The sequence below is a fragment of the Gopherus evgoodei genome, chromosome 1 (assembly GCF_007399415.2).
Source record: "Gopherus evgoodei ecotype Sinaloan lineage chromosome 1, rGopEvg1_v1.p, whole genome shotgun sequence".
NCBI lineage: Eukaryota > Metazoa > Chordata > Testudines > Testudinidae > Gopherus > Gopherus evgoodei.
In genome coordinates this window covers 29210509-29282597 of record NC_044322.1, presented here as the reverse complement: position 1 = coordinate 29282597, position 72089 = coordinate 29210509, and the positions used below count along the sequence as shown (strand labels likewise).

At 42.9% G+C, this 72089-nt stretch overlaps 2 protein-coding genes and 2 pseudogenes across 2 annotated transcripts; all 4 read left to right on the top strand.

The window, feature by feature from the left end:
* The window catches only part of LOC115650304, a 7330-nt pseudogene extending 5612 nt beyond the window's left edge, over positions 1–1718 (top strand).
* Positions 1719–18468: 16750 nt separating this feature from the next.
* On the top strand, positions 18469–27602 carry LOC115650459 (stromelysin-1-like). Its single transcript, XM_030560482.1, has 10 exons — positions 18469–18612; positions 18773–19017; positions 19333–19481; positions 19576–19701; positions 21948–22109; positions 22957–23101; positions 24198–24331; positions 24924–25083; positions 26976–27079; positions 27271–27602. The coding sequence occupies exons 1-10, from the start codon at positions 18496–18498 to the stop codon at positions 27372–27374; spliced, it is 1446 nt and encodes a 481-aa protein (XP_030416342.1). The 5' UTR covers positions 18469–18495; the 3' UTR covers positions 27375–27602.
* A 14221-nt stretch (positions 27603–41823) lies between these two features.
* On the top strand, positions 41824–48713 carry LOC115650238 (annotated as a pseudogene).
* Positions 48714–59649: 10936 nt separating this feature from the next.
* On the top strand, positions 59650–69167 carry LOC115650451 (interstitial collagenase-like). Its single transcript, XM_030560454.1, has 10 exons — positions 59650–59846; positions 60849–61093; positions 61434–61582; positions 61673–61798; positions 63137–63298; positions 63746–63863; positions 64648–64781; positions 66159–66318; positions 68508–68611; positions 68849–69167. The coding sequence occupies exons 1-10, from the start codon at positions 59745–59747 to the stop codon at positions 68947–68949; spliced, it is 1401 nt and encodes a 466-aa protein (XP_030416314.1). The 5' UTR covers positions 59650–59744; the 3' UTR covers positions 68950–69167.
* Positions 69168–72089: the final 2922 nt, after the last annotated feature.

Sequence of the window (72089 nt, the reverse complement as noted above, 5' to 3'; positions counted from 1 at the left end):
ATAGGGATTAAACCAATTGGATTCCACAAAATTGAATAGGGTTCTATGGAAGTTAGTTTTAAAATCCAGGGAGTCTGATAGAAAATGCTAACCTTTCTATAGGTTTTTTCCAACCATCCTGTAGAAATCTGTGGCAGCGATTAATTACATTCTAGAGGATGAGACAAAGAACCTGTAGAAACACTATTATCTCGTAAATTCTTTAAGAATTACCCAAAGAATGCAATGTTCTGAAATTGTCCTCCTGTGTCTCTCAAACTTCAAGCTAAAAGAACTATTAATATACTGGATTTTTGTTCTTTCAGTGTGAACAGTCAAGTGGGTTTATGCTGTATGATTATGCAGTAGTTTGTGGTTACGGTTTGTTTATATTTCATAATAGCTCAGTAATCTTTTGCAATAAATTACTCCATTGAACTAATATCTGCATCACATTGCAATGGCTCTTCGGTTTCTCATCTGAAAACAGTTTAGAATTCATTTGAATAGACTCTTGGAATCACAATATCAGGGGCATGGGGGAGCCACTTCAAAATTTGCCTTTGCCCTCCGGCAGCCACCCCGTAGCTGCTGCTTTCCAGCCATCCAGCTCTGAAGGCACAGTGGAAAGAGTGGCAGTTGCTGACTGGGTGCCCAGCTCCAGCAGCAGTGGCAAAGTAAGCCCTGGAGGGGTACTGGGAGCAGTCCCCAGCCTGTGTCCCTGCCTGCTGGGGCACGCTGCACAGGGCAGGTGCAGGATCCAGGGCTACTCACAGAAGCCTGGACTGAACTGCTCTGGTGTAGGCTTCTGTTCCTGGCCCCCCACATCTGCTCATCCCCGAGGACTCTGCTGACCCCTGAGCTGGGTCCCCCTGCCTGGGCAGCTTTTATCAGCTGCAAGCAGCCAGCACCCTGTACTGCCTAGCTCTGGCTTCCAGCCTCTGACCTGGCCCCGGGGAAGTGCCACGGGGCGGGCAGGGCCAAAACTCCTATAATACACACACATGCACTCCTGAGGTGAAAGCTCAATGGAAGTTTTGTACACAAACCTGAAAACAGAATAGCAAGGATTTTAAGGGTTCAGTTAGTTTAGCTCATTCTCGGTGGATTTTCTACCACGAATACTCTCATTTATGTGTCAGGGTTTGTTTCCAACTATTAAAATGTCATTTATTTACCATACATTGTAAATATATTTCTTTTATGCAGATACGATGAAAACAGGCAGTCCATGGATTAGGGTTATCCAAAGAAGATAATCAATGAGTTCCGAGGAATTAGCAAAAATATTGATGCTGCTTTCCAGTATGGTAGTAAGTAAAACAAATCTTTAAAAACAGTTTACTATGCTAGAATACTTGTGCTTCTCTAGGTTGAAGAAATCTTTTAAAAGAGAATCATTATTAATATTTTCACTACTGTACTAAGATCAGAAATTAACACAAATGAATATGTAGGTACTGCCAATGTTATATTTTGCTTTATAGAAATATTTGTGGAAAACATTTCACCTATGAAATATAACCATCCAATTTATTTTTATTTCTAGGATACATCTATTTCTTCATAGGAACAAGACAGTTCCAGTTTGATCCTAACGTCAAGAGAGTTGTCAGTGTCATGAAAAGCAATAGCTGGTTTAATTGCTGATTAATTCCATTGATTTCCTTCTTGCGTGTTACAGTTGTTTTATATGTAGTATTATTAATCTATTAATAAATCTTAAAAAATAAAAAAAATTGTACAGTTCTCTGGCCTGAGCCTCTGGGAGTTCTGTCATTATATAATTTATTGTATTATTATGGGCTGGACTTCCGATTACCCATAAAGTATTTTATATTTGTCCTACCACTTCCTGTGTCTTGTCATCATTGCCACTGCTCAAGAGCTACACTCTGCTCCCAAGCACAGGCTGAGTAAATGGGCTGTGCCCAAGGAAATTACATGGAGTCTTAGGGAATAAAAATCTTCCCTCAACTCAAAAGCAGAGAATGGAGCAGCCACACCGCTCTAGGCTGCATTACCATCCATGGCCACTGGAAAATTTCTGTAGCGTCAATAGATCCCCTGTCTCATCAATCCATCAGTCATAGTCGAACCTCTCCCCTTCCCAGCCCCAAATTTCTTTCTACGGCCAGCTGCTGAGCAGTGCTTCTCTGATGCTTCATGTCATCCTTTTTGTCACACAGTGGAGCTGCATTACTCCTTCTACATTTAGGAACATTGACGGCCAGGGCCTGCTCTACAGTTTTCACCGTCCCAAGCAGCACACTGAATTGCCGCAGCGGGTGGCGGGGGCAGTCCGTGTGCCCTTAGGATGCAAGGTGCATTTCCGTGGTGTCGGCAATTTGGCGGCAGCTTCTTATGTTTAGCTGAAGCCGCCGCGGACAGCTAAACATAGAAGCTGCTGCCGAAATGCCGCCGACACAGAAACGAGCATGCTGCCGTAAAGGCACATGGACTGCCCCCGCCGCCCGCAGCGGCAATTCGGTGTGCTGCTTGGGGGCAAAACAACAGGGACTGCCGCCCCTTGCAGATTGCCGCCCCAAGCACCAGCTTGGAATGCTGCTAACAGGGAGTTTTGCAAGGGAGTTCTCCAGGTGAAGGAGGAGCACATACAGCATCTGTGGGGTAAGTGACTGTCTGCAGTGTTTGGGTTTGTGTGTGTGTTTGGAGGTTACTTGCTGTGTGCTGAGCTTGTGATTGTCAGTCTGTTTGGTTTGTTTGTTTGAAGGACCGTGTGCTGTAGCTGGCAGTTGGAGGTGGAGCTACTAGGAAGGTTTGAAAGCTAGAAGCCTCTGGTAATTGGCTGAACCTTAACCAGTGGACGGAGCATTCACTCAGGCCAGGGCTTTATAAAGGTGCGAACAAGCGACCAGGGAGCGTAGCGACCAGGAGCTGCTAACAGGGAGTTTTGCAAGGGAGTTTGGAAGGGGAGTAGGAAGGGAGTGGGGGGTTCCTTGTCGGTCTCATCTGTGACCCATTGGTCCCCTGAACCCATAACCTGAGCCACATCGAAAACCTTTCTGTTTACAGCAGAGAGGAGCGGATAGGGAGCTATAGACAGGAATTTGAGAGAGTTTGACAGAGGGAGGCTTACAATGGTGAGGAGGACCCGCAACACCTGTGCCAGCACTGCTTCTGTCTCCTCCACCTGCGCCTGTAGCCAGACAGAGCACCAAAGCATGGATGCTTTTACCCAGATTCTGGTGTGGGCTTGCAAAGACTGTAATTTGCAATTTCCACTTACTGATATCCAGGCTGGGGGTGGCATCCAATGTGAAAGGTGCCTGCTGGTGGAATCTCTTAGGCAGCAGGTGGGAGAGCTACAGGAGGAGGTGGCCAGGCTGAGGAACATCCATGTCCATGAGCAATTCCTGGACAGTATCCATGTGGAGACAGCTGATGGTGCTGTCCCAGTTGACAGGACTACTGACACTCCAGTGGAGGAGAAGATGCCTCACACTCCAGTGGAGGAGGAGGCTCAGGGTGGACACAGCCAGCTAGTTACTTCTAGCAGCAGGCAGTGCTCCACCCCTGCTGCGAACCCTCCTGTTGTGGTAAAAGATAACCATTATGCTCTTCTTGATACAGGAGAGAAGAAATCACCCCCAGCAGTTAAGGGGGTGAAGCCTCGTACCCCTAAGGCTGGGAGGTCTGCTGCCACCACTGATAAGAAACGTAGGGTAGTGGTGGTTGGAGACTCTCTGCTGAGGGGGACGGAGACACCCATCTGTCGCCCTGACCGTTCATCCCGGGAGGTATGCTGCCTGCCAGGGGCCCGTATCCGAGATGTTACAGAGGCTTTGTCGAGGATTATCCGGCCTTCTGACTACTATCCCATGCTACTCATCCATGTGGGCACAAATGATACTGCGAGGTGTGACGCTGAGCAGATCAAGAGTGACTACAGGGCTCTGGGAGTACGGGTTAAGGAGTTTGGAGAGCAGGTGGTATTCTCTTCGATTCTTCCTGTTGAAGGTAGGGGTCCGGGCAGAAACAGATGCATCGTGGAGGTGAATGCCTGGCTGCAAAGATGGTGTCGCCAGAAGGGCTTTGGCTTCCTCGACCACGGGATGCTATTTGAGGAAGGACTGCTAGGAACAGATGGCGTTCACCTTTCTAAGCGGGGAAAGGCCTTATTTGCGCACAGACTGGCTAACCTAGTAAGGAGGGCTTTAAACTAGGTTCGACGGGGACAGGTGAGCAAAGCCCACAGGTAAGTGGGGAACAAGACCTGGGAGATGGGTTGGAAACAGGAGGGAGCACGGGCTATAATGGCAGAGAGGAAGGAGGGTCAGGGCAAAGCTGGGAGGCAAGATCAAACCAGTATCTTAGATGCCTTTATACAAATGCAAGAAGTATGGGTAATAAGCAGGAAGAACTGGAAGTGCTAATAAATAAATACAACTATGACATTATTGGCATTACTGAAACTTGGTGGGATAATACACATGACTGGAATGTTGGTGTGGATGGGTATAGTTTGCTCAGGCAGGATAGACAGGGGAAAAAGGGAGGAGGTGTTGCCTTATATATTAAAAATGTACACACTTGGACTGAGGTGGAGATGGACATAGGAGACGGAAGGGTGGAGAGTCTCTGGGTTAGGCTAAAAGGGGTAAAAAACACAGGTGATGTCGTGCTGGGAGTCTACTACAGGCCACCTAATCAGGCGGAAGAGGTGGATGAGGCTTTTTTCAAACAACTAACAAAATCATCCAAAGCCCAAGATTTGGTGGTGATGGGGGACTTCAACTACCCAGATATATGTTGGGAAAATAACACCGCGGGGCACAGACTATCCAATAAGTTCCTGGACTGCATTGCAGACAACTTTTTATTTCAGAAAGTTGAAAAAGCTACTAGGGGGGAAGCTGTTCTAGACTTGATTTTAACGAATAGGGAGGAACTTGTTGAGAATTTGAAAGTAGAAGGAAGCTTGGGTGAAAGTGATCATGAAATCATAGAATTTGCAATTCTAAGGAAAGGTAGAAGGGAGTACAGCAGAATAGAGACAATGGATTGAGGAAGGCGGATTTTGGTAAGCTCAGAGAGCTGATAGGCAAGGTCCCATGGGAATTAAGACTGAGGGGAAAAACAGCTGAGGAAAGTTGGCAGTTTTTCAAAGGGACGCTATTAAGGGCCCAAAAGCAAGTTATTCCGATGGTTAGGAAAGATAGAAAATGTGGCAAAAGACCACCTTGGCTTAGCCACGAGATCTTGCGTGACCTACAAACTAAAAAGGCGTCATATAAAAAATGGAAACTAGGTCAGATCACGAAGGATGAATATAGGCAAATAACACAGGAATGCAGAGGCAAGATTAGACAAGCAAAGGCACAAAATGAACTCAAACTAGCTATGGGAATAAAGGGAAACAAGAAGACTTTTTATCAATACATTAGAAGCAAGAGGAAGACTAAGGACAGGGTAGGCCCACTGCTCAATGAGGAGGGGGTAACAGTAACGGGAGACTTGGAAATGGCAGAGATGCTTAATGACTTCTTTGTTTCGGTCTTCACTGAGAAGTCTGAAGGAATGTCTAGTATAGTGAATGCTTACGGGAAGAGGGTAGGTTTAGAAGAGAAAATAAGGAAAGAGCAAGTAAAAAATCACTTAGAAAAGTTAGATGCCTGCAAGTCACCATGGCCTGATGAAATGCATCCTAGAATACTCAAGGAGTTAATGGAAGAGGTATCTGAGCCTCTAGCTATTATCTTTGGGAAATCATGGGAGACGGGGGAGATTCCAGAAGACTGGAAGGGGGCAAATATAGTGCCCATCTATAAAAAGGGAAATAAAAACAATCCAGGAAACTACAGACCAGTTAGTTTAACTTCTGTGCCAGGGAAGATAATGGAGCAGGTAATCAAAGAAATCATCTGCAAACACTTGGAAGGTGGTAAGGTGATAGGGAATAGCCAGCATGGATTTGTAAAGAACAAATCGTGTCAAACTAATCTGATAGCGTTCTTTGATAGGATAACGAGCCTTGTGGATAAGGGAGAAGCGGTGGATGTGATATACCTAGACTTTAGTAAGGCATTTGATATGGTCTCGCATGATATTCTTATAGATAAGCTAGGAAAGTACAATTTAGATGGGGCTACTATAAGGTGGGTGCGTAACTGGCTGGATAACCGTACTCAGAGAGTAGTTGTTAATGGCTCCCAATCCTGCTGGAAAGGTATAACAAGTAGGGTTCCGCAGGGGTCTGTTTTGGGACCGGTTCTGTTCAATATCTTCATCAACGATTTAGATGTTGGCATAGAAAGTACGCTTATTAAGTTTGCGGACGATACCAAACTGGGAGGGATTGCAACTGCTTTGGAGGACAGGGTCAAAATTCAAAATGATCTGGACAGGTTGGAGAAATGGTCTGAGGTAAACAGGATGAAGTTCAATAAAGATAAATGCAAAGTGCTCCACTTAGAAAGGAACAATCAGTTTCACACATACAGAATGGGAAGAGACTGTCTAGGAAGGAGTATGGCAGAAAGAGATCTGGGGGTCATAGTGGACCACAAGCTTAATATGAGTCAACAGTGTGATACTGTTGCAAAAAAAGCAAACATGATTCTGGGATGCATTAACAGGTGTGTTGTAAACAAGACACGAGAAGTCATTCTTCCGCTTTACTCTGCGCTGGTTAGGCCTCACCTGGAGTATTGTGTCCAGTTCTGGGCACCGCATTTCAAGAAAGATGTGGAGAAATTGGAGAGGGTCCAGAGAAGAGCAACAAGAATGATGAAAGGTCTTGAGAACATGACCTATGAAGGAAGGCTGAAGGAATTGGGTTTGTTTAGTTTGGAAAAGAGAAGACTGAGAGGGGACCTGATAGCAGTTTTCAGGTATCTAAAAGGGTGTCATCAGGAGGAGGGAGAAAACTTGTTCACCTTAGCCTCCAATGATAGAACAAGAAGCAATGGGCTTAAACTGCAGCAAGGGAGATTTAGGTTGGACATTAGGAAAAAGTTTCTAACTGTCAGGGTAGTTAAATACTGGAATAGATTGCCTAGGGAAGTTGTGGAATCTCCATCTCTGGAGCTATTTAAGAGTAGGTTAGATAAATGTCTTTTAGGGATGGTCTAGACAGTATTTGTTCCTGCCATGAGGGCAGGGGACTGGACTCGATGACCTCTCGAGGTCCCTTCCAGTCCTAGAGTCTATGAGTCTATGAGTCTATCAGTGACAGGCAGCATCTCAGTTAATGCACTTTCAATTTTGGAGCCAAAGAATATGTCATTTTTCCATTGCTGAAGTTTAATTCTCAGAGTATTCATACACTTCACATGCTGTCATACTCTTATTTTCTAAACAGAGCACAGTATCATTGAAGATTTTCAGGACATTCTGGAGGAAAAACAAATGAACCTCAACTTTGCTAGGCCTCTTACCTTGTGCACCATTTTCCCTGTCTGAGAACAGCATCCATAGAAATTTTGGGCACTTCTCACTGCCCAGAGAAACAAAGTAGCACTTAACTGCCTGCCACATATTTACAAGCCTGTTTAAGCTGGGAAAATACTCAACCAGCGCGTCGGAACATGGTACAGTAAAGTGGCATACTCCATATCCACAAAGTCAAACATATCCTTCAATGCTGTTACTCTCTTAGCAGAACTGCTGAAATGATTGAACATCTTAATCACCAGAGTCTCAATGTCAACTTGTAAGGTATTGCTAGCATGTTTCAAGGCATTGTGCACAACATGGGCAGGGCAGTTTGCTGGCAAGATATTTTCATTTTGTTTTTTTAAATTCTGGCACATTGATTGTCGCTTTCCATAATTCATGTTTGCATTATCAGCACAGTAGGAAGACACTTCGTTTAGGTCTAGTTTATGTGTCGCAAGTTTTTCAAGTAACGTGTTGCTTATTGCCTCTGCAGTCTCTTCGCTTTGCTCATAGAAGTCTAACAGTTTATCTTGGTCCCCATATTCAGGTGTCCAGTATCAGTGATAAGGGGAAAGTTTTCACATTGCCCTTGTTAGATGCATCTGTAGCAACTGAAAAATAGGGACCATCTGGAGTGCTGAGATCTTTTAAAAATTCTGTTGAGAGCGGTGACAGCACATTTTTGATCAATGCCTCTGCTTTAGTCTGGCCACAGCTGAGGTGCTTCACAATCGTTGAATCTGGGTACAAGGTAGGCGTCAGTTTAAGTTCACAGTCACATGAGCACTAGGAGTGTTGATGGACTACTGTGTGGTAAACTTGAGTTAGCTCAATAGTGATAACCTTGTTATTGAAGGATTCATTTGGCTTGCTGAAAAAATGTGAGACCAGGGTATTGCTTTTGTGTGTCTGGGTGTTTTGTTCATGATTTTTTGATTCAGCATGATGCTTAATATCAGACTCACTGCCATGGCAAGTGCTAAATTCCTCCTCCATGCTTTACAAAAGGCTTTTGAATCACACTCATAGGATTTCCGAATCAAGGTGTAAGTAGTTTCCTATTCTGTCCTATATCTGCACTGTCTTTTTTGGTTTTTGGTAGTTGGCTCCTCCCTTGCCGTTATCATTTCAGGTGGGGTTTTCGGCTGAAGACTGTTAGGTAGATAGCTAGCCACTGAAAGTCTCTGTGCTTCTTACGTGTTATTACGTGCCCACTGTAGTTTGTCTTAAGTTATGTACTGTGGATCAGAACTGTAAACTACATATTCCTACTGTAAATTTGCATTACACCAGAAAACAGCCTGAAAACCCAAAATTGCCAGTAGATAACCAATCACAATCGGGTTTAATGGGAAATTCCCAATCACCTAATTTTCTATTTCACTACCAAATGTAAAATTTTGCCTGAATATTGGGACAAATGGTGTCTTCATTGTACATCAAGCAGATGTATGCTGCCAGGTGCAATCCCTGCTTGCTAATGTGGGTAAGTGAACTCGGCAGCAGCTTAGCAATGCTCAGCCCCAGCCTGCTCTGCGTAGAATCAGCATGTGCAGAGGCAAGTGCCTTCTTTTCTTGACTCTGCCATGAGCAAGGTGGACCGGTCTGCACAAACTCTTCTGGGGAGGAGGATGCAGTCTCTGACACTTACCTCAGGGACCTGCCAGCTGCTTCCTGGGAGCCACCTCAAGTAAACACTGCCGGGACCCACCCCTGCATTTCCTACCCCCGCCTTCAGTTGAGGAGGTGAGCAGCAGGAAGGGCAGGGCCAGCCAGGGGAAATGGGGCGTGCATGGCATGGCCAGAGGCACACTTTCCAGCTGTCCTTGTGCTACCAGCATGCTCCTTCCTGTTGGGGGTGGGCCCATCCTGCGCCACACAGCTCCCCTGCCCAGTGCCCCCTGGATCCATTATGCCTTACACCCCCTGAACCCACTATGAGCAGAGCTCCCCCACAACAAATGCACAGTGTTGTGCACACCTCCACCCCTACCCAGAGCTCCCCCACCCACAGCCCCACCACAGTTGCCCAGCACCCCACCCAGAACACGCCCACTCGCTACTTTTCCAATACACACAGATTTCCCCTCCTTCCCTGTGTCTTTCCCCCAGCCCCACCACAACTACACAATGCCCCACACAGACCCCCCCTGCCCAGTGCCCTGACGCACACAGATCTCCTCCACTTCCCAGCACGCCTCCCAACAGGTCCCCACTGCCTAGCACTCAAAAATACACAAACCTCCCCCACTGCCCAGCACCCACCACACCCTTACAGCCCAGCACCCCCACACACACCTCCCAGACACTCACCATCACACCCTGCCTCCTTTCCTGGCCGCACTCACCAGCCCTGCTGGAAGGTCTCTGGCTCCTAGGGTGAGAGCGGCAAGGGGAGTCTCCAGACTCTGCACATGCTGCGCCCCCCACAAGCACGAGCTCCGTGGCTGGTGGTTCCCATTGGCCAGGAAAGGCACCAATGGGAGCTGCCAGAGCTGCGGAGTGGAATTTGCAGGCACGGGCAGCATGCAGAGCCCCCCTGCTCCCCTAGCCATCGGGACCTGCCAGGAGGCGAGATGAGTCCCAGTGGTGCTTACATGGAGCAGATCCCAGGAAGCATCCGGCAGGTAGGTCCCTCTGGCTCCCAGGGTGGCGAGTCGGGTAGGGGGGGAGGGCAGGGGGCTCGCTACCCGCTGCACACTGCTGGCACCTGCAAGCCTCGCCCCTGCAGCATGTGGCAGAGACCTCCTTGACATCTCTGTGCCTCGGGCTGCATTGCGAGCGGGCACCGGGAGCTGCTCCAAGAAGAAGAGGTGAGTGGCACTGGCGGCAGCTTGCAGTCCTTCTCCACCAGACGGTCCCGATATCAGGACAAAGTGCTTCCCGACCCATGTAAGATCAGTATGCAGGACAAGTCCCCTAAAATTGGGACTGTCCTGATAATATCGGGCCATCTGGACACCATACCTCTTTGTTTTCTCTTATAAATAAACCTTTAGATATTAGCTACAAAAGGATTGGCAACAGCCTGATTATTGGGTAATATCTGAGTTATATATTGACCTGGATTTGTGGTTGGTCCTTTGGGATCATCAGACCCTTTGTTTTATTAAATTGGTTTTAAATAACCACTCATCATTTAATCTAGTGTTGAATCCAGGACTGGAATACCTAAGAAGGTTGCATTTCTGCCTTCTTGTTAGCCAGTGTGGTGAGTTAGCCAGTTTTCTTTCGTTAGCCAGTTTACAGTTTACAGTTAGCCAGTTTACTTTTGTCGCTGGTTTGGTATATTTTATTGAAGACTAACCATTAGTTTTGGAGTGTGTCTGCCCTATTTCTCAGCAGTTTGTCCTGAATTTGGTATTCTCAGTTGTGACCCACTGAAGACCAGTGACACAAAGTCCTTGGTAAGTTTACCTGAATATCCAAAATAATAAATATCCTGTATAAGACCAATGGGACAGACAATTTTCTATTGTCCAAATTGCAGAACCTCCCACTTTCTTTCCCCATGCTCAGTGTTAACTAGGGCTGTGGAGCAGACTCATAAGCTCTCTCTAAGTGGTCTTGGTGGGACTAGATGGGACAGAACACCTCACCCAGGAGGTGTGTGGATTATATCAACACAAATCACTACAGGATAGATTGTGACTCAGATTAACCACCTACATAAGGGAGTGAGGGGAAGTAAGAACTCACCTTACCCATCTATACAGGCTACCCAGATTCATGTATATAAGATTAAATAGGTGCTGCATGTTTACTATCTTCCCGCTTCTGCTGGAAAAGGTGGGTAAAGACTTGGTCACACCCCACACTTGGTGGCCCAAAAAGTTGAACTGGTTTGATGAGAGGGTGTCACAAATTGAAACTGGAAGAGGCCAGCAGAGCAAGAAGGAAGCAGCAAATGAATTGTGTCTCAGAGGCGACTCCTGTTGCTTTTCTGCACTACCCATTGCTCCAGGTTGTGCCTCAAGTCAATACCTAGCTCCAATAAACTGGTCTTCTGAAATGAATGACAGGATCTTTTCACAGAAAAGCTTGATTGAGAGGGCTCAAGTTTCAAAATTTGGATCTAGATTTCCCTCCCTCATTCCTCAAAGTTGTGGGGTGTTTGGCTTAGGCCTATCTCTGCTTTTAAGAGTCATGACATAATCATAACAAATTGTAACACTACTTAAGATCACATATTTGGGGAAAAAAACCTCCTGATTAAACATTCCTGCTGGGAAATGAAATGTGGTTCAAGTAATTTGTTTATACACATCCACTAAATACAAATATGGAACTGCTTTAATCATTGTTACTGTTAATGTCTCTTGAGGAGAGGAAACTGACTTTACAAGACAGTGGCGAGAATTCATCCCTAATAATTGAGATCAGCCACTGATAGTCACGTAGATCATTTTTCCATGTATCATTACAATGGAACCTGGCCTGTATGCCCACTGGAATTTGAATAAATACAAGACATTAATATCACTATTTTCTATTAGAATAGTATTGAGAGGCTCCAGCTAACATTTAAACAGAACAAATCCATAGTAAAAGACAGTTCCTGTGTGCAAACACTTGCAAGAGAAAAGAAGTATTATTAACCCCCTTTTATATATGGGAATCAAGGCATGAGTGAGTGGCCCATGGTGATGCAGGAAGTTCATGGCAGTTGGCAGAAATGGAACCCAGATCTTGACTTCCACACCTTTGATCTTATCATAGGCCATCTTTCCATTTCAAATAGTCTCTTTCCCCCTCCACACAGCTTCCTTTCAGTCTGCCTGGCTCACAAGTAGGGAGAAATCTGACATTGGGGAAAGGAGTGGTACAGCAATAACCTTGAGAAGGAAAGAAGAAGTGCCTGAATGGGACAGGGGAACAGCACAATAGGGGAGCTGTCATTAATAAACCATAAGGAGATGAGGAGAAGAAATAGTTGGTGATGTGAGAGGAGACCAAAAGGGATCAGAGCCTCCTTTCCTCACCCAAACCAGGCTGACTTGCCATCAGGAAAAGACCTATGGTGCAGTTATCACAGGGACTAAGCTGTGCTGCCTCCTTACTGTTCACTTTCAAACAGGTACTGAAAAATATATTTACCTAATGCTCGGTGTCAGAATTTTGACTGGAATTCAGAACAATAATAATTTGAAGCTGAATTTTGGGATAGTCACAGTACCACCAAAAATACAGACAGAAAGTGAGTCAGCTTTCTTCAGCCACAAAAAACACCCTAACAAATATTCTTTGGCTACTTTAAAGTGTGTGCAATAATTGAAGCTAAAAGTCATGGATTTGTTTTTCATCCTGTCTCTGTGTGGTTAGAGAAACAAAATCCTCACTCATTCTTCAACTTTTTTTAATGATGATTATTGAAGAAATTAGAGAGACAAGGTGGGTAACTTAGTACCTTTTATTGAAACAATTTCTGTTGGTGACAGAGGGACCTTGGTCAGTGCAGACACAGTGTTCAGCGGAGCATCTGCAGAGTTTACCTCCCACCCTGGGTGGAGGTAAGGAGACACCTTACTTCCTATGCCTCTCCACCAACTGTCCTGCTGGCCTCTCGCTGTGCCTCTCCAGCCACTCATTCACCAGCTGACTGTCAGTCACCTTCTGCTACCACCTGCCTTTCTGCTGTGACCACTGTACATCAGTCTCTTAACGATTTTCAGTTCTTTGCAGAATGGGCAGAAATGCTGCCCCATCTCAAGTGATTTCAGCTCTGATTGAGCATTTAAAATAACCAAAAGAAGCTCCTAATGAAGCCTCGGTAGCTCTTTCTTTGATCAGTGGGGAGAAACAGATGAAACCAGACCAGAGTGTTGGCGTTAGTCCTGCTTTGAGCAGGAGATTGGACTAAATGACCTCCCGAGGTCTCTAGTTCCCCCTCTAATATTCTATGGGGAACCCCCCACCCCTCTTATTTTTACAGGGCTCTGGCATTCAAGGCCCTGGCTAAACAAGGTCCTTTCAGCTACGGCTAGCGCCCCTCATTTTGGACAGGTTAAGAACAGTCCTGCTTGCTAGTAGTCCTATAATAATTACAACATTGGTAACTGCATTTCACTTCCCCTGTATTCAGTACTAAAGTGATTTGTAACTCAACACCAGCAAAAGTTGATTACTTTGAGCAAAACACTGCTCTATCTGCTGGATATCTCAGTAGAGCGGGAGCAAACTGTATTTACATAAACACACCCAAAGTCTCTCCCCCTCCCAGCTAGCTGTCAGGGAAGCATTCATTCAGTAAATGTTATTCAGGAACATTCACATGAGCAGCTTTTGTTCATATGAATGTCTGTTCTTCATACAAATGCCCACATTCACATGTGTGTCCAAGATGGTCCTCTTTTCATTATTCACTACTCGTTATTCACAATTTGTTACTTATTATTCCTCTTTTAAAGTCTTGGTCAACCAATTAGGAAGCCAAAATGATGCCATGTGACAGTGGACTAGTATCATGTGACAAGGAATGGATAGTTATAATGAAGGATTTGCAAGCAAGTCCTAGCCTGGCACATGTTAATTCCACTTATTTGGGTCGTATTTGTGAATAGCTAAGATATTTGCAGAAATCAGAATTTGTTCACACAAAATTCTCAAACACACACACAAAAAGGGTTAAATTCATCAGGTAATTTACTTAAAGTGGATTTGTCCAGCTGTAGTCTCTTTGATATCAGACTGTTTTATTAAGATGTATCTGGGTTTAAATCTTATGGAACCCTTATCAAACAAGAAGCCATTTTTCAGAAACTTGAAAATTTCTGTGCACTAGAAACAAAATTTCAGACTTCTTTTTCAAATTTTGCACTGGTTATCTGGTCTTCATTGTTGCTGCATGACATTGGCCCTGTTTTCCTAACAGAATGAGTCTACGCTAGGCAGTCAGCAGGACAAATAGTTAAAGCCATTTTAATTCATTTGGTTAGATGGAGTGGCTGCATTTAGTGTGTTCTCTCTCAGATGGTCAGCAACAATGGTTGTTGGTTGTGATGGGGTGATCCATGTTCCACTTGGCTGCAGTATGGTGGAGAGAGCAGATTATCTCCATCCCTTATGATTATAGGTGGGCAGTGGTCCTGCTTAGCATTCCTCAAAGACTCTGGAGGGAATCACAGCCCTTGCTCCAAAGAAGATACAGAAGAAAGCAAAAAAGGGTAGAGGGAGACTGTATGTAGAGAGAGCTGTGAGACCTGGTGGGGTCCCCTAGAGGTTCCAATAAACATTAAGATTGTCCCTGTCCTTATGTACCAGAGGGGTAGCCATGTGAGTCCGGATCTGTAAAAGCAGCAGAGTCCTGTGGCATCTTATAGACTAACAGATATATTGAAGCATGAGCTTTCGTGGGTGAATACCCACTTCGTCGGATGCATGTGTCCTTATGGATACCTCAGTCATCTGCAGGGTCTTTGGAATCTGGCTGCATAATGAAAGGATGGGTCTGTCTTGCCAGGTGGGCAGCCAGAGTTTCTGGTCATTCAAAGTCTGTATGATTTCACCTCCTACCCAGTAAGTAATAACAGCACTAAAGCAATAGGAACCTGTTCTCATATAAGGCACCACCTGCTCTGATAGAGGGAAAAGACCTAGCTACTTCTGCCATCCCTAGACCTGACATTTTGAGATCTCAGACAACCATGTGAGCTGGACTGGAGAAATATGTTGCACTAGTGGTGATCCATAATACTGGATGGATGGTCCAGCAGTTAGGACATTAGCCTGAAGACTCAGGAGACCTGGGTTTAATTCCTGCTACAGACCTTGGGCAAGTCACTTAGCCTCTCTGTGCTTCAGTTCCCTGCCTATAAAATTAGGATAATAGCTCTTCTCTACCTCGGAGGGGTGCTGTGAGGATGAATATATTAAGGATTGTGGGGTGCTCAGTCACTCTAGCGATGGATATAAGTAACTAAGCTAGATCACTGAAAGTCCCTTTTGTAGAAGTGAGGCACTGTTTTCTGAGAGTCTGTCACTGTTGTTGTAGGGATTTCTGCTTTTTCACTTCTGTATTGCACAATATATGTTTTAAACTCTGCACATCCCCCATCCGGAGCAGGAGGGTGGCTCCTGGTCTCCTCCCCCACCCCCACCCCCACATACACAGGGCAGTGCAGTCAATTGTAATGGTGTTACTGGTATAGGCCTGTAGCAGATTACTTATCTCTCCCTGTCTACCCCCAGAGCAAGGGGCAAGCAAAAAAGGAACTGTGCTTCAGTAGGGCGATTTGAGTCACAATGCCTCCGGGATACCCCTGCCATGGTTCCTGTACCATTACTTAGAAATGTGGGAACTGCTCTCTGACAACCTACAGAACTCACTTATTCATTAGCCTACCTCACCCTTCTGAGAGCCCTGGGCAAGAGCTAGGCACAATCTGGTCTGTAATTTTTTAGTTACTAACATGCTCAGTTACCAATCCTAAGGACTGAAGTTTACACATAAGAACATTATGGTCCCATCTGTCAAATGCCATTGAATGAGATACAGCATTTCAAGCATTGTGCAAAGGCAGGAAGAAAATGAGGTCAAAGTCCTACTCTCCCACATAAAATCCTATGGTACAGCCCATGGATTAGCAATCAAACTGGGATGACCTTATGATATGGATACTCGTACCTTCCCCAGGATGTATTCTGGCAACACCCATTATTAGATATACTTGGTTCTTCTAGAGGGGATATAATTATTTATAGTGGGGTGCTAATCATGTTGCTCCAGAATTAAGGTTGCACAACTATTTCTATTTTAGTCCTATCGTTAGTTGCTTGCATCTTTCTGAAACATTCACTTTTGGAAGCTGACATTTCCCGTAGTTGGCTTGTCCACAAATATGGTTTGGGAAGGAGATGGTGGGAGTGGAAATTTGATCTGAAATACAATTTAGCTATTTTTGAATGTGAGGGGGGAAAAAAGAAAAGAAAGGAGAGAGAAATAAAGAAAACACTTTTTCAGCAACAGCAAATTTCTTACAGCCTTTTAAAAACAATCCTAGTACCACAATGGCTGAGATCTGCAACTTGACATCTGGCTTGAGGAACAGTGCAAGGCCTTGTTCCAAAGGAAACTGGTCTTCATTTGACCTAGTTAGGCACATTTGATACCCACACACTGAGCACACATAGATTTCTTCACTCAGTTCATCAAAGGGCAAATCCTGTCCCTTCCTTCATAGACATGGAGACTCCCTGGGCAGAGGGCCAGTGTGGTTCTGGGGTGCTCTACTGAGGCCTGTACATGTCATTGTATGGGGTTTGTGTGTGGGGGGGAATATGGGTGGGCCAGAAGACAGGGCCAAAAATTCACTATTGCCACAAAAGGGGGCAGCAGCGTCTACTCCAGCCTTTTGGTTAGATGAATCCCCCGTAGGGTATGTTTACATAGCATTATGGAGCAAACTGCCCAACCTGCTCAAGAGTCTTGGGCTCGTAGGGCTCACTGTACAAACAGTGCTTTGAAGTGGCAGCTTGGACTGGAACTCAGGATCTGCAGGCTTTGGATCCCTAAGCTGCAATTTCAAAATGCTGTTTTTGGAGTGTTAGTGCAAGGTCTGAGAGCTCCTGTCACTTGATGCAGGCAGGGAGGTTCACTCCAAAATGCTGTGTAAACATACTCCAAGAGAGGATTCCTCTCCCTCAAACTCCAGGCACATCTGCCCCAGACTGTATGCTAAGGACCATGTATGCACACACAGCTTAACTGGCATGGCAGCGTATATTGCTGAAATCAATAGCAACGACTGAGGGAAGGTATCCTACTGACTTTTCAAGATGCACAGAGGCCCTGTCCTCAGGCCTGGGTCAATCTTGTAGGGCATAAAGAGGCCAAGGAATAACTTCTGCAGATATTGTACTGTGTGCAGGAGAAAATCCTGCTCTGATGCACCTTAGCGGGAACTGCTGTTATGCTTATAAAACCTCACAGAATCTTTTTCAGGGGACAAGGCAATACGACGTATTTATTTAAAATGCTAAACAAACATCAAAGTCAGTATAGGTATCTACATAAACACACACACACCAAAAAGTTTCTGCAGCTGGTGTTATAGTTCCCAGTCCTTATCGTTGCTCGAGTCAGCCTAGTGGCCAGCTAGACTGAACACAAGGAGGGAGCCGGGCCTCAAGTTGGACATGTCTGATACTCCGTTGTTATTGCAGAACAAACCTAAAGCTCTGTTGTTCTCGTGCATCTTTGATAGCAGTTAGTTCTCATGCAAGTCTATGGGTCTTGCTGTGTCATGCTTGCATTGTTTATCACAGAACTGGTTGTATACATACCCATTTTTCATCTTCTTCTCTGGAATTTTGTTCGTGTTTTTGGGTGGATACCTTTGTACTTTAGGGTTGTTAATCTGCACTCTTTGGCATCAGGACGAGATAATACTGGCATCTTTGTTTCTTTACTCCCTCTTTGGTGGTTATCCCATCTGCTGCTGGCATCTCTTCTTATTTACTCACACATTTGCATCCGCACTCACACAAAGAATGGCTAAAAAATGTTCTAACGAGCAATTAAAGGGAACAGCAAAGGGAACAGTTAACCAATATTTTAACAAGCAGACTAGACTTGTAACAAAACAAAATTATTTTAAAGCAAAACAATTTCATATTACAATTTTAGCCTATAAAACAAGACAACTACTGATAACAAATTGGAATAACTTAATAGATTAAGAAAACTCTAACATTTGCTAACATAATATTTTTTCTCACACTGCAGCCCTTTAGCACTTCTGAAAAATCAGACTACATTTATGCAGATGTCTAGATATGACTTTTGGTGCTGAACTCATGTTTGAAAATTTTTGCCTAATTTACAAAGGAAAGGGGGAAAAATGGGAAGGAGAGAAACAGGAAAGTATCCTGAACATCCTCTGACAACATTGCAAAATCAAGGGATTTCAGACGAGGCCACCTGTAGTGAGTCATACTGCTAAAAGTAGCATTGTGCATGTTTTGTGGAAAATCAGAGAATGATATAAACTGTGAGTCATGTCACTGTTGACTTTACAGAGCACCCAAGTGATATATATACTGGGACACTGAAGAGACATGCACAGAAAAGATAGAGACTAAGAGATTTTGTTAAACTAGCGGTAGGATAAAGAAGTGATGTTGAAAATGAAGAGTCTTTCATTCCAGATCTTACTTTGTGTAGCATTTTCTTTTGCTTTTCCAGTAGTTCCAGAAACAAAGAAGAAAAATGAAGAAGACATGCAATTTGCTGAGGTAATGATTGTAGACAATATATATGAATAAAGCTGATAGGAAGAACTAGTCTTTTATCATAATAAGATCGCAGGACTAACTATATAACTATTAAGATTATGCTATACATTCTAAAAGAAACATGAATGTCATAAAATGTGGGCGTTTTTTTTCTGATCAGAAATATCTGGAAAAGTACTATAAACTTAAAACAGAGGCAGAACCTATCTTTAAAATGAAGAACAGCAAACCCATAACTGACAAAATCCGAGAAATGCAGGAATTCTTTGGGCTGAAAGTGACTGGGGAACTGGATTCCAATACTTTGGACGTGATGAAGCAGCCCAGGTGTGGAATTCCTGATATCGGTCAATTCAGAATCTTTCCAAGGTCTCCTAGATGGACAAAAACAGATCTGAAATATAGGTAATATTTCAATGTGTTTCCTGGATTGCCATTGAGAATTACAGAAAGAATTAGTTTTATATGTTTACTATTTATTCTTATTGTTATGGTAGCACCTAGGAGCCTGAATGAGGATCAAAGCCCTATTGTTGTCGGCACTAAACAAACACAGAGGTAGACATAAATTGTGTATCAAGGAGCATATTGTCTAAAAAGACAAGACATACAAATAGTAACATACAGACAACAAGGAAGCAAAATGTTTAACATTAAGTACATGTCCTGTTCGTTGCATTTTTAGTTGCCTAAATTTATTTCCTTATTATGCATTTAAAGGATTTTGAACTACACACCAGATATGGAACCAGCTGATGTAGATGAAGCGATTGAGAAGGCTTGGAACATCTGGAGCAGCGTGACCCCACTGAAATTCACCAGAGTTTATGAAGGCGACGCAGATATAATGATCTCCTTTGCAGCTGGATGTAAGAGAATCCCCATGTCTCAATGATAAGTATTGACTCCTTTACTTACAGTCCTGATTGAGAAGAATCATGCTTTTTATGTATCCTTTTCTAGTTCATGGTGACTTCTTTTCCTTTGATGGAGTGGGTGGAACTCTCGCTCATGCCTATGCACCGGGCGAAGGTATTGGTGGAGATGCCCACTTTGATGAGGATGAATACTGGTCAAAAGATTTGAAAGGTAGGTGTTCCTTACCATTGTATTAGCATTCTCTGCTGTGCAGTATTTGATTGTAAGAGCTATTAGCTCATTTTTACACTGGAAAGAGATGGGGGCACAAAAGCAATGCAGCTTAGTAATAACTACATATAAAGGGTCTGAACCTGGTGTACTTCTCAGAGGAATTCTTCTTGAAATCAATGGTTCAGGTTCTGACAATCCATAGTAATTCCACTGAAGTCAATGCAATGACTACAACTGTGGCTCCCGTGGAGTGACTGGAATTACCATGGACATGGACTATTTGACTGAGTTAGACAATAGGCATTACTAATGTTTGGCATGGAATTGTGCCCTTAGGGTGAGGCTTTTAAAACAAAATATATTAATAAAGTGATGATAACTTTTAACAGCCTTGTGCAGGGAAAACAATGTGTGTTCAGTGGATGAGTGTATTTGTGGTACATGTTGGGTGCTTCTCTCTAGTGTGCTTTATCGTGGGTTAGATTATGGGATCACAAGCTATGGGGCTCAATGCAGGAATTATGGAGTGAAATTCCATGGCCTGTGTTATTCAGAAAGTCATTTAAGAAAAACATAATAGCTTCTTCTGGCCTCTGAATTCATCAAAATGAATAAAACCTTGGTTATACATAAGGAAGGATATTTCTGCAGAAGCTTTCATGTTGGCTGGCTTCATATTTGTTTCTTCAAAGGAAAAAATGTGTAATACCCTCTACAGAATCAAAAACTAATTCTTGTCACAGTTTTTTCTGAAGACTAAACATGCCCACCTTTTTTAACCCTTCCTCATAGGTCATGTTTTGTAAACCTGTTATCATTGTGGTTTCTCTGTTCTGGATGCGTTCTGATTTGTCCACATCTTCTTAAAGTGTGGCACCCAAAACTGGACACAGTAGTCCAGCTGATGCCTCACAAGAAGCACAATTCTCTCTTGTGTCTTACATCTGACACTCCTGTTAATATATCCCAGAAACATGTTCATCTTTTTTATCGTTGCATCACATTTGTGGCTGAGGTTCCATTTGTGATCCACTATAACCCTAGAACTTTATCTGCAGTACTACTGCCTGACCAGTTATTCCCCATTTTGCAGTTGTTCGTTTGATTTTTCAAGTAGTTTGTACTTGTCTTTATTGAATTTCATCTTGATGATTTTAAACCAGTCCTTCAATTAATCAAGGTAATTTTGAATTCTAATCTTTCCTCCAGAAATGTTAAAAGCACACTCTCCACTCCATTATCCAAATCATTAATGAAAATATTTAATTGTACCAGACTCAAGACAAACCCCACTAGCTGCATCCTCCCAATTTGACAGTGAACAGTTAGTAACTACTTTTGAGTATGGTTTTTCAACCAGTTTTGCACCCACCTTATTGTAATTTAATCTAAACCAGATTTCCCTAGTTTGTTGATGTGAATGTCATGTGGGACTATGTCAAAAGTCTTTCTTAAATCAAGATATATCACATCTATTGCCTCCCTCCTATACTTAGGCCAGTAATTCTGTCAAAGAAAGAAATGAGATTGGTTTGGGATGATTTGTTCTTCACAAATCCATGTTGGCTATACCTTATAACCTTCTTATTCTCTAGGTGCTTACAAAGTGATTGTTTAAGAATTTTTAAAGTACCTTTCTATGACTCAAAGTTAGACTGACTGGTCTATAATTCCCTGGGACCTCTTTGCATACATCAATGCTACACACTAAGCCTGGGCTCTTATTCAGGTTTGCACCAAAGCCCCTCTTCTGTCCACATACAAATCATCTGACTTAGATCAGCAAGCACTAAGGACCTGGGTCTTAGGGCCCTGTTTTGTGTGTGGGGCGGTTCGAGGGGTGGTGGTGGTTCAGAGCCTGAGTTCCACTGGGACCTGGATCCAAGCCCTGTCATTTTGCAGGGTGGACACAGCTCAAGCTGCAGACCAGAGTCAGAAGGTGTGTATAGTGTCATATGGATGGGCTAATACGGCTATGAGACTTGGGTCCAGCAAGTATGAACCCAGATTTATAATGCAGTATGGATGCTTAAGCATGGGCTTGGAAACATTGTGTTCCCAATCCCAGGTCCCACAGAGCCAGATTTACAATGCAGTGTAGACATACCCTTTGTTTCCCTTTTTTAAAGATAGCTACTATGTTCGTCCTGCTCCGCTCCTCTGGGACCTCACCCGTCCTTTCCTATTGTTGTACAGGGACATTTATTTAACCTACATGCACGCTATGCTTTTTATATTTTTAGGATTCAACTTGTTCCTTGTTGCTGCTCATGAATTTGGCCACTCATTGGGTCTTCATCATTCAAATGTCCTTGGCTCCTTGATGTATCCAGCCTATCTGCAGAGAGAGATCAGAAACTACAGACTCCCTCAGGATGATGTTGAAGGCATTCAGACCCTATATGGTAAGGAGGAAACATCACTTTTTTTTAAAGTTTCTCTCATACAGGTTACAAACAATCGGATGAGAATGTGTAACCAAGAGCCATACTGTGGCCTACCTGTGGGGGGCATGAAGGGGGTAAGGCACCTCCGCCCTAAGAGCAGTGTATAGGGGCTGGCTGTAACTGTAGTCCTTGCTCTTACCTTTACACAGGGACTTTGTTCCCTCTTGTGTCCTCTGGGTGCTAATCATAGTCAAAGGGATGAGAAGCCGGTAACGCCATGGCTCACTCTAACTCCATCTGCACGAGCCAGCTCAGCTGGCTAGCTCTGAGGAGGAGCACATAGCGCGACCCCTTCGTGCACATTAGGCACACACATCCGGCCCCCTTGCAGAGGTGGCTTCCTGGGCATCACTAATCCGAAAGGTTTACATACGTTTCTGTATGAAACTTTGTGACAGTCTTGTGCCAGCTCCTAAGCAGATGTGAATTGGCACAGCTCCATTCATATCAAGGAGAAGATCAGAGAGGCAGTGGTCAGGATACTAGGTTAGGACTCCAGAAACCCTGGTTCAATTCCTTGTTCCGCCATAGAGCTTTTGTGTCTCTAATCGTCTCAGTTCCCTCATCCGTAAAACGAAGATAATAGCATTGTCCTCTCCCACAGGGGTGTTGTGAAGATAAATACATTAACGATTGTGAAGCGCTCAGAAAATATGGCTCAGTGGTGGCCATATAATTACCTAGATAGAATTGGAAAACACTGTTTCAAACCAACTGAGAATTTGGCCCAGTATTGCTGTTCTCCAAACTCTGGGATAGCAATACTAATTGACCTTCCAATTCTGCTTTTAACCTCTTCCCTAAGGACCCTCAACCTCTACTGAGCCACCAGCTTCCACACCATCTAAAGGAGCACCCACAGAAACATCAACCACAGGCATCTGTGACCCTCACTTGACTTTTGATGCCATCACCACTCTCCGTGGGGAAATAATGTTCTTTAAGGACAAGTAAATTATTTCTGTTTTGTCAACATCAAGTTTTGCTTAGATTACACTTGTAAGGGCAATGCTTTGACAATTAGTTCAAGAGGGGGGATTTCCTTCCAAATGTATAGTCAACACAACCTCACAAATTTCTACTTGCCCATGCAACCTGGGCAAAGTAACTGGGCTTTCTGACAGGTGAGTAAATATTAGTATTTTAAATCATCCTTAGTCATCCTGTGCATGGTCTGTTACATTTCTATGCCAATTGTGCAATCAGAGCATTGTAGTTTGGCCTGCAGCCATATCACATGAAGCATTGTTCTTGACAGACTGGTATCAGGCTGCGGATGGCAGATCTAAAGGGAAAACTATGGGGCTATAGAAAGTGTCGTTGGTGATTCAGTAGGTGGCATTCTTCACCTCCAGACAGCATTGACTCAAGGCTACAGCTGCAGTGCTTGGTGACACTCTGCTGTTAGAGGTGCCATCTTTTCAATGAGATCTGATACTTAACCCTTTAATGGGTCATTTAAAGATCCCAATGCACTTCTTGCAAGATGGAATAAAAGTGGCATCCCCAGGGTTTTGGCTAAATACCAACTCAGGGAATGACATTCTGCCTGCATAAATGCCTCTTGAAGATTCAATGGAAGAAATTATTCTTAAATGTCCCTGCTAAAAAATACAGTTTAGTGTTGCTGTGCACTGTCAAAGAGCTGATACATTGCACTGAAGTGATAGCTGCATTTACATGGTGGGCAAAAGGATTCCTCCTGACACAGCATTACAGAGAGGTTTCAGCTCTGCCCTGTGCCTTACTGGGGACCAAAGGAATGGGAGGGAAAGGGTGAGGTAAAAGGGCAGGGTGGAAGAACCCCAGTGCAAATAAATAGAAGAACAGGATTTCTCTGTAGCAGCGAAGAGGGCACTAGGAAATGGGCATTGCATCTCCAAGGGGACATGATCTGTGGGTTGGGGGCATGTCCCACCACCTGCAACTAATGAACAAATGTACAGCTCATACAGTTGGAATTTTTATTAAATTTCCCTGTTGATGATCTCATGCATTAATTGCAAAATATGATTATATAAGCAAGCAACTTGTCTTTTCAACCAGGTTTATCTGGCGCAAGAGTCCTTATTTCCCAGGTATTGAGCATGAATTAATTTCTTCCTTCTGGCCAGCCCTACCATCTGGCTTTCAAGCTGCTTATGAAATTGACAAGAAGGATCAAGTGTTTCTTTTTAAAGGTATTTCTATTGAATTTCTAGACATTCTTCTTACATGTGGAGATGAAGAAGCAATTATTATTATTAATAATAACCATCACCACCTAGCACTTACATAACTTTTCACTTCAAAATGCAGTTTCACAGTCATTAACTAATTAAACCTCACAACAGTCCTGTGAAATAAGATTTTATGCCTATTTCATAACTGAGAGGAAAACTGAGAGTGAAGTTAAATGATGTGCTTAAGGCAGGTGAGAAGATCAGTTATATAAAATGGAGTGCTTACATTTAGTCAACTAAATTCGTATTTAGGCACCTAACTAAGTGGCCTGATTTCCAGAGTTGCTGAACTACCCTAGATCCCATGGAGGGAAAATTTTTTTTAACTACTCTAATGAATTTATAGAGCAAAAAATCCAAGTGTCCTGAAACCTTAAACATTTCAGCTGCCTTGCAGGAAAGGATTATCTTCAAATTCAGTGCTATCAATGGAATTTACCCCATAGGGAAAATAAACATTTCTTTGGGGATGCTCCACGACTGTAATTAAATACTGTTTAATCTCATCAGAAGTCCCTATTGAACTTTTCTATCTTGTTTTTTTTGACAGGGAACCAATACTGGGTTGTCAGTGGATACTCTGTACATCCAGGTTTTCCTAGGAACATCCACACCCTGGGCTTTCCAAGATATGTTAAGAAAATTGATGCTGCTGTTTATGATGAGAATACCAAAAAAACGTACTTCTTTGTAGGTGACAAGTATTGGAGGTAAGATTAAATTCTCCCAGCAAATAATCCATGCACCTTCTTTAAAGCCTTATTAACCCTTTACATTTGGAATTATGACAAATCTGTGGCTCCCTTGAGTAAGATTTCATGACCGCACGCTCCATTATTAAGCTGAATTTCAGTGACAATAGAGATAGAAGTCAGATCTTCTTCTTAAAACACTCGAGTTAAAGAACATTTTCCATTTGCTGCTAGTACAGTAAAAGTCTTTTTATTGGGCATGTTAGGAGAATGGGGGGTGCCAGTAAGTGAAGAATTCCAGTTAACTAAGAAGAAAGGAATTTGCATGTGGGAGGGGATGTGGGGCTGGGGATTAGGGCATGGGAGGGGGTGCAGAGTGCTGGATCTGGGGGGCACTCATCTTGGGCGGCTCCTCACAAGCAGTGACCTGTACCTTTTACTGTAGTATGTTCCTATAATACAGGCGAACCTATCCAATTTTGTCCAGCAGGAGGCAGGACACCAACACAGTGGCCAGGTCATTATAGTGTAATAGTGTAATTTGTGCAGGGACTGGCTTTGTGTTACAGGTTTGTACAGAGCTTAGCAGAGACATTTAAATCTGTTGTCCTTGCCCTTCTCTCACTTGGGTCAGTGAGAATAGAGACGTTACTTTCACTTTTCTTTCTAGTCATTTTTGTTTTCTCGTTCTTGTGACCAATGCTCTACTGCAGAGTTCCAGCCCAGCACCATTATTAGCACAGGCTGGGCCCCGGAGTCATTGCAACGAACAGTTAATAGGAGTGCATCAGAAATCCATCAGTAAAAATCTCGACTGCCCTTCCAGTGTCTGTTCTTAGTCCAAGTTTAAGGTACCCCCCCTCCTTTTCAGCATTGGCTGATCCTTGTGTGTGATGCAGGCCTGTAGGGACCCTGTGTTTTGGCTGCTCCCTGTGTCCATCTCCTGGCCCTGACTGAGTTCTCTATTTGTGCCTGTGGTGTCCCTGCAGCTCATGCCTACCATGAGCTGTCTCGCCCAAGTGGTACGCCCCACCTCCAGTGGTAGGAGAGCTGGTAGTGTAACCCATACACCTCCTGAGTCTGGTGTTCTGTCCCATTGAGTGGCACCGAGACCTCTTAGAGAGAGATTAATGAGTTTGCTCTACAGCCTTAGCTAACGGCCATATGGATTTTAGCCCATGCAGTAGATGCTCATGCATTTAGCTCCAGAGGTCCCAGATCCAATCCCACCCGCTGAAAACCAGGGTCTGTCGGTATTACAGGGGGGGCCTCATCCGGAATTTCAACTGGGAAGTCTCTGAAGCTTGGGACACGTGTGAGGGTGGAAAGACCAGCACGTCCTCTTATTTCAACCGCTACCCGATCAGGGCTAGGGGAAGGCTGAACTTCACAGCACCCCTGCTGTCCTGTGCAGTGGGGAACTGAACTCCGTCTGCTTCTAAAATTAAATTCAGAAAATATTTCTACAAATAGATAGGTTTTGTAACCACTTCCCCCCCCCCACACACAAAAGCCACCAATATTTCTTCTTGGGTGAGACATTACTAAGTGCTCACCAAGGCCCCATCCTACAAAGTCTTATGTGTATGATTAGCTTCATTCAGGTGACTAGTCCCATCGACAACTCCTAAACACAAAGAAAGTCATGTACCGAAATGTCTTTGCATCCTAACAGCAATCAAGTAGGAAAAACAAACTGTTTAGTCACAATAGCTAAGAACAACTGTGCATAGACTAGTAAAGGTGAAAGTATTCATGTAGTAAGAATTAATACAATTCAATGAGTTCACAGTAGTTCATGGTTAGTGAGTTTTAGCTAAGGGCAGGACTTACTTCTTGTAAAGGTCAGTTGGATTCAATATTAAATATCACATGCTTATGTATTATTTTCATTTCATTTCTTCATTCAGTTATGATGAAGTCACCAAATCCATGGAAAAGGGTTATCCAAAACGCATATCAGTTGACTTTCCAAGAATTGGCAATAAGGTTGATGCTGCTTTTCAGGAAAAAGGTAAATAGAAAAAAATACTTTGATGGTTGAATATACTGGAAAATTTGCATTTCCATAGATTCAAGAATCATTATAGAAATTAGTAAGGGTGATTCTTTACATGTACACATTTTAATTTGCAGCATTGTCTGTGGGAGGAGAATGAATATACATTTGTACAAAGTAATTATTCATTTTGTTTTTATTTCTAGGACATTTCTATTTTTTCGATGGATCAAAGCAGTATGAGATAGACACCAAGTCCAAGAAAGTTATTCGTGAAATGAAGAGCAATAGTTGGTTTGACTGCAAATAAGAGCAGACACACAAGGTGATGGTGCAAAAGAAACAGAACCCAATTTTGTATGCGTTAGAGATGGTTTTTCATCAATTTTTTGTTTCTAATCAGTATTATTCATCTTTTACTTTATGTCTGAGCCACATAAGAGCTGTGATCCCTGATAAATATTATTTTAAATAACAGAGGAAATGTTAAATTTAATATATAGCTTTAACTTATCTTAGTATTGTATTTAGGCTATTTATTAAGCTGTCACTGAGCAATAAAGCTATTTTATGTTTGTGTATATAACAGTCTTGGGTTCTTTTGGTCCAGCCTCCTGGTCTTTCTGGTCAGCAGCACTAGAGAAGGGGCCAGTGAATTTAATTGAATTGCCCTGCAGTGTGAACTCCCAGCTCAGCCTTTCAGGCAATATGATGACTTTAAGAGACTTCACTAGGTGTAGAGGCCACACAGAGTGGGAGGCAGAAGTAAGTGGGCAGCTTCAGGGTAGAAGCAAGGGGAAATAGTCTTAAGGGAAGGGGATAGATATTAGAAGAAGAAGCTAGAATCACAGCACTATATGTTCACTCCCTGCTTCATAAGAGTTGATAGTTCTAAGACATCTAGGACCTTGAGCGTCAGCGTTATGCTGGACACTGTGACCATGTGGAAGTTTACTGTGCTCTGGTGATAGAGCACTGGTATGTTTACTCCTAAAGCACATCTTGACTACATGAGCTATTTTATGCAGGGCCTATGACATGCAGTTGAGTAGTTCTGATTCCATCCAGTAGAGGGCAGTCACACCCCCAGTTCATTACAATATTATTCTAAACAACTGATCCTATCATCACGCACTACCTGAACTGTTACAATTTCTTCATGTCTTTTGTAATGAAGCAGAAGGGACTGACATAACCCTAGCAGGGGCGGTAGGTTATATGGGCTCAAGGTGCCCAAGCACTAGGAATATTCAAGGATGTGCTCCATCAATATTTGGAGCTGGGTCTCTCCCCTGGACCTGCCTGAAGCGCTCCACCGCCCCTCCCCCATGCCCCTGAGCATCGCCCGTCCCCCACCTCAGAGCTTCCCTGCCTGAAAAAAAACAGCCCATGCCTCTCTCCCTTGCTTGTGCTGCCGGCTGCCTGCCACTGCTTCTGCCTAAGGCTATAGAGAGCAGCGGCCAGCAGACTGTTAGAGCACCTCAGGAGGCGGAGGGGGAGAGGGAGGTGGGAGGAGGCATGCACCTGCTTGGGAGCCCTCTCTCCTGTCCCCCAGCACCCACTGGAAGAGATGCCAAGGGGACTTCCAGCCAGGAGATGGACATCTGGAGTCGACCTCACTCACCTGAGCAGCTGCTGGGGCTTTGGTGAGGTTTGACCCTGTGATCCACCCTTTCCCCTCTGCAGCTTACACTCTTGCCCAATGCTGGGCAAAGGGAAGCCCCATCCCCAGTGAGGCTAGGGTGAGGGGCAGCAGGCTGCAGCAGGGGAGGAAGGAAGCCACATGTGATGGCAGTTTGCCCCCACCCCCAGCACCCACCCACCCACCACAGGGGAGCTGGGAGAGGGGGGCTTCCTAGACCTGAGCAGCTGGGGCTTGGGTGAATTTTGTGACACCCTATCCCCCACCCCAGCCATCACCCTGCAGTCCCCACTCCTGCCCCACGCTGGGCAAGGGGCAGCCCCATCCCTAGTGAGTTTATGGTGAGGGGCAGCAGCAGGGGAGGCCACACGTGATGGCAATCCCTACCCCCCCAGTACCCACCATAGGGGAGGCAAGTGGGATTTCTGGACCTGAGAGAGGCCCTAGGAGCATGTGCAGTGACCATGGTGCAGAGTGACTGTGCTGCCGGAGAGAGGGAAGAGGAGGGGTCCCTCCCCTGGAGCTTGCTGTTGCCAGGTAGTCCTCTCTGGCCCTAGCCCTGAGGCAGCCTGTCTGCACCCCAAGTTCCTTATCCCCAGCCCTGCCCCACACCAGAGCCTGCGCCCCCAGCACCCCAACCCTGAGCACCCTCCTGCACTGTAAACCCCTCATCCCCAGCCCCACCCCAGAGCCCTCACCTGAGGGGAAAAATGTGCACCTTAAATTTGGTGGTCAGTTTGGAGTATCATTGTGTTTAGCACAATACTTGATTATTTTACACCCTTTAAAGTATATAACTAGTTGTAAACAGGCCTTACAAAGTGGGAATGTTCTTAATGTTTTCTCTGAATACTGTGTGGGTGCCTCAGTTTCCCCTATGCATATCTCAAGGATGTAGATGGTGAGATAAGGGGGTGTGATTGTTGCAGAGCCCTAGAGAGCCAGTGTGATGCCATCTGCACAGAGAATGGGCGAAACCCTGTCTCCGGGCAACTGATGGCCTGGGCCACTTTCCTGCAAGGTGCCAACTGAAGGTGTTGGAGAACAAAGAGATCAGGTGGCCTCCTAATGCCTGGAAAAGAGACAAAGCCCAGAGGAGGGAGTGTCAGTGCCTGTGTGGACTTCCAGGAAGCGCATGGCGTGGAAGACGTTGCTGGGATGCTTTGGAACTACTCCATACAAAGCCAGTCAGGACTCTGGGGGAGCCTCCTCTCTATGAGCATACTGTCTCCAGGGCAAGAAACTTACTTCTTCCTGAGTCTGACCTCAGAGCATTCAGTATGCCCTTCCACACTGTACACTTTCCACAGCAAGTCTGCCCAGGCAAGTCCTGGGGCAACCAGAGGTCCCTGCACCCCTACTCTGTAATCAGACGTGACTATCAGCCAGCCGGTAAAACAGAAGGTTTATTAGACGACAGGAACATAGTCTAAAACAGAGCTTGTAGGTACAGAAAACAGGACCCCTCAGTCAGGTCCATCTTGTGGGGTGGGGAGCCCAGACCCAAGTCCTGGGCCTCTCCCCATTTCCCCAGCCAGCTCCAAACTGACACTCCCTCCTCTGGCCTTTGTGTCTCTTCTGGACAAGGAGGCCACCTGATCTCTTTGTCCCCAACACCTTCAGCTGCCACCTTGCAGGGGAAACTGAGGCATCCAGACAGTATTCAGAGAAAACATTAAGAATGTTCCCACTTTGTCACAACAGGTGCAACAAAATATAATACCATATATTGAAGCAGGCAAGTGCTCCTTCTGACTTTCCACCTTTAATTGACCCTTGTAATCTTGTGGTGCTGACGCATTGTAGCTTCATTTTATATCGGCTTACAGGGCGGGATCGGGGGGGGGGGGCACCACCATTTTGGGCACCACCAAACCACTTACAAACCTGCTGCCTATGAACCCTAGATAAAGGTATTGCTAAATATGAGGGTGTAGGATGGCAAAGGCAGGAGATTTTGTGGCTTAGGTGAGTGACAAGGGGTTATATCCTTCAGGCCTCTAATCTGAATGCAGCTCAGGTCAGTCTGAGCTATGAGGGAAAACTGAAAAAAATGGGTTTGTTTAGTCTGGAAAAGAAAAGACTGAGAGGGGACAGTTTTCTAGTACATAAAAGGTTGTCACAAGGAAGAGGGACATAAATTGTTCTCGTTAACCTCTGTAGATAGGATGAGAAGCAATGGGCTTAAATTACAGCAAGGGCAGATTAGATTGAACATTAGGACAAACTTCCTATCAGGATAGTTAAGCACTGGAATAAATTGCCTAGGGAGGCTATGGAATCTCCGTCATTGGAGATTTTTAAGAGCAGGTTAGACAAACACCTGTCAGGGATTGTCTTGATAAAACTTAGTCCTGCCGTGAGTGCAGGGGACTGGACTAGATGACCTCTCGAGGTCCCTTCCACTCCTATGATTCTATTCTGGTGACTGGAACTGGATATAGCTATGTTAACACCAGGTGGAAATTGTTCATAGATAGAGCACTGAGCACTTACCCAAATCAGGTCCCTTTCTGATGTCTTAAATTGAGCACCCAAAATCCAAGGCACCCACAATCACCAGTCACATTTGAAAATCTTGTCTATGTAGTGTGCATCCAACCCTGTTATCACTGGTGTCAAAAGTCATGTGCAAACTTAATGACTGCATTCAGAGTAGTATCAGGCCCGGAATAAACATACACTGTCAGAATGTGTGGTGGGCGTGTGCTATAGATCACCGGATCAGAAGGATGATGTAGACAAGTCTTTTTTCAGACAACGAACTGAAGTTTTCAGATCACAGGCCCTGGTACTAATGGGGGACTTCAATCACCCTGACATCTGCTGGGAGAGCAATACAGCAATGCACAGACAATCCAGAAAGTTTTTGCAGAGTATTGAGGACAACTTCCTGGTACAAGTGCTGGAGCAACCGACTAAGGGCCATGCTCCTCTTGACCTGCTGCTTACAAACAGGGAAGAATTGGTAGGGGAAGTAGAAGTGGGTGGCAACCTAGGCATCAGTGACCATGAGATGGTTGAGTTCAAGATCCTGACAAAAGGAAGAAAGGAGAGTAGCAAAATATGGACCCTGGACTTCAGAAAAGCAAACTTTGACTCCCTTAGGGAACTGATGGGCAGAATCCCCTGGAAAGATAATATGAGGGGGCAAGGAGTCCAGGAGAGCTGGCTGTATTTTAAAGAAGCCTTATGGTGGGTGCAGGAACAAACCATGCCAAAGTGCAGAAAGAACAGCAAATATGGCAGACGACCAGCTTAGCTTAACAGTGAAATCCTCAGTGAACTTAAACTCAAAAAGGAAGCTTACAAGAAGTGGAAATTTTGACAGATGACTAGGAAGAAGTATAAAAATATTGCTAGAGCATACAGGGGTGTAATCTGGAAGGGCAAGGCCCAATTGGAATTGCAGCTAGCAAAGGATGTGAAGGGTAACAAGAAGGGTTTCTACAGGTATGTTAGCAACAAGAAGATGGTCAGGGAAAGTGTGGGACCCTTAGTGAATGGGGGAGGCAACATAGTGACAGATGATGTGGAAAAAGCTGAAGTACTCAAAGCTTTTTTTTGCCTCGGTCTTCACAGACAAGGTCAGTTCCCAGACTGCTGCACTGGGCAACACAGTATGGAGAGGAGGTGAGCAGCCCTCAGTGGTGAAAGAACAGGTTAAGGACTATTTAGAAAATCTGGACATACACAAGTCCATGGGTTCAGATTTAATGCATTCAAGGGTGCTGAGGGAGTTGGTTGATGTAATTTCAGAGCCATTGGCCATTATCTTTGAAAATTCGTGGCAATTTGGGGAGGTCCTATACGATTGGAAAAAGGCAAATATCGTGCTCATATTTAAAAGAGGGAAAAAAGAGAACCTGGGGAACTACAGACTAGTCAGCCTCACTTCCGCCCCTAGCAAATTAATGGAGCAGGACCTCAAAGAATCATTTTGAAGACTTGGAAGAGAGGAAGGCGATCAGGAACATTCAACATGGATTCACTAAGGACAAGTCATGTCTGACCACCTGATTGCCTTCTATGATGAGATAACTGTCTCTGTGGATATGGGGAAAGCGGTGGATGTGATATACCTTAACTTTAGCAAACATTTTGATATGGTCTTCCACAGTATTCTTGCCAGCAGGTAAAAAAAGTATGGATTGGTTGAATGGACTATAAAGTGGATAGAAAGCTGGGTAGATTGTCGGGCTCAATGTTTAGTGATCAATGGCTCTATGTCTAGTTGGCAGCCAGTATCAAGCGGAGTGCCCTAGGGGTCATGTCCTGGGGCCAGTTTTGTTCAACATCTTTATCAATGATCTGGATGATGGGATTACTTACACCCTCAGCAAGCTCTCAGATGACACTAAAGTGGGGGGAGAGATAGATGGGGGGAGGGATAGCTCAGTGGTTTGTGCATTGGCCTGTTAAACACAGAGTTGTGAGTTCAGTCCTTGAGGCTGTCATCTAGGGGGTCAGGGCAAACATCTGTCTGGGGATAGGTCCTGAGCAGGGCATTAGACTAGCTAATCTTCTGAGGTCCCTTCCAATTCTATATGCTGGAGGGTAGGGATATGGTCAGGGTCCAGAGTGACCTAGACAAATTAGAGGATTAGGCCAAAAGAAATCAGATGAGGTTCAACAAGGACAAGTGCAGAGTCCTGCACTTACAAAGGAAGAATCTCATGTACTGCTACAGGCTGGGAACAACCAGCTAAACAGCAGTTCTTCAGAAAATGATGTGGAGATTACAGTGGACAAGAAGGGAGGTTCTCCAGGTGAAGGAGGAGCACATACAGCATCTGTGGGGTAAGTAACTGTCTGCAGTGTTTGTGTTTGGAGGTTACTTGCTGTGTGCTGAACTTGTGTGTGTTTGTTTGTTTGTTTGAAGGACCATGTGCTGTAGCTGGCAGTTGGAGGCAGAGCTACCAGGAAGGTTTGAAAGCTAGAAGCCTCTGGTAATTGGCTGAGCCTTAACCAGTGGGCAGGGCATTCACTTAGGCCAGGGCTGTATAAAGCTGCGCACAAGCGACCAGGGAGCTTAGCGAACAGGAGCTGCTAACAGGGAGTTGGGAAGGGGAGTAGGAAGGGAGTGGGGGTCCCTTGTCGGTCTCATCTGTGACCCATTGGTCCCCTGAACCTATAAAGAGTGCCACATCCAAAACCTTTCTGTTTACAGCAGAGCAGAGCGGACAGGGAGCTGCAGACGGGAATTTGAGAGAGTTTGACAGAGGGAGGCTTACAATGGTGAGGAGGACCCGCAACACCTGTGCCAGCACTGCTTCTGTCTCCTCCACCTGCGCCTGTAGTCAGACAGAGCACCAAAGCATGGATGCTTTTACCCAGATTCTGGTGTGGGCTTGCAAGGACTGTAATTTGCAATTTCCACTTACTGATATCCAGGCTGGGGGTGGCATCCAATGTGAAAGGTGCCTACTGGTGTAAACTCTCAGGCAGCAGGTGGGAGAGCTACAGGAGGAGGTGGCTAGGCTGAGGAACATCCATATCCATGAGCAATTCCTGGACAGTATCCATGTGGAGACAGCTGATGTAGCTGTCCCAGTTCACAGGACTACTGATACACCAGTGGAGGAAGAGGCTCAGGGTGGACACAGCCAGCTGGTTACTTCTAGCAGCAGGCAGTGCTCCACCCCTGCTGCGAACCCTCCTGCTGTGGTAAAAGATAACCATTATGCTCTTCTTGATACAGGAGAGAAGGAATCACCCCCAACAGTTAAGGAGGTGAAGCCTCGTAACCCTAAGGCTGGGAGGTCTGCTGCCACCACTGATAAGAAACGTAGGGTAGTGGTGGTTGGAGACTCTCTGCTGAGGGGGATGGAGACACCCATCTGTTGCCCTGACCGTTCATCCCGGGAGGTATGCTGCCTGCCAGGGGCCCATATCTGAGATGTTACAGAGGCATTGTCGAGGATTATCTGGCTTTCTGACTACTACCCCATGCTACTCATCTATGTGGGCACAAATGATACTATGAGGTGTGACACTGAGCAGATCAAGAGTGACTACAGGGCTCTGAGAGTACGGGTTAAGGAGTTTGGAGCGCAGGTGGTATTCTCTTCGATTCTTCCTGTTGAAGGTAGGGGTCCGGGCAGAGACAGATGCATCATGGAGGTGAATGCCTGGCTGCGAAGATGGTGTTGCCAGGAGGGCTTTGGCTTCCTCGACCACGGGATGCTATTCGAGGAAGGACTGCTAGGCACAGATGGCGTTCACCTTTCGAAGAGGGGAAAGGCCTTATTTGCGCACAGACTGGCTAACCTAGTAAGGAGGGCTTTAAACTAGGTTCGACGGGGATAGGTGAGCAAAACCCACAGGTAAGTGGGGAACAAGACCTGGGAGATGGGTTAGAAACAGGAAGGAGCACGGGCTATAATGGCAGAGAGGAAGGAGGGTCAGGGCAAAGCTGGGAGGCAAGATCAAACCAGTATCTTAGATGCCTATATACAAATGCAAGAAGTATGGGTAATAAGCAGGAAGAACTGGAAGTGCTAATAAATAAATACAACTATGACATTGTTGGCATTACTGAAACTTGGTGGGATAATACACATGACTGGAATGTTGGTGTGGATGGGTATAGTTTGCTCAGGAAGGACAGACAGGGGAAAAAAGGAGGAGGTGTTGCCTTATATATTAAAAATGTACACACTTGGACTGAGGTGGAGATGGACATAGGAGACGGAAGTGTTGAGAGTCTCTGGGTTAGGCTAAAAGGGGTAAAAAACACGGGTGATGTCGTGCTGGGAGTCTACTGCAGGCCACCTAATCAGGTGGAAGAGGTGGATGAGGCTTTTTTCAAAAAACTAACAAAATCATCCAAAGCCCAAGATTTGGTGGTGATGGGGGACCTCAACTATCCAGATTTACGTTGGGAAAATAACACTGCGGGGCACAGACTATCCAATAAGTTCCTGGACTGCATTGCAGACAACTTTTTATTTCAGAAAGTTGAAAAAGCTACTGGGGGGAAGCTGTTCTAGACTTGATTTTAACAAATAGGGAGGAACTTGTTGAGAATTTGAAAGTAGAAGGAAGCTTGGGTGAAAGTGATCATGAAATCATAGAATTTGCAATTCTAAGGAAGGGTAGAAGGGAGTACAGCAGAATAGAGACAATGGATTTCAGGAAGGCGGATTTTGGTAAGCTCAGAGAGCTGATAGGTAAGGTCCCATGGGAATCAAGACTGAGGGGAAAAACAACTGAGGAGAGTTGGCAGTTTTTCAAAGGGACACTATTAAGGGCCCAAAAGCAAGTTATTCTGATGGTTAGGAAAGATAGAAAATGTGGCAAAAGACCACCTTGGCTTAACCACGAGATCTTGCGTGACCTACAAAATAAAAAGGCGTCATATAAAAAATGGAAACTAGGTCAGATTACAAAGGATGAATATAGGCAAATAACACAGGAATACAGAGACAAGATTAGAAAGGCAAAGGCACAAAATGAACTCAAACTAGCTATGGGCATAAAGGGAAACAAGAAGACTTTTTATCAATACATTAGAAGCAAGAGGAAGACCAAGGACAGGGTAGGCCCACTGCTCAGTGAGGAGGGGGAAACAGTAACAGGAGACTTGGAAATGGCAGAGATGCATAATGACTTCTTTGTTTCGGTCTTCACTGAGAAGTCTGAAGGAATGTCTAATATAGTGAATGCTTACGGGAAGAGGGTAGGTTTAGAAGAGAAAATAAAAATAGAGCAAGTAAAAAATCACTTAGAAAAGTTAGATGCCTGCAAGTCACCAGGGCCTGATGAAATGCATCCTAGAATACTCAAGGAGTTAATAGAAGAGGTATCTGAGCCTCTAGCTATTATCTTTGGGAAATCATGGGAGATGGGGGAGATTCCAGAAGACTGGAAGGGGGCAAATATAGTGCCCATCTATAAAAAGGGAAATAAAAACAACCCAGGACAGACAGACCAGTTAGTTTAACTTCTGTGCCAGGGAAGATAATGGAGCAGGTAATTAAAGAAATCATCTGCAAACACTTGGAAGGTGGTAAGGTGATAGGGAATAGTCAGCATGGATTTGTAAAGAACAAATCGTGTCAAACCAATCTGATAGCGTTCTTTGATAGGATAACGAGCCTTGTGGATAAGGGAGAAGCGGTGGATGTGATATACCTAGACTTTAGTAAGGCATTTGATACAGTCTCGCATGATATTCTTATAGATAAACTAGGAAAGTACAATTAGATGGGGCTACTCTAAGGTGGGTGCATAACTGGCTGGATAACCGTACTCAGAGAGTAGTTGTTAATGGCTCCCAATCCTGCTGGAAAGGTATAACAAGTGGGGTCCCGCAGGGGTCTGTTTTGGGACCGGTTCTGTTCAATATCTTCATCAACGATTTAGATGTTGGCATAGAAAGTACGCTTATTAAGTTTGCGGACGATACCAAACTGGGAGGGATTGCAACTGCTTTGGAGGACAGGGTCAAAATTCAAAATGATCTGGACAAATTGGAGAAATGGTCTGAGGTAAACAGGATGAAGTTCAATAAAGATAAATGCAAAGTGCTCCACTTAGGAAGGAACAATCAGTTTCACACATACAGAATGGGAAGAGACTGTCTAGGAAGGAGTATGGCAGAAAGAGATCTAGGGGTCATAGTGGACCACAAGCTTAATATGAGTCAACAGTGTGATACTGTTGCAAAAAAGCAAACATGATTCTGGGATGCATTAACAGGTGCGTTGTAAACAAGACACGAGAAGTCATTCTTCCGCTTTACTCTGTGCTGGTCAGGCCTCAGCTGGAGTATTGTGTCCAGTTCTGGGCACCGCATTTCAAGAAAGATGTGGAGAAATTGGAGAGGGTCCAGAGAAGAGCAACAAGAATGATTAGAGGTCTTGAGAACATGACCTATGAAGGAAGGCTGAAGGAATTGGGTTTGTTTAGTTTGGAAAAGAGAAGACTGAGAGGGGACCTGATAGCAGTTTTCAGGTATCTAAAAGGGTGTCATCAGGAGGAGGGAGAAAACTTGTTCACCTTAGCCTCCAATGATAGAACAAGAAGCAATGGGCTTAAACTGCAGCAAGGGAGATTTAGGTTGGACATTAGGAAAAAGTTCCTAACTGTCAGGGTAGTTCAATACTGGAATAGATTGCCTAGGGAAGTTGTGGAATCTCCATCTCTGGAGATATTTAAGAGTAGGTTAGATTAATGTCTATCAGGGATGGTCTAGACAGTATTTGTTCCTGCCATGAGGGCAGGGGACTGGACTCGATGACCTCTCGAGGTCCCTTCCAGTCCTAGAGTCTATGAGTCTATGAGAAGCTGGATATGAGTCAGCAGTGTGCCCTCATTGCCAAGGAGTCCAACAGCATCTTGGGCTGCATTGCCAGCAGATTGAGGGAAGTGTTTATTCAGCACTGGTGAGGCCATACCTGGAGTATTGCATCCAGTTTTGGTCTCCTCGCTATAGAAGGGATGTGGACAAATTGGAGAGAGTCCAGCAGAGGGCAGCACAAATGATTAGGGGGCTGGGGCACATGACTTATGAGGAGAGGCTGAGGGAACTGGGGTTATTTAGTTTGCAGAAGAGAAGAGTGAGGGGGGATATGATAGCAGCCTTCAACTAGCTAAAGGGAGTTCCAAATAGGATGGAGCTAGGCTGTTCTCAGTGGTGGCAGATGACAGAAACAGAAGCAATGGTCTCAAGTTGCAGTTGGGAAGGTCTAGGTTGGATACTAGGAAACACTATTTCACTATGAGGGTAGTGAAGCACTGGAATGGGTTAACCCAGGGAGGTGGTGGAATCTCCATCCTCAGAGGTTTTTAAGACACAGCTTGACAAAGCCTTGGCTGGGATGATTTAGTTGGTGTGGGTCCTGCTTTGAGCAGGAGATTGGACTAGATGACGTCCTGAGGTCTCTTCCAACCATGATTCTATGATTCTATGAATGTATCTCATTGCTTATTACTATAACAAATGCATATACACAGTCCAGATTTTCCATAAACAATCAGATCATTGTTCAGTCTAGTCCAGTATGCAGCAGTGGCCAGTCTGAGTTGCTTCATAGGAAAGAGACACCAAAGTTATAATGCTCCTAGCAGGCAATTTCCAGAGGAGTTGCGATATGGACATCCCTGCTGGAGAAAAGAATGCTCTCAAGTGGCCTGAATGGGAGATGACTTTTCAGAGGATTTGGAAAATCACCTCCATCATTGCCTGGCCAGGCAGGGTTTAGTCCCCTATCTAGATACACATGCATGAAGATTGACCTGGAAGTGATTCCTGCATGAAGTGATGTTAGTGGATCCAGCATCCTTATTGTCATAGAGGAAATTATGGCAGATTAGGCTTCTGAGGGGAACACACACCCTAGGCTGGAAAGGAAGGGAGATCCACCAGGAGCCACACAGAAGGCACAAGCAAGACAGCAAGCCCTGCCATTAAACAAAGACTATCTCATTCCTATGAGCTGTCTTTATGCAGCTGTCAGAAGAGGGGTACATGCCACTCCCTCTGCAGCTGGCATCCTCAGGAATAAAATACATACGTATGGCTCCATATTTAAACACACTAGCCTCAGGGTTTGGCAGCCAGTTGGGAGATGTAAACATCTCTCGGTTAGACGCCACTCATCAGTGGTACAGCCAGAGCTGCAGTTTTACAGTTCAAAAGCTCCTCGTGTGTGGGTCTTCACTCTTGTACTTTAGCCTGTGGCTCCCGCACTGCTGCCAGAGTACACTGTGGCCAGAACATGGGTGGGTGTGTGAAGAATTTTCAGAACAAACCGTACTCATTACCTCACAGGCAAGCCATGTGGGGACCCCCACTCTTGTCTTCTTCCTTTCTGGTTTGTATTTGTACAATCTAAAGTAGCATTTACATATGCTGATTGGCAACTTGCATGCATGAACACAGTTGAAAAGGGCCAAATTTTGAGACTTCTACTCAGCATTGTGCCCACGGGAAGATGTTGTCTTCTTCTGGTGCTGTTACTAGTGGCTCTGACCAAGGGAATGCTGCTGGTGGGGGTATCGACTCTGGCATAGCAAGGGCCAGACAATGGTATGAGACATTCCTGAGAGAGAAACTTTGAGAAAAGAGAGGGTAGCAATCAGCAGGTCAAATCTCTGTGGAAGAACAAGAGATTCTCATTATGGAGGTCACTTCCAGGTTTGATCTCTTCATGGGTAGGGCCTCAAAAAACATCTCTGCGGCTATGAAAGTTTCTAATGGGATGATATAGAAACTAAGAAAAGTGAATGATTTTAGTAGGTGATGGACAGCACCAAGAAGTGGGGGAAAAAGAGAGAAAAGAATAAGAGGACAAAAGTTAGCAATGGGGCACGCTTGACTATGTTGCTGAGTCCTGGCAATTGAAGAACCACAACAACCTCACTAAAACCTTCCCAGTGCCCCGTGGATGGGCACTCTAATGCAAACAATGATGAGCATGGAAAATTTAGGCCCTATGACCAAGTGTCTGTTTCCTCCTGAATCTCCATCCTGTGTCCTGTTCCAACAAGACCAACCAACCATCCAGGGGGAGAAAGCAGATACTCGAGACTTCATCATGATACCTATCTCCTGGGGCTCCTTTCTGCTGGTTTCCACTGATGTGTCCCAGAGGGAAATAATTCAGCAAAGGTCTCTGTAATGTATGTACCTCTCCTTTCAGAAATCTCTTCTATTGCCATCTCTCACTATATTTTGGATGAAGGCCCCTCTGACTACTTCCTGTTGCATCCTGATCCCCTTGTGGTGGAGAATGAAACAAAAGATAATTCTCCACCCTGAGGTGGAGACGGTGGTGTTAAACCATTAGTGAAGAATTTGAGCTTATGAATTTTAGGGGACTTTCTAAGGCCTCATGTCCAATATCCAGGATGCTGATGCTGATTGGTGCATGCACCATATGAAGCAGAGAGAAAGCTTCATGACAATAGCGAGGAACATATTATCCAAAGCATAAGAACTAGGCCTGGATTCTGGGCTCTGTGGTGGCTCAGTACTCTGGCTTTGCTGGTATACCAGGGCCACAAAGCAGGCCGAACCGGCCATTTGGGAATCACCCCTGGCATAAGGGAGATTCTGGTAGGATAGAGCGAGCAGGACATTCCCATATCACCCTGTTAACAGCTCCCAGTGTAAGGGAGAACCAGGGGTGTGGTGGTAGATTATGGGGGACATGGTGAAGGAGGAGATATAGTCAGAGCACAGTTCACTCCTGCTATTCTATATCATGTTCAGCACAGTGTAAGACAGAGCAGCTCCTAAGGACTGTTCTAGCTTTTATTGTTTTTTTCCTTCACTGTCTCCAGAATTAAGGTGGTGGTGCAACAGTCCTTTACCCCATCCCCAATTCCTGCATTCAGTTTACCTCAACCAGGCTTGAGAATCAAGTTGTAATTGCTGCATGGGATTGTTGCTTGGTAGTACAGGCAGGAACAATGGGCAGAGAGAGACATGGGTGGTTCCAATGGAGCTAAGAACGTTATTAAAGATAACCTGGAAATGATGCAAATAGTCAGCACTGCTTTTTCAGTGTCTTACAGCACAAGGACTATTCCAATGGGTAAAGTGAGCAGATTATGGCACTATATTAACAATGAGATTTCTCCCAAAATACATGTGACTGTAGAAGACACTTGTTTCAGTTGACTAAAAAAAAACTGGAACCTGCCAAGGTTTCATTTTGTTTCTTATTAGAGGCCACAATTCTGCAAAGACTTATATCTGTGCTTTCCTTTGTGCACCTGAGATTTCAAGTTGTTCAGATGCTTAAAGTTAAGGACATTCATCAATGTTCTGACGCTCAAGGCTGGATTTTTTAAATAGCTAAAATAATATTTTTCTTATCTGAAGAAACAGTGAGTTTATAAAGGAAAGGAATATCATCCTATTTCCTGAGTATTAATCATATTGTCTGAGTGTAAAATTTGCAAAGGGGCAGAGTGGGATGGGAGGCAGTTCACATGAAATCTGTCAAGCTTTTCATGCCTAAACCAGTGTTTGCATATCTTCTGTTGGTAATTGGAGACTGTTCTAAACTGTGAGTCAGGCTACACCTGACTTTATGAAGCACACAAGTACTATATAAACAGGGATATGTGAGAGACTTGTATGTAGTGGGCGGAGATTGAGATCTTCATCAAGACAAGACATCGAAGCAAAAGAATGAAGAACCTTCTGTTTCTGCTGTTACTATGTGTCACATCTTGTGCTTTTCCTATAGATCCAAAAAGGAATGCAGAAGAAGATATGAAACTTGTTCCGGTAATGATTGCAGACACAAAGGACCAGATCCGGAGCTGGAGTTAATTGAAGTTAATGGAGCTATGCTGATTTACAACAGCTGAGGATCTGACCCTATACTTGCTGATGGGGTGAATAGTCTGGTTCAGTATTTCCCAAAAAAGAGAAGTATGCCCTCCTGGAGGGGTGTGACACACTGTCTGTGAAAGGTTCCCCAAGGCTGCCCTTCTAAAATGGTGGGGTAAAAGAGTAGATAGGACTTGTTTCGTTTTCCTGAAGGGGGCACTTGGTTTCAAAAACTTGGAAAGTGTTTGTTTTGGGTGCTGTTTTAATGGATGTGCAATGTTCAAAGTGAGGCAATATTTCTGAAGAATAATTCAGCACTGTCATCATGAACCATAGAAATTTGCCAGGAAGCATCTTATTATTTTTTTGTTTTACATTATTTTGCGGGAAGCAATTTAAAATTACAGGGCACCAGTTAAGGGCCTGATACCACAAACATTTAAACGTGAATAACTTTACACACAAGTAATCTTCTTGTCTCACTTGCATAAATGACTGTAGGAGCAGCATCTTCGTTTTGTCTGAATCATTCCACATGATAAAATGTAATGCTATTGGCAACTCATGCTTTCAGTCGTGTTCTTCAAACATCTGTCATTGTCTGTCTTTAAATACTGCACGGAGTGCTGGAACAGAGAATAAGTCTAAGGTGTTTTATCACAAAATGTTCCATTTACAGGGCAAATGTTTATTCTGAATGTGTTCTGAGCATTAATCCTATTGTACAATGGCAAAACATTCATGCAGAACTCTTGTAGCCACATTATCTCACAACAAGATAATGTCAAGGTATTAATATAAATGGAAAATGAGAACTAATTTCAGTTTTACAAAGTTTCTAAACAAAGTAATTTTTGAGACACAGAGGGAACAAGCAGCAGAAGCCCAGGGTAGCTCTCATGTCGTAATATTTAATATTATTTTCCAAGATCTAAAAAAGAACCTAGTGTCTTAATATATATGTGTTTCATCGGAAGTACCTGGAAAATTACTAGCAGTTTTAAGACAGATGGGAAGCCTGTTTTAAGATAGAAAAGCAATAGTCCCATAGTCAACAAAATCGAAGAAATGCAGGAATTCATCAGATTAGAGATGACAGGGAAATTGGATTCTAACACTCTGGAGGTGATGCAGAAACCATGGTGTGGAGTCTCTGATGTTGCTGATTTCTCCACCTTTGCAGGACAACCAAAATGGGGAAAAAGGAATCTAACATACGGGTAACCATGCAGTAGTAGAGGGGTTTTCTTGAATGAAAGGGAAACAAGTTGCTCTAAGTAGATGATAAATATTGTAAAGAACTCAGCTGTTTCCATATATTATATTTGAAAGGATTTTGAACTATACACCAGACATGGCCCAAGTTGATGTATATGCAGCCATCAAGAAAGCTTTTACGGTCTGGAGCAATGTAATCCCATTGACATTTACCCGGGTTGACAGAGGTGATGCAGATATATTGATCTCCTTTGCAGCCAGAGGTAAATATATCTATCTATTTGTCTACCTATATATAATCATTGTAAATATTACCATCCAGAGGTCTGTGAATGATTTTTCCTGAAATTATTGTTCATTATTATCATTTGTATTAGGATGGGGATCCCATTGTGCTAAGCATTATACAATCACACACAAAAACACAGTCCCCACCCCCAAAAAGTTTACAATCTAGGGCCCTGATAATGCAAAGATTTATATCTGTACATAACTTTACACACTATGTGTAGTTCAACGGGACTGTGCCTAGTGTATAATGTTCAGCCTGGGCAGACAGCTGCACAGAATCAGGACAGTTTTACTCATGACTATCGTTCCATATAAGTCACTGGGACTACTCACATGCTTAAAGGTAAGCACAGGTTAAAGTGCTTTACTAAATAAGGGCCACAGAGCCCAGCGCTTGGGGCTGGCTCCCTCTCGGGGGCTTTTCTGTGGTGAAGGAGGGCAAACTCCACCCCCTACTGGGATGATGTGGGTGGATCCTCAGGGAGATTTCTCCCACCAAAGCTCTCTTCTATGTGCATAGGAGGTAGCAGGATCATAATTAGACATGATGCAGTGGGTAAAGAGAACAGAAAGTAGTGGAGGATGGTGGAGGGAACAATAAAAGGTCATGTGATTATTTTGTAAAAAGCAACAAAGAGTCCTGTGGCACCTTATAGACTAACAGATGTGTTGGAGCATAACCCACAAAGCTTATGCTCCAATACATCTGTTAGTCTATAAGATGCCACAGGATTCTTTGTTGCTTTTTACAGATCCAGACTAACATGGCTACCCCTCTGATACGTCATCATTTTGGTTTCTCAAATATTTGTCTTGTGGTTCGACTGTATAAATACAAGCTGTACAACAGCTCGCCATTATCTTTATTTACCTTCCTTTCCTTTTTATTTCTCCTCCCACCAAGCCATTGTACCTGCATTCACGTCCATCTCCAGTCCTTACTCAATACCCACGGCTTCATGATCTCTCCTCCATTTGGACAGATTTTTGTTTCACTTTCAATTGTTTAGTGTCTGCAGATCTACTAGAAAATTAAAATTTTCTGGTTTTCAGTAAAAATTAACAAACAATGAGGTTGTCAAAATTGCATGTCAGAGGAATTTGGAGTGTTGCAAACTCACAAAGCGTTCTATTGCTCTTTGTTCCATTCTTAGTTCACAACAATTTCAATCCCTTTGATGGTTCTGGTGGGATGGCTGCTCATGCCTATGCACCTGGCAATGGTATTGGCGGAGATGCTCACTTTGATGAGGATGAAGACTGGACCAAAGGCTCACAGGGTATGTAAAACAACTCTTAATATTACATACCTGGACTCGGTAGGATTTTCAAAATGAGATATTTAAAGTTTGACTCCTAAATCCATAGTTAGATACCTGAGTGAGTGGCTGATTTTCAGAAGTGTTGAACAACTAACAGCTCCCAACTAAGTTAGGATTTCAGCACTTTTGAAAACCATCCCACATAATTAGCTTCCTCAGACCCCAGTTTTCCAAAGGCATCAGAACATCTGGACTCCTTCACCCACATTGATCTCTGCTGGAGTTGTTTCATGCTGGATCAGGCCTACAAGCACTGCACCTTTGCGCTTTTGATGTGCTTCAATGTATTTTCATTGTACTTAGTTGTATTTCAACTACATCTGTGTTTACTATAAGCACTAAAAACCTCTATTGTACTGAGTGCAATTGGGTGGCTTGTATTTCACATTGATGGGCAAGAACATGAAAAGACTTAACTTTCTTTTAAATATTTTGTTTGCTGGTTTTAGGTTCCAACTTGTTTTTCGTAGCTGAGCATGAATTTGGCCATTCACTGGGACTCTTCCATTCTAGACACCCTGATTCACTGATGTACTCAGTTTATCGATACTCTGATTCCAAGACTTTCCGTCTTCATCAGGATGATATTAATGGCATTCAATACCTCTATGGTAATCAAACATTATTAATCGCTCATTGTTTATAGCCTCTAACAAGTTCAAATAACTTTTAATGAAATCCATGTTGAATGGTTATATTAACTATAGCATGAATAAAAATGACAGATCTGCTGAAGTTATCTGAATTTTATAATATCAAATACTAGTTTTAATTTCTTCTCAAAACTATTTCCCTTAGGACCTTCATCTAATCCCCCTGAAGATCCAAGAGAATCTATTGTCTCCATAGAACCCATGGAGCCAACAGAACCTCTACCACGAAACACTTGTGGCCCTAATCTGACTTTCGATGCTGTCACCACTTTCTGTGGAGAAATAATGTTCTTTAAAGACAAGTAAGCTGACTGTCTTAAAGCAACATCATATATTTTGCTTGAATCTTCCTTTAATGGCACAATAGTTTGGAAAAATAAGAAACATTCCAAATTTTGTTCAGCATGTTAGTCAAACCAATACCTTTTATTATGTTCAAATAAGATTGATAAATATTACCAATCTTTCTTCCCAAGTACCAACAGGCCTCTGACTTACCTGCACAGAGGTGATCATTAAGGGATATTTCCTTAGACTGTAAGCTCTTTGAGTCAGGGGCCATCCTTAGCATTCAGAAGAGTTACATGAGGAATGGATTTTGCCAGGTGTGTTTAAAATACAACAGAAGGCAATGGTCCATTGTTTACTGTAGCCACAGGAATATAATTCTCAATAGATGTTCCTGGCAAAATGTTTTCAACAACTTTTCTTGATAGGAAATGAATTCTGGGTTGTCAAAGGAGATATTATACTGTCAGGATACCCAAAGTAAATCTGTGATTTGGGCTTCCCAAAGGGTGTGAAAAAATTGATGCAGCTCTTTATAAAGCAATTAAAAGAAAAACGTACTACTTTGTGTCTAACAAGTATTGGAGGTAAGATTTCATGTTCAACATTCTTGAGTATGAGGTAATAGGCACCACTGAGCAAACAAAACCCACATCACTAATAACTGTACCCTTAATTTGCCTTATGATGCTTTAGTAGCACACTGGGTAGCCAGTCTCTTACACTGTCACCACTGCCTGTCAGAAAATAATATTCTTTAAAGGCAGATGAAACAGTTATTTTAAAGATACATAAAGTTTTGCTTAAATTATTTTACTTACATATAGAAAAAAGACATCTAAATCTTTACTGCACATTTTAAAGCAAACAATAATTCCTAATTATACTGAGTAAAAAGTGTGCACAATGCTTTTATCAGAAACTTTTCTGGGGGTTAAAAAAATTTCAGATTATCATCCCCAGTTCCTCTGTCCAGTTACCAACAGATGGCATTATTATGCCACAAAACATGCCATATATTGCGGTGAATTGGCTAGTGTGCATGTTTACCATTCTCTCTATTGGATGCAATCAAAACTGTTCAGCTTCGTGTGTCATAGCCTATATACTTGTAACAGTTAAAGGAGATTCTCTTTTAGCACAAGTAATAGGTGACCTATACATGTGGAGCACAGTGATGTGACTTGTATCCCTGTGGAATAGTTCCAAGAGACCATGGTGTGCAGCATAATGATCACTGTCAAGTGACAATTGCTCAGATCCAGAAAGCTATTTAGGTGGCTAGCTCCCACAGATTTCAGATTTGTTACAGTTTGTAAACTGTATAGTTTAAGTAAAGGATTCGATCTGATCCTCCACTCCTAAAACTCACTGCTTGGAGAGCTTCAGTCAAGCCATTCATCTTGTTTGAACATGGTTGTGATTTAATTTCTATGTTGAGTAAAAATATTACAGCAAACACTTTGTTACAGCCTGTGTGCTGGTGGCACAGTGATGGTAGTCATATGGCACCTCAATTTATGTGGCATAATAACAATGAGCCCACAAAACACAGATTTCTCCTGATAAAAACTTCTTGTAGACATTTCAATGATGTGTTTTTAAAGGTAAGACTATAGTCTCCTGTTTCCCATACACTAGCTGATAATTCACTTCTCCACATCCTGCCTATTAGGCAGAAAAACAATAAACATTTTGCAGATTAGGAATGATGTTCAAAGATGCGCATGTAATTAACACAAGAGGCCAGCTCCTTAGCTGGTGTAATTTGGTGTAGTTCCACTGAGGCCACTGGAGGTGTGCTGATTTATGCCGTCTATGGATCTGGTTTAAGAATAGCTAAGTGATCAGTGAGCTTATGTAATGCCAACAGACCCTGGTTGTCAGTGGGTGGGATCAAACTGAGGATCTCTGGAGCTTAGTACATGAGCCTCTACCTCACGAGCTAAAAGCCACCTGGTTGTTAGCTAAGGCTGTAGAGCAGACTCATTTTATTGCTCTCTCTTTAGGTGCCACAACACCACACCCAGAAGGTTACACTTAGTTCACTGTTAACGGGCTCTCTGTAAAGAGTGGGGCTGGCTTACATGGCATTTGGCTTATTTTTAATTGTCTTCATATTGTTTTTAACTTTCCTCAGTTATGATGAAAGAAGACAGTCCATGGACAAGAAGCCAAAGCTGATAAAAGATGAATTTCCAGGAATTAACGGGAAGATTGATGCTGTTTTCCAGCATAAAAGTAAGTGGAAACTCTCAGGTAAGGAAGCATTAAATGGTTCAGAAGTGATAAGAGACATGGTTAAATGGGATGCATAGGACTAAGAACCAGAAACATCTGCAGGCTAATCCTGGCTCCGGTACTTCCTCTGTGGCTTGGACAAGTCACTTAACCTTTCTGTGCTTCAGTTTCCCTTCCTGTACAATAGCGATAAAAATACATCCTGAGGTGTGTTGAAAATCAATTAATGTTTGCACAAGGCTATGAAAAGATCAGTACTAAGGGTCAGATTTGGATACCTGTACTCATGCTGCATTGTACCTTACACCATAAGTAGTTCCACTGTAGTTAATGGAAGCACTTGTGAAGTAAGGTATTGCTCAGCATGAATAAGGATATCACAGACAGTCTTGCCCTAAGACAGTAAAGTTACTGTGTTGATTAATGATTAGGAATAGTTTGTTTTTTTCCTATGTCAGATAGGATATTATTTAGATAGAACAGTTCTGCAAATTGCTAGAGTGGATGGCTCAGAAAGTCTTTTCTAGCCCGTTGCAAACTTTATTGTAACAGCTTAATATTTATTTGTGCAATATAGTAATTCAACTTGCTTTTATTCCTAGCATTCTTCTATTTCTTTTGTGCATCACAGCAGTTTAAGTTTGATCCTATTACCAAGAAAGTTACTCATGTCCTAAAGACTAACTTCTGGTTTCCATGCTAAGAACACAAAGTCCTGGATGATGTATAAAAGAAGTAAACAATACTGTAAATACACCAGAAATTACTTTTCATTAATTAATTTCTAAAACCAGTGCTGGCTCCAACTTTTTTGCTGCCCCAAGCAGCAGAAACAAAAGGAAGAAGAAGAAGAACCCGATCAAGTTGCCGCCAATGTGCCACCCAGGAGCAAGGCAGCGAGGTAAGGCCCCGCCGCCGAATTGCCGTGGATCTGGAGCAGGCCGATTGAGCTGCAGCCCTGACAACAGACACACTTCCGCCCTTTTCTATTGGCAGCCCCAAATACCTGCTTCCTTCACTGGTGCCTGGAGCCGGCCCCTGTCCAAAACATGTAGTCAGAATTCTGAAGGTTTCAGTGTACATCCATTAGTCAAACTATAGCTATTGTACAATCTGCAGTTCTGCAAATAACAGAAATGCAATACTTAGCATGAAAATGTATATATGTAAGTAAATATGTATTATATATAGAGATTTTGTAGTTATTTGCCAGATGATATATTTACTTGCAAAAGATGATAATTTCCTAACTCAAAAAGTGTTGCATCCAACACCGGAATTCTATATTAGATTTCATCTTGACAGATAAAGAGGAACTGATTCATAGAACTAAAAATGAATGGTATCTTAGGTACAAATGCTGAGGACTTGATCACATTCATAATATGCAAATAGAACAAAGTCCAGACCATATATATATATATCTCCAGTGCTTTAAAAGAACCAAATTCAGAAAGCTGGAAACAATTATGAGCCTGATCAGCTAGGAGGAAGAATTTAATCACAAAGATGAGAAAGATAATTGGGGGTTGATTAAGAACACTTTACCAGATGTCCAAAAATCAAAATCCCATAAGTGAGAAAGAAGGATGATTGGTAAAAAAAAAAAAAAAAATCACTTGGTTTAGAGGGGAAGTGAAGGAAGTGATCTATGGCCAGCAAAATTAAGGACAATAAGGAGTTTTTAAAAATATATTAGGAACTTAAGGAATCCTAACAATTGTATTGGCCTATTACTAGATGGGTGGAATTATCAGTACTTATGCAGAAAAGGCAGAAGTGTTCAATCAAAATTTATGTTCTGTATTTGGGAAAACACAGACAATGTAGTCCTGACATACAATAACGCTCTTTCCATTACATTAGTATCTCAGGAGAATGTTAAACAGCACCTAATAAAGTTAAATATTTTAAATCAGTGGGCCCAGATAACTTGAGTTTTAAAAGAGCTGGTTGAGGTGGTCACTGGACCATGAATGTTGATTTTCAATAAGTCTTGGAACACTAACAGTTTCAGAAGACTGAAAGAAAGCTCAAGAAGTGACAATATTTAAAAAGGATAAATGGGATGATCTGGATAATCATAGTCCTCTCAGTCTCACATTGATCCCAGGCAAGCTGATGGAGCAGCTGACATGGTTAATAAAGAATTAAAGGAATGTAATATAATTAACACCAATCAACATAAGTTTATGGAAAATAGCTACTATCAAACTAATTTGACACCTCACTTTGATGGGATTACTAGTTTGGTGGATAAAGGCAATTGTGTTTATGCAATATACTTAGCCTCTCCACCTGCATACCCCTAGTTGTCACCAACTACCCCACATTGGGTTTAATGTGGCTATGAAGTCACAGCACCAGGCCTTGGAGAGAGCTCTCTCAACACTGTAAAAAACCCACCCCCACAAGGGGAGTAGCTACCAGTACTAGGAGTACAGAGCCCAGCACTGGTGCACTGTCTACACTGCCACTTTACAGCACTGAAACTTGCATCGCTCGGGGGATATTTTTTCACTCCTCTGAGTGGGAAAGTTTCAGCACTGTAAAGAGGCAGTGTAGACAAGGCCTGGAACCCAAATGGGTATCATCAAATATTTACAACCCGTACTCCATGGAGATCACCTCCTGAAGGAAATCTTGCCTGAACTCCCACGTTTGGCCTTCAAACAGCCCTCCAACCTCTCCAAGCTCATCATCAAGCTTCCAACAGACCAGGACACACCAACTCAAAGTGGCACCAAAACAACAGATGCAAAACCTGCAGACATATCGCCACTTCTACAATGATCAACACTCCCCCACAACACACCTTTTAAGATCCCTGAGCAGGGCCACCCAGAGTGGGGGGCAAGTGGAGCAATTTGCCCCAGGCCTCAGGCTCCGCAGGGGCCCCCGTGAGAATGGCTGAGGATCCCTCCTCAGCCCCACCTGATCCTGTCTTTGCCCCTCTCCTGGAGCCTCAGCACATCCAGCAGCTTTCCTCATCAGCTGTAGCGTGGCTCCGGCGGGGGCCCTGAGCTCCTCCTGCTCAGACTCACGTGGTAAGCGGGTGGGGCTGCGAGCTACAGCCTGAGCTCAGCTCCCTCCGCTCGGCCTGGAGCTCGCAGCCCCGCCCCCTTACCACATGGCTCTGAGTGGGGCAGAGCTCAGGGGCCCCGCCGGAGCCACACTGCAGCTGTCAAGGGAAGCTCCTGGATGCACTCAGGCTCTGGGTGAGGGAGCCAGGGGTAAGGGGCTGGGGAGGTTGGCTAAGGTGCAGGAAGTCCCAGGGACAGTCAGGGGACAGGGAAGGGTCAGAGGCTGAGGGGGCAGTCAGGGGACAGGGAATGGGGGGGTTGGATTGTAGGCGTTCCAGGGGTCTGTCAGGACTCAGTGGGGGAGTGGATAGGGGTTGGGGCAGTCAGGGGACAGGAAGAAGGGGTGGGGTCCTGGGGTGGTGGTTGGGGGTGGGGTCTCTGGGCGATGGTGAGGGGACAAGGAGTAGGATGGGTCAGGGATTCTGAAGAGGGGTGGGCCATCGGGGGGCAGGAAGTGGGTAGGGGTCAGATAGGGGGCAGGGCCAGGCTGTTCAGGAGGCACAGCCTTCCCTACCCTAAAGCTCATTCAGCAGTTTGAGGCTTGCAGAAGAGTCAAGCTGTTAGCTTTTCCATTAGGGCTGTCATCCCTTTCACTTCTCAAATGCCAAGTTATAATCTATATTTAATTTCAGTGCCATGGGGAGATTCATGTCAGGAGAGGGTAGCTTCAATTAAAATTAGCCACTGGAGGAGGGATCACACGAGAAGAGCAATATCCTTCCAACCCTACCAAGGGAGAGCCCCCTCCCCTACATTCCCTGAGGCTCCAAAGGGGTTAATTCAGTGGTTCTCAAACTTTTATACTGGTGACCCCTTTGACATGGCAAACCTCTGAGTGTGACCCCCCCCTTATAAATTAAAAACACTTTTTTATACATTTAACATTATTATAAATGCTGGAGGTGGGGTTTGAGGTGGAGGCTGACAGCTCGCGAACGTGACCCCCTGAGGGGTCCTGACCCCCAGGTTGAGAACCCCTGGGTTAATTTAATTTTAGCACCCTGTGTCCAATCATATGCATGTGCTATTTTGAGCATTTCAGTTTTCACAACATAGGCTTATCCCAGATTCTGGAACAAGCTCCAATGCTCAGTTCGTGGAGTATGTACATAAGCTATACTAAAGACAAACCCACAGAAACCATCTCCAGTTTCTGAGGGACCCCATGGAGCCAGTCTCTAGGAAACAGATAAATGCATGGAGGTTAAGTCCATTAATAGCTATTAGCCAGGATGGGTAAGGAATGGTGTCCCTAGCCTCTGTTTGTCAGAGGGTGGAGATGGATGGCAGGAGAGAGATCATTTGATCATTACCTGTTAGGTTTACTCCCTCTGGGGCACTTGGCATTGGCCATTGTTGGTAGACAGGATACTGAGTGGATGGACCTTTGGTTTGACCCAGTATGGCTGTTCTTATATTCTAACCTAAATGAACCCAAAGTTATGGAGACAGATATGAGTCAAGGAAGCCAGCAGAGTATCAGAAACCTGGAAAAATCTCTGACTGGATGGGCTCAGGCATTTGGTCACAAGCTGAGGTGGTTCAGAAGTTTTGGATTTTTTTTAAGCAGAATTTTTTTATTGTTTCTTTAAACAATCAAACACAGCAAGCAGCAAATGTTTGGCCACACACTTCTGAAACCCCAAACCATATTCAGGTTTTGACAGACTAATTTCAGCTTATCAATTAAAAAAACCACAACAAATTTTGAAGGAAAGCAGACATTGTCAGTGATTTTTTTCTGCTTTTTAAAAAACTCTAGTTTTCGATCCAGAAAAAGTTTTGATGAAAAACATTTGTCCGACCCTTTTAATGAGCTTTAGTGCCTTTTAGCACTAGCTAATGCTGACAATCAGTGATACCTTGTAAAGAAGTTTTTTCAAAACTGGGTTTGTGCTGAGATGCAGAAGATTTATTTTTCCCAGGGCTGCCTGGGGGAGGCAGAGGAGCAGTAAGTGGGGCAATTTGCGCTGGGCCCTGCAGACAGGGGCCGCTCTAGACATTTCGCCGCCCCAAGCATGGGGGGCATGCAGCGGGGGGAGCTCTGCCGGTCGCCGGTTCGGCAGCTCCGGTGGACCTCTCGCAGGCGTGCCTGCGGAGGGTCCACTGGTCCTGCAGCTTTGGCGGATCCGTGGAACCAGCAGACCCTCCACAGGCACGCCTGCAGGAGGTCCACCGGAGCCAAGGGACCAGCGGACCCTCCGCAGGCATGCCGCCGAAGGCTGCCTGTCTGCCGCCCTCCGGGCGACCGACAGAGCGCCCCCCGCGGCATGCCGCCCCAAGCATGTACTTGGCGTGCTGGGGTCTGGAGCCGCCCCTGCCTGCAGGGGCCCCCACGAGAATATAGTATTGTATAGTATTGCAATTTTTTTTATGGAAGGGGCCCCCGAAATTGCTTTGCCCTAGGCCCCCTGAATCCTCTGGGCAGCCCTGTCCCTGAGTCCTTCACATGCCTATCACAACACGTGATGTACCTCATCCAGTGCACTGAATGCCCCATAACAACTATGTGAGTGAAATCAAACAATCAGTACACTCCTGAAGAAACTCACACAGGAAAATGATTAAAGCAAAAAATGCCTACCACCTCTGGGTGAACACTTTTCACAAAGCAATCATTCTGTATCTGACCTATCAGTCCTCATCCTCAAAAAAAACCTGCACAGCACCTTCAAAAGATGAGCCTGTCATTACTTTGGCTGACACTGAAAATCATGGACTGAATAGAGACACTGGATTTATAGCTTATTACAACAATCTGTAACACACTAGAGCCCCTCCCCCCACCCACAGAGCCTTTTTTCCTTCCCTTTCCCCCTATGACTAGAGAGGCTTTAACAGGCCACTTCACCTTGAATGGTCTCTCAAATACATGTTAACTACTTACATTAAAAAATCCATCCACCTTATATTTAGCTGTTACACTCTGAGTACGTTTCCCAGAGCTGAAGAAAAATTCTATGTAAACTCAAAAGCTTGTGTCTCTCACCAACAGAAGTTGTTCACCCAATGAAAGACATTATCTCACCCACCTTGTCCTCTAGACAACTCTAAGGCATTTGACTTGGTACCACACGACATTTTGATTAACAAAGTAGAATGATAAAATTAACACAGCATGGATTCAAAGCTGGCTACTTGATAAGTCTCAGAATGTAATTGTAAATGGGGAATTATGACTGAACAGGTGTGTTGCTAGTGGGGTCTCTCAGAGATCGGTTCTTGGTCCTATGCTATTTAACCTTTTTTTATCAATGACCTGGAAGAAAACATAGAATCATCCCTGATTAAGTTTGCAGATGACACCAATATTGGGAGAGTGGTAAATTATGAAAGGGACCAGTCACTGGTTCAGGGTGATCCGGTTCGCTTGGTAAGCAGGGAGCAGGCAAACAACATGTGTTTTAATATAGCTAAATGTAAAGACATACATGTTGGAACAAAGAATGTAGTCTATATTCCTAGGACTTTATCTTAGAAAGCAGAGACTTTAAAAAAGTTTTGGGAAATGGGAGCGGATAGTCAACTGAACATGAGCTCCCAGTGCAATGTTTTGGCCAAAAGGGCTAATGCGATCCTTGGATGCAAAACCACTGTGATCATGTAGTCTGACCTCCTACATAACACAGGCCATAATGTTTTACCCAGATTATGCTGCAGTAGTGTTTTTTACTATGTAACACCCTCACTATTAAAAAGTTTAGTCTTATTTTGCACCTTTGTCCATTCAAACACTAACTTGCAATGATGATTTATTGCAACAACCAAAAAGTTTTTAAAAACCCAACATACAATAGTATTTTTTCCTTTGTCTATTGTGTTTGTGTTGACGATCAAATGCATCTGTTAATGGCAATGTTAAATTATGTCTACATTCATCATAGAAACAAGAAAAATACAAACTAGAACATGAATTGAATAACCATTTTGATTTTCAAAAGTACTCACCATTAAGGATGAAATCCTGGCCCCACTGAAGTTAATGGAAGTTTTGCCACTGATATGAGTTGGGCCAGGGATTCACACTGTATATTCTCCCCTATGGAAGGAATGTGTCTGGTTGATCCAGTATTGGCCAATATGTCATTCATGAATGCTTTGGTGGCCCCTTCACTGTCTATAGGGTTGAAGATTGAATTAAAATTCCTTTTCTGGCCATGCTGCTGGTAAAGACCTTCCAGATGGAACCCAGTGCAGAATATAATATAATAACCTGTCTGAATGTAATTATGGACAGAAGCAATAGCTCTAAAAGATAATATATTGCTGTCATTTGGCTCAATAGAGATTAACTCTGAAGCCTAATGACAAGTTAAATGTTAACATTTTACAATGTTTTACAGTTTCCTAAACAACACATAAAATTTCAGCTTTGCAGACCAGCTCAGGAAGGGCTTTGAGGATGTAATAGGGAAAGATGCAAATATGTTTTACTGGAGAAGCTGTCAGGACGTTAGAGTCAAATGGAGTGGACGAGGGATAGGAGGAGTCAAGTGGCCCCTACTGTGGTTGTCTGGGGATGATTTGGGGTTAGGGATGTAAGGAAAGGAGATATCACTTCACTAAGTGTAGACGCAGGCTTACAGAAGGTTATCCAGATCTTAGAAAGATGGAGGTGATCTTCTTTTCGATGCAGTGGGTATTCCAGAGGGCATAATAGATAGACAGTGTGGCTCATATTTCCTGTTGATTCCCTGGAATGTATACAAATCTGGGGATATCTGTGAAGCGTAGTGGCAAACAAAGTGTGTGACTGTGATGGAAACTCCACCTGTCTTCCCTTGGGTGAATTCCAGCCTGGGATTCAGCAGACCAGGTTGGCACAGAGAGGTGTGCCTGCAAGAATGATTAATCTGCCCCATATAGTTTGTGTACTCAGGAAACAGCTTATTGCCTTCGAAAGGTGGCGCTCCTTTGCCTATCCTTAAAATAGAGTCCAACTGATTTCAGTTGATGATGTTATGTCTGAGACTGTGCAAGTCATTGAGGTGTAACTCAGGAGCTGGCCCCATCTATCACCTGTTGGAGTGTTCCTGTTTTAATACAACAGACTAATTATACTGATTCAGCATGTATCCCTCCCCTCCTGCCCTCTCCTCACTTGAGGGAATATGAGTCACCTGGCATTACTGCTGGCCTGAGCCAATGTCACGGAAGTCATGGCTTTTTTGGCAAAACTGGGCATCTTGTTTGTTTTATATGTTGATTGATAAATCTCCTAAAGCAGAATCTATACTCTTTGGTTAAAGAAAATGTCCCAACATTAGCTATCATCTCATTTACAATAACGCACATCAGGAGCTTGTACGAACTCTTAAATAGACAAATTTCATAGGGAGGCCTCCTTCTTCTCAAGTTAGTATCAAAATGTGCAGGGCCCCAATGTGAATTTTCTAGCAGTTTAAGAAAACATGATAGTAACTTATTCAACACTGATATACAATAGCAGTGTATGGCTTTTGTGTACAACTTTGTGAATAAAAAAGTGACTCAATAGCAAAAGAGCTTGTTTCAGCATAACATGATTTTGCATGAAGACATTGCTTTTTATTGCTTCAGAGGAGATTAAAAGCAGACCACTGTAGGGTACAAATGACAGGGCAAGATGTTTGCACATAAATGTAGAAATTGTCCTCTTAGAACGAATACAGAACTTGCTAGTGCCACCTATTGGTGGAAAGGTAAAACTGACTATAACTCTTGCTACAGCAAATGCTGAAATTGTTAAAATTGGCTTTCTGAATTGCAAATTGTTGTTCTCAATTTTCATAGTACTAAAATGGCATAAATGGAAAAACTACTGGCCAAATTGCCCCCTCATGAAGGAAAACCTGCAGTAGGAGGAAACCCTAGTGTAGCTGCCCTTGAGGAATTTCTCCTGACTTGTTTTATTGGGGAGGGGGAGCAGGATCCCCTGACAGGAAGAGGCCCTGGGTCCAGCCCTTTGGGGATGAAAATCACTAGAACGTTTAAAGTTTTTATCAGTTACAAATAAGGAACAAAGGAAAGTAGGCTGCAGATTCAAACACAATTTTGAGCTCCAATGTAGATGGGGTCCTAATGTATCAGGAATAAGAAACTAATGCAGCAAGAATGGGTCCAGTTAAAGAGCTGTGCCTTAGATATGCATAACAGAGGTGCCACTTTGTAAATGAAAAAAATTATGTCTAAAGTAAGATCAACATTAAATATGGAGAGGGGATTCTGAACTTCCTGGGGACAGACTAAGTGAAACTCTGCTAGGGATGGTCAGAAATGTTTTGATGAAATGTTTTGATCAGTGGAAAATGCCGATTCATTGAAGCCAAACTTTGTGTGGAAATGTATCAGTTTCAATGAGAGAGAGAAAGCCCCACTCCAGAAGAGGCAGTAGTCCAGAGGCTGGGGCAGTCACCTCTGATGTGGGTTCAAGACCCTACTCTGAACTGGGTAGTGCATAGACTTGAACCTGTGTCTCCCACATCTCTAGGGAGTGCCCTAAATATCAGTCTATTTGCTGCTCTTGGGTAGGTCTCTCTCTTGCTTTTGTTTTGTTCTGTTTTTAGTTTTGAAAGGTCTGTTTTATTCCACCTATTTCAAAACTTCAAAACATTTCACAAAATAGAATTCCTGTTTTCGGGCCAGCCCTGCTTTCTGCCCAGTTGAGAATGGGACTTGAACAAGAGCAAGTTGGAAGACAAGTTCCATAATGTTTTTAAATGTGTTTAGTTTTCCTTCAAAAACCAAATAAAGGCAAAATGATAAAAGAAAGGAAGAAGGCAAAGCAGTGAGTTACCCATGGGATAGCTGAGCAAAACTAAAAATACAATAGCCTGTATAAAACACAAGAAGGAGAAGTGTATATAGAAAAGTGTCTCTTTCACAAACAGGACTAGACTAGATAAACAAAGACAGCTTTTCAGCCTCAAGTCGATGAATAAGAGCATGACAACTTCGAACACATAACGTAATGCAATGTCATTGGAGTTGTGTCCAAGATACGTGCCACTGTTTGTTAATTCCTGAAAATGATTATGAAACAAGAATAATCAAAAATTGTGTTTCTTTGAATGATGACTCTTGAGACTGAAGATATGTGTGGCTGAAAAGGAGATCCATCATGATGAGTTATTTTGCTAATAATTGTAAATGTTGGCATTAATTTATTCCTTCCCTATTTCTGAAACTTCCTGTGCCAGTTTCTCACAGTTTACCTCACAGAAGATGTATTAATCTGCAGTGATTAGAATGAAAAAAGATAGAGATTAGTTCTGACAAAGGCCCAGAGAGGGGGATGCTTTATTCTGCTTTCACTTATAATGCATTACAATGGTTTAATCAGTAGAGTTAATCATAATTTAGGACTTGATCCTGCAATAAGGACATGCAAATATCTACACCCTTGCTTTAACTTGAAGCGCTCCTCTTGAAGTCAATGAGATCATTCGACTACTTAAGGTTTAGCACCTGCTTAAGTGCTTTACTGGAGCAGGAACTAAGTGCACTGGGACTCCACACAAGCACATTGGCCTGCTCTAAATGCAGGATTGGGATATTACACTGCAGTGAGATTAGAATCAAGCCCTGGCTGGGTAAATTTTGAATGTCCCTGTCCCAAAGAACTAAAGACTTTGGGGAGTATAATATAGTTGCAGGTATTATCTTGTTGAGGTCAATTGGGCTACTTCTGAGTTTAAGGTCAAGCCTGTACTTAAGTGATCTTCTGGATTAGGGTGGGCAAACTACGGCCCTTCAGACATTTTAATCCAGCACTCGAGCTCCCGCTGGTGAGCAGGGTTGGGGGCTTGCCCACTCCGCGTGTGCCATGGCTCCACACGGATCCCAGAAGCAGAGGAATGTTCCCCCTCTGGCTCCTACAGCCTACACCCCTGCCCCCCTTCCGTGCCCCAATCCCCTGCCCCAGCCCTGATCCCCCTCTCGCCGTCCTAACCCCTTGGTCCCAGCCCAGAGCACCCTCCTGCACTCCCAACCCCTCATCCCCATCCCCACCACACAGTCTGCATCCCCAACCGGCAGTCTCACCTCCTCTCCACACACCGACCCAAGAGCCCAGGTCAAAGCCCAGAGCCCCCTCCTGCACCCAGAACTTCTCATTTCTGGCCCCACCCCAGAACCTGCACCCCCAGCCAGAGTTCTCATCCCATCCCGCCTCCCAACCCCTAATTCCTTGAGCATTCATGCCCCTTCATACAATTTCCATACACAGATGTGGCCCTCGGGCTAAAAAGTTTCCCCACCCGTGTTCTAGATGTAGGTTGCTGTGTTTGTTTTCATCACTATGGCTAGCATAATGTTTTTCTGAATTTTCTGAAAAAATGGGACCACTTGGATGGGACATAATCTAATAGAGGAAGGAAAGGAATTTGGAATCACCAAAATGCTTTCATTTGAAAACCTCTTCCTTTCTTATTAATCATATTATATGATTGTGAAAATGGGGGGAGGGAGTTCTGTTAGTTGTGTCACCCCTTGGTGATGAAACTATTGTTATGTATCGGTTTCCTTGCTAATCAGAGGAAGTTATACACAATGAGTCAGTTTCTAGCTGATATCCACAGTCACTATATAAACAGGGCTATCTGAGAGACATGTGTGTAGCAGCTATAGAGTAAGCAGTGTTAGTGTTACAAGGCACAGAAGTGACGATAAGAATGAAGACCCTTCTGCTTCTGCTGGTATTATATGTAGCATCCTCCTCTGCAGCTCCTGCGTCTTCAGAAACAGAAGATGACAAAAATATCCAGCTTGTGAAGGTAAATATTTGCTATGAATTTCAGACACTCTAAATTAAATGGCAGGAAGGAACCTTCTTATCAGTTTTACAAAAGTTTACCTTATAATTGTCAAACTGCAGTTGTATTTCTTATTTTTTAGAAACAGTCCTGATATTCAAGAGGTACCAAGTTGCAGAACTTTTAAGGGAAATATTTCCCCTTGGCACTACCTTAGTTTTGTCTAAATTATGATTATTACTGTCAGAAATGATATAATAAAGTAATAAAATACTACAGAAACGTGACATTAATTATGTTATCTAGCAACCAGATTGTGATGTTCAATAAAAATATAGGCACCAATTCAGCAAGGTATTTAACTCTGTGCCTAACTTTAAGCTCATAAATAGTCTTATTGTCTTCAATGGGTGTACTTAAAATTAGGCACATGTTTAAGTACTTTGAGAATTAGAGCCTTAATGGAGCAGCAGAACAAAAAATAACTAAGTTATATAATCCTTGTTAAGATGTTATAACACTTCTTTTTTTTTTTTAAATGTGTAACTAATGTTAGGCTCCTAAATTATTTGGTTGATAAATAGATGGCTTCAAAAACATCCAGTATCCTCCACTGGTTTCATTGGAAATTATAACTGAGTAGTGGCTGAGGGATAGATCCTATCAGCCTTTACGGATTTGAGCAGCCCCAGAGAAGTCAACTGAATTACTCATGAGAGAAAGGGCTGTGGGAAGAGGTTGCAATATGCAAATTTAGAGTAAATAACTGAAGAATAAATTTTAGATTTTTAAAGATACATGTTGCAAAAGCTTTCATTGTAAAACAGGAAATCAGTAGGTCAGTCAGAAAACTATACTGTATTATATCTTGCTATTTAAATAAATCCCTGCAGAAAGTGACCTGTCTTGACCCCTCGAAAACACAGACCCTAGGCACATGGGTGTAATTTTGTAAATGTTTAAACTGTTCTGCAGGACTTAATGAATACAAATGACCCAAAACACTGTTCTTGTTTTTGTCAGACTTATCTACAAAATTTCTACGAGCTTGAAACAGACAAGCAGTCTCGCTTTAAGAGTAAAAACATTAAGCCTCTAACTGAAAAACTCAAGGAAATGCAGGCATTTTTTGGGCTGAAAGTGACTGGGAAACCAGATGTTGACACTTTGAAGTTGATAAAGAAGCCCAGGTGCGGTGTACCTGATATTGGTCAGTATGTCCTCACTGATGGAAATCCAAAATGGGAAAGAAAGAATCTGACATACAGGTAACATTTGTCTAAATAATTTATTGAGCAAAAGAGTTAAGGCCAAAATTTTCATATGATTTGCCGAAAGTTCCAAAGTTAGGCACTGAATTCCATATTTAGACATCTAGATAAATGTTCTGTTTTTAAAGGGAGGATGAAACCACCATTAAAGTCTGTGTGAGTTGTAAATGCTCAGAATTTGAAAATCAGGTCACTTAATATGCTGCCAAAATGTAGCTTTAAGGTGTTTAGCAGCAGGCACCAAATTTCAAATATTTTGGTAAAAAACTTTATATTCTACATGAACTACAAGTGTAGATACCAAAAATTGTATACTACTTTTGGGGTTATTTTAAAGGATTGTGAAATACACACCAGATATGAATCCAGCAGATGTGGACGAAGCAATCCAAAAGGCTTTTAAAGTTTGGAGTGATGTGTCACCACTAACATTCAAAAGGATCTACAATGGCAATGCAGATATAATGATGTCTTTTGAAATTGGAGGTAAGAATGTTATACTAATACAAACATTAGCCAGCATCACTTATAGAAGTGCTTGGCAATAAGAATTAAATTAATTATCCTTTTTTTTAGATCATCGTGACAATTCTCCCTTTGATGGACCTGATGGACTTTTGGCTCATGCCTTTCAGCCTGGCAATGGTATTGGTGGAGATGTCCACTTCGATGAGGCGGAATATTGGACAAAAGGCTCAAATGGTAGGAGCTTCATTACTACCCCTGTTCATACAACATCAGATCGTGCAATCTTTATTCATGTGAAGTTGTAACTTAGGCTCAGATCCACAAAAGATGGGCTATAGGATATTCTGATGGGACTCTCTTTCAATCTCCCCTGTTGAAGCTGATCCACTGGGTATAAATAATTAAATATTAATAGGGTGGTTCAGAGGTGGGAATCCCATGTTCAAATCCCTTCTCATCAGGCAGAGGGAACTGAATCTGCATCTTTCACCTCCTGAGTGAATGCCTTGATCAGAGGGCTAAAACTTTTCTGGGAAGATTCTGCCTCCTCGTTCGCTGGCCATCTTGTGTGGCATTAGGCATGTTCTGAGCACATCTACTGGATTAGCCCCCACAGGTGTCTGGGCACCTGCCTGAGGCAGCCCTGTGCCTGCCCAGAGGTAGAAACATAGGATGGCTAGGGGACTTTTACAGTGAAAATTTTGGTGCTGGGGGAACATAGGTGCCTACAGAGTTAAGTGGCAGCTGAACAGGGATTTTGAGGATCTTAGTGACACCTAAATTTTGGATTTAGAGGCCTAAAGTGGGAATTAGGCACCTAAGTCCTTACATGGACCTGAGCCTTACTCCATGAGCTGTTCCTTTGATGTCAGGGTGTGAATGAGGGTAGCAGAATCTGACTCTCTGACTGGTTTTTCCTACCTCACTTCTTCAACAAACTTATTTGAGGGAAACGGCTCTGTAGGATGATATGTTTTGATGAGGTTCAGACTGGGTTGTTTCAGTCTGGCACATTTTATGATGGGTTATACTAAAGAAATTGTGGTGCTTAGAAAAGTTAGTTTTCTTTGGCAGCAAGGAAACATCAGTCCACGCTGAAAATATCACAGACTCTTCAAGACAGGGACAGTGCCTTTTTATGCCCAAGCCTAGCAGAAAGGGGTTTGATGCTGACTGGGTCTTTGGGCATCACTACAATTCTCCTCTCATATACTTTCATGTAAATAAGGATGAATTTTATTAAAGTCAGTGACCCTCCATTTATTTCAATGGCATTATTCCTGATTTACACCCGTCTAAGAAGGAAAATTGGGTCATTTGTGAAGGGTTGGGGGGTTACAATAAGGGCAAGGGAAGCAGTAACTGGGGCCTGATTGGTTTATATGTCCATATAAAAAATCCTCTCCTTCTACATTTCTTTATATTGTAATGTTTGCAGATTACTGAAAGAATCTCAAGTGTCTCTAATATGCTTTGAGCTGGCATGTATAGGTATTTCCTACTTAGACAGCTGTACTGTAGATTCAAACACAGTTCACCTATTTTAAATGTACATTTTTTTTAATTCCTCAGGATACAACTTGTTCTTTGTTGCTGCCCATGAACTTGGCCATTCACTGGGTCTCTCTCATTCTACTGATCCTGGTGCCCTGATGTACCCCACCTATTCCTACACTGAGCCTAACGAATTTCGCCTTCCTCAGGATGACATTAACGGCATTCAAAAGATCTATGGTAGGAAAATTAAACATTTAGTCATATGCTGGGTTAATTTCACTTTTATGCAGAATGCTGCTTAATCAATAAAAAAAGTATATTTTAAGAAGCATTCTACTAATTCTGGAAACATTCTAGTGTTGCTGCACAGAGAAATTCCACTATTGCTGAGCTCCTGTTAACTAGAGGTGGGCGATGGCCATGAAGGTGGTTGCACTGAAGTTCAGCTCCTCTGCATGCTCATTCTTGCACACTTCAGTAGTTTTGTAGAAACTAAGCCTCACTTGTGCTGAGTTTAGGAACTCCACAGACCTGAAGTTACTTGGCAGAACCCTGATTAATGACCACCTCCCCACAATTTCTCATGAGAAGATTTTGTGTGTCCACCAAGTCCTTCATAATGTTGGTTTTCAGCTACATTTCTCCATATTATATAATGCCAACTTTTCTTTAATCTTCATGTAGGACAGTCAGATAACCCCGTTCAACCAACCGGACCCACAACGCCAGGAACTTGTGACCCCAAATTGACTTTTGATGCTGTCGCTACCATGCGTGGAGAACAGCTGTTCTTTAAGGGCAGGTAACAACAAAGAACTTCTGAGTTACTTCTTTGAACTGCAGCACTTAAAAGGAAACAATATTTCAGATCATTTAATTCCCAAGAGGCATGAGGGAAAACAGTCACTTAGAAATGTAGCACTAACAATAAAAATCACATACAAAAGGTGGCCCAAATTCTCTGATGATGGGTGCCTAGCTTTACCTAACATTTCTCTCAGGCGTGACAGAATGCTTCAGCTGTTTCCAAAGTGGCTGCATCAAATGGTGAGATGGCTAAAGGGCACCAACCACTGTACTGTAGTTGCTAAGGAATTCTAATTGTTTTCAATGGGAACTATGACCCAGATTCTGCTATGCACCACTCTGATCAGAGGAGAGGAACCTAAATGTTAGTGATCTATTGGCTAAGGCTGGTGAAGGTGAGTCAGGACTCCCCCCTAGACTCTATTCCAACTACTCTGCCACTGTAATCAGTGGAATAATAGATTTTTCACCAGTCTGGATTCAACTGAAAAGAGGGCAGCTGCAAACTCATGATTTGGAATGGTATGTTTATGTGACACACTGGGCCACTACTTTGTCATGACTCTACCACACTGTAGGTCATTGGCAGGGATAGAACATGTGACCTCCGGCACCAAAACTACTAAAGGATTAGTTCTAGTAGATAGCAATCATAGCACTCCTTTCCGCACTCTGGCTCAAACACTAATGGGAGACAGAATCAGATACACTTCACCTTTGTATTATGTTTACGGTAGGTGCAGGAACAGTTTCTAATATGCAAATTTTATTTAAACCAGGTATTTCTGGCGCAAGCATCCTCAGATGACAGAGGTTGAACTCAATTTCATTTCTTTATTCTGGCCAAATCTGCCATCTGGAATTCAAGCTGCTTATGAAAATGTTGAAAGGGATCAAGTTTTTCTTTTTAAAGGTAACGGAATCTGACATTTGTTAGTTCTTCTGATATATGAATTTACTGGGAATACTTTGCTCCACAGATTGTGCAATTCTCCTTAGAAGACACTGCACAAAATGACTCAAATGTTCAAATTACAAAAGCCCCCAAAATGTGTGAATAATTAAATTAAAGGTTGCTCATCTATTTAATGTAAATGTTCTGAAAAGAAAGAAATGAAAATGCCTTCACTTTTCCTTCAAATCTACTTTTATCATAGGAAATAACATACAGCTATTAAGAAGCACTTTGGCTAAATTCAAAATGTGCTGTGGACTAGAGCACTAGCAGCCTTGAATGAATACACTAATTCTCAGTAGTAAGTCAAAGAACTAGCAGCTGTTTTGAAAAGCATTCAGCAGAGTATTGGTTAATTATTGATGCCCCATCCAAAAGGTCTGCTAGGCACCTGACAGAACACAGAGAATAAAAGCCCTCCAGAGCTTTTAGAATCTAGGCGTAGACAGGACATACAGGTGAGGGTAATTACTAGAGGTGGTCAAAAAATAAAAACCTATTTATGTGAAAAATGTCAAAACTGTTTTTCTTTGGAAGTGTTCAAAAGAGACCACTTTTGGTAAACAAACATTTTAAGAAGCATTTCAATAATATTTTTATTACAAATTTTGGCAAGAATATTAAAAGGGATACAAAATTTTCCACAATCCCCATTCCTGACCAAAAATGTTGACAATGCTGACACTTGTTTGTGAAAAACTTTGTTTAGTAAAAAGGCTGTTTGTTGATGAGAATAGCAGTTTGTTTGAAATAGTTCAACTAGCTCTCTTAACGATACACTTAGGTGGGGAGAGGGAGAGAGAGAAAAGATACATAAAATCACCTGATCATTTAGATAAGACATTTGCACTTATTAATAGTTAAGTTTCTGTATATACCTCTATTAAGACATGTATATGCCTCCATCACCAAAGTATCTGAACATATCCCAAGTATCGTTAGTCTTCTGCATCCCAATAAACTACTCTTGGTGGATTACTTAACAATTCATAGAATTCAAGGAGTCTTCTCCCAAAATATATAACGTGTATAAGTGTAAGGGAAGGGTTCTTCTTGGACTCATTGCTCCAAGGTCTAATTTCTGACCATGAAAGACATCTCCCCTAGGATTTATGCTATGTTTAAAATACAAAGATCAGTGCCATTCCTTAATTTACTGAAAGTAAAGGGGAGAATGAAATCTCAGAATCACTACTCAGCTATACATCTCTTGAGAATTAAGTTGCTTTGTTACCATCCTTGTAATGAAAGTACTAAGCCAGAAGCGATGATCTGATGTTGCTTAGTATGAGCAGAAGCTGCTGGTGAAGCATTAATTCTATTTTTTCTTTGCAGAGAACAAATATTGGGTCCTCAGTGGGTATGACTTAGTGTATAACCACCCAAAAAGCATCTATGACTTGGGCTTCCCAAAAACGGTTAAGAGAATTAATGCAGCTTTCAGTGATGAGAATTCAGGGAAAACATACTTCTTTGTAGGTGACAAGTACTGGAGGTAAGATTTAATGTTCAACAGACTTAAGTTATATTCTCTCTTTAGGCTTGGAGGATTAATATGGAAACATAAAATAAAATGTAATAGGGATTAAACCAATTGGATTCCACAAAACTGAATAGGGTTTGATGCAAGTTAGTTTTAAAATCCAGGGAGTCTGATAGAAAAAGTTAACCTAACCTTTCTACAGATTTTTTCCAAAAATCCTGTAGAAATCTGTGGCAGGGATGTAATTATATTCTAGAGCAGGAATCGGCAACCTTTAGCACGTGGTCCACCAGGGTAAGCATCCTGGCGGGTCGGGCCAGCTTGTTTACCTGCCGCATCCGCAGGTTCGGCCAATCGCGGCTCCCACTGGCCACGATTCACCGCTCCAGGCCAACGGAGGCTGCAGGAAGCGGTGGCCAGCACATCCCTCGGCCCACGCAGCTTTTCGCAGCCGCCGTTGGCCTGGAGCAGCAAACTGGAGCCAGTGGGAGCTGCGATCGGCCGAACCTGAGGAAGCGGCAGGTAAACAAATTGGCCCGGCCCACCAAGATGCTTACCCTGTCAAGCCATGTGCCAAAGGATGCTGATCTGTGTTTTAGAGGATGAGACACAAAACCTGTAGAAACATTAATATGTAGTATCTGAGCTAAGAGGTGAACACATTATCTAAAAATTGTTTCAGTTCTTTAAGAATTACCCAAAGGATGTAATGTTCTGAAATTATATTCCTGTGTCTCTAAAAACTTCAACTAAAAGAAGTATTAATATACTGGATTTTTGTTCCTTCAGTGTGAACAGTCAAATAGGTTTATGCTGTGTGATTATACAGTAGTTTGTCATTACGGTTTGTTTATATTTCATAGTAGCTCAGTAATCTTTTGCAATAAATTACTCCGTTGAACTAATACCTGCATCACATTGCAATGGCTCTTCGGCTTCTCAACTGAAAACAGTTTAGAATGCAGCTGAATGGACTCTTGGAATCACAATATCAGGGGTATGGGGATGCCACTCCCAAATTTGCCTTTGCCCCCGGCCGCCACCCTGTAGCTGCTGCTGCTTTCCAGCCATCCAGCTTTGAAGGCACAGTGGAAAGAGTGGCAGTTGCTCGCTGGGTGCCTAGCTCCGGCAGCAGCGGCGAAGTAAGTACTGGAGTGTACTGGAGTGACAGAGAGCAGTCTCCAGCCCGTGTCCCTGCCTGCTGGGGCACGCTGCACAGGGCAGGTACAGGATCCAGGGCTACTCACAGTAGCCTAGACTGAATCACTCTGGCCTGGGCTTCTGTTCCCAGTCCCCATGTTGCTGCTCCCCGAGGGTTCTGCCAGCCCCCGAGCTGGGTCCCCCTCCCTGGACAGCTCTTACCAGCTGCGAGCAGCCAGCATCCTGTACTGCCCAGCTCTGGCTTCCAGAGGAGAGAACTGAATCAGAATCTTTCACCTCCTGAGTGAGTGCCCTAATCACAGGGCTAAAACTTCTCTGGGAAGATTCTGCCTCCTCCTCGTTCACTGGTCATTTTGTGTGGCATTAGGCATGTTCTGAGCACACCTACTGGATTAACCTCTTCCAGCCTCTGACCTGGCCCCAGGGAAGTGCCACAGAGGGGGCAGGGCCTTGTGGCAATGTTCTGTCTGGCCCGCCTCAGTCCCTCCACTGGGAGCTGGTGCCACCCCTGTATAATATAACAGTAATCAAAGATACATGTGACTTTTACTTAATAAATAATATATCTGCTAGGCAGTTGACACTAAGACAAATATGATTTCAGAGTCACACATACAGGCCTTCCGCTTCCCGGTGCTGGTGCTTCACTTTCCCAAGAAGCACTGATTGATTAGGATGGGGTGGTCAAAGCTGTATATAAACTAGAAGAGTTTTATTCATTTGGGGCTGCCTTGCAAAACTGTCAGGTAAACTTACCAGCTCAGGTTCTAGCTTATCTTTTCCAGACGTAGTTTCTGCCTGCGCATTCAGCCAAAACTCCTATACATACACACACATGCACTCCTGAGGTGAAAGCTCAATGGAAGTTTTGTACACAAACCTGAAAACAGAATAGCAAGGATTTTAAGGGTTCAGTTAGTTTAGCTCATTCTTAGTGGATTTTCTACCAAGAATAGTCTCATTTATGTGTCAGGGTTTGTTTTCAACTTTTTAAATGTCATTTATTTACCATACATTGTAAATATATTTCTTCTATGCAGATACAATGAAAACAGGCAGTCCATGGATCAGGGTTATCCAAAGAAGATAATCAATGAGTTCCGAGGAATTAGCAAAAATATTGATGCTGCTTTCCAGTATGGTAGTAAGTAAAACAAATCTTTAAAAACAGTTTACTATGCTAGAATACTTGTGCTTCTCTAGGTTGAAGAAATCTTTTAAAAGAGAATCATTATTCATATTTTCACTACTGTACTAAGATCAGAAATTAACACAAATGACTAAGTAGGTACTGCCAATGTTATATTTTGCTTTTTAGAAATATTTGTTGGAAAACATTTCACCTATGAAATATAACCATTCAATTTATTTTTATTTCTAGGATACATCTATTTCTTCATAGGAACAAGACAGTTCCAGTTTGATCCTAACGTCAAGAAAGTTGTCAGTGTCATGAAAAGCAATAGCTGGTTTAATTGCTGATTAATTCCATTGATTTCCTTCTTGCATGTTACAGTTGTTTTATATGCAGTATTATTAATCTATTAATAGATCTTAAAAAATCAAAAGAATTGTACAGTTCTCTGGCCTGAGGCTCAAGGAGTTCTGTCTGAATAACTTCAGAATGTTCGAGTACTGTCATTATGTAATTTATTGTATTATTATGGGCTGGACTTTTGATTACCCATAAAGTATTTTATATTTGTCCTACCACTTCCTGTGTCTTGTCATCATTGCCACTGCTCAAGAGCTACACTCTGCTCCCAAGCACAGACTGAGCAAATGGGCTGTGCCCAAGGAAATTACATGGAGTCTTAGGGGATAAAAATCTTCCCTCAACTCAAAAGCAGAGAATGGAGCAGCCACACCGCTCTAGGCTGCATTACCATCCATGGCCACTGGAAAATTTCTGTGGTGCCAGCAGATCCCCTCTCTCATCAATCCATTAGTCATACTCAAACCTCTCCCCTTCCCAGCCCCAAATTTCTCTCTATGGCCAATTGCTGAGCTCTGCTTCTCTGATGCTTCATGTCATCCTTTTTGTCACACAGTGGAGCTGCATTACTCCTTCTACATTCAGGAACATTTATGGCCCAGAATTAATTCCTAAGAGAATCCATATTTTAAAAATAGAAAACAAAATGGCAACATAACTGGAGAGCCTGATGCTTTATAGACACCTACATATTACACATTCATCCATTCATTTTCCAGTTAAGGTGAAACAGAGATGTTGAGAGCCACGAAAGGGAGAAAAAGTAGCTTAAACTTGATACAGTTGGAGAGCAGAACAGTGATGGGATCTAAGCACTGGACACATATAAAGCAATAGGAGAAGAAGATCCCACAGAAAAGCCATGAAAATAGTGAATTCAGGCAAACCTAGTTGCCCAGAGCCTGTTTCTGGGGTGCAGATGATGTTTCTATGATATAGTTCTCCTAAAAACTGCATATGTAATTTCTAAAAGGGGAGAGTAATGAATACCAGATGATGAATAAATAGTAAATATTCTTGTTTAGATGCATACTTTTCTTTGTATGGGGTATGAATATTCATACAAAGAATAGCCACTCCTCCTGGATAGGAGTGAAACCTTTCACACGAATGCTAGCAAATAGTGAAAATGAACAGCCATTCAGCATTTGAGGGAACACTCACTGTATTTGCAGTGTTCTACCAGTTCTACCAATAAACATAAGACATGTAGGAATTACTATACCAAATCAAAGTAGTGATTCATGTAGTCTGGTACCCAGTCTCATTTATGGAATAAATTGCATTTAAGATGAATTTCTTCCTAATCTCAGACATCTAGGGACTGCCATGTGTCCTGAAGCACGAGGGTTATAGTTTTTTTAACTACACTGTAAAATATGGATGTTCTTCTTCCTGTGAGAACAGTACCGTTAAGTGAGTAAAACACATATTGGTTAAGTAATTTTATTTACTCAGCTATCTATAGTATGTTTCTCAAGGATTTATTGAGTTTCATATTAAAAGAATTCTTATAGATATTTCATTAATCAAAATAGAATTTAGAGATAAAAAAGAAATGATAGAAATCAAAACAAAGATGGTGATATGCAAGTGTGTAAAAACATTAATGAATTAATTTAACATAGGACATAAAAACTTATCAAACTGCAATAAATCAAAGCCCTTTATCACAAAGATGTAAATTTATTTTAATCCTATTTCTCTCCTGTTCTGAGGAGTTGGTTTAGGTTTAACTATGGATCCTTAATAGAGGTCTTCATCAATTTGCAAATCAACCTTAGACCAACAAATATTATTAAAAAATCTCATTAACAATTAACCAAAAGTTACTTTAAAAACTCAGAAATGTAAGCTGTTACCTGCTTACTAAAGTATCAACTCAGTTCAAAATAGTCTTACTTTCTGGATTTCAAACACAAATACCACATGTTAATCCAAGTACATATTTAACAATTGATTTATTGTATATTATATTTTTCCATATTCGTTTCCATCTTGTTTTTATGCTCTCTAATATTTTATTTAATTTTTTTGGCCACTGATTCACACAGAGAAGAGATTAGCAATGAACTGCCAGTAATGATGGCCAGGGATCAAATCCTGGCCTCACTGAAGTCAATAACAAAACTTCCACTGATTTTAGTGGAACCAGGATTCCAGAATCTATCTGTGTGTGGAATTATTTATTCCAGTGCAGGATAATTTGTCAACAGTTATTTTTTTATGCTACTTTGTACTGGTCCACAATTACTTTCATCTGCCACTTTGGTGCCTATTTTTCTAGCATTGAAAAGTTCTTCTCATGGGCCTGACAGTCTTTTTTAGTCTTGACTAGCATAAATAATTTTGTGTTGTGCAAGTTCTACCAAATCATTAGCACTCCCCCCCCAACACACACCCTTTCCAGATCATTAATAAACAAACATCACTGGTCCTGCTATGGAACTTTGGGCACCCCTCTGTTAACCCTTTCCATGATGAACATTAGCCATTTATTCCTACTCTTTGTTTTCTATCTTAGTCAAATCCAGTCTATGACAGTACTTTAACTCTCAGCATTCACTACTTCAATTCCTGAAGAGTCTCTTAGGAGGGATTTTGCCAAAAGTTTTGTGAAAGTTCAAATAAATTGTTCTAACCATTTTTCCATTATCCAGTATTTGTTGACTATACCCCCAAAATTCTAGTAGATTGGAGTGGCATGATTTTCTTTTTCAGAATTCATATTCATTTGTCTCTATCACATCAAGTTCATTTAGGTGCTTTGTGGGGGGAGGGATAGCTCAGTGGTTTGATCATTAGCCTGCTAAATCCAGGATTGTGAGTTTAATCCTTGAGGGGGCCACTTAGGGATCAGGGGCAAAATCAGTACTTTGCCCTGCTAGTAAAGGCAGGGGGCTGAACTCAATGACCTTTCAAGGTCCCTTCCAGTTCTCTGAGATAGGATATCTCCACTTATTCCACTGTTGTTTTAACTAATTTTCCTGATACCGAAATAAGGTTCACTCACAGCATAGTCTGATACTGGTCCTCTTTGGGCAGCCTCAGATACAGGCAACATACTGAGGAGAAGTGTGTGCAGTGGCATCTTGTTTTGTTAGGGTGTTTTGGTTTTTAGTATACT

Coding starts and splice junctions, on each gene's coding strand:
- LOC115650459 (XM_030560482.1), top strand. CDS start 18,496: ATGTTGAAAATGAAGAGTCTTTCATTCCAGATCTTACTTTGTGTAGCA. Junction 18,613..18,772: donor AAGACATGCAATTTGCTGAG/GTAATGATTGTA, acceptor TTTTCTGATCAG/AAATATCTGGAAAAGTACTA. Junction 24,332..24,923: donor TCAAGTGTTTCTTTTTAAAG/GTATTTCTATTG, acceptor TTTTTTTGACAG/GGAACCAATACTGGGTTGTC.
- LOC115650451 (XM_030560454.1), top strand. CDS start 59,745: ATGAAGACCCTTCTGCTTCTGCTGGTATTATATGTAGCATCCTCCTCT. Junction 59,847..60,848: donor AAAATATCCAGCTTGTGAAG/GTAAATATTTGC, acceptor TGTTTTTGTCAG/ACTTATCTACAAAATTTCTA. Junction 64,782..66,158: donor TCAAGTTTTTCTTTTTAAAG/GTAACGGAATCT, acceptor TTTTCTTTGCAG/AGAACAAATATTGGGTCCTC.